The sequence below is a fragment of the Manis javanica genome, chromosome 4, assembly GCF_040802235.1.
Source record: "Manis javanica isolate MJ-LG chromosome 4, MJ_LKY, whole genome shotgun sequence".
Classification (NCBI taxonomy): domain Eukaryota; kingdom Metazoa; phylum Chordata; class Mammalia; order Pholidota; family Manidae; genus Manis; species Manis javanica.
Window position 1 is genome coordinate 89795900 of NC_133159.1, and position 72089 is coordinate 89867988.

General features: G+C 35.0%; 1 long non-coding RNA gene across 3 annotated transcripts; it reads right to left on the minus strand.

Moving 5' to 3' along the window:
• Positions 1–22354: 22354 nt before the first annotated feature.
• LOC140848716 (uncharacterized) lies at positions 22355–52604 on the minus strand. 3 transcript variants are annotated; one of them, XR_012129826.1, is made up of 7 exons: positions 52559–52604; positions 51749–51790; positions 40709–40879; positions 38799–38874; positions 30869–30944; positions 29610–29872; positions 22355–22709 (listed from the first exon to the last, which is right to left on the minus strand). It is a non-coding gene; the product is annotated as an uncharacterized lncRNA (long non-coding RNA). The 3 variants fall into 3 exon arrangements; XR_012129828.1 differs by having other exon boundaries at positions 30869–30947; XR_012129827.1 differs by lacking the exon at positions 52559–52604 and adding an exon at positions 51886–52550.
• Between the last annotated feature and the right edge of the window lie 19485 nt (positions 52605–72089).

Consider the following 72089-nt stretch of genomic DNA (forward strand, 5'->3'; position numbering starts at 1 on the left):
AGTTTTTATATTTTTAGAAACTTTATAGTTTATCCGAATTAAGGAATAATTATTTTTAACCATTATGGAATTTTAAAATATGCATACTTGTGTCATTTACATGTTTTTTGGATTTGTTCTCACATTTATAATCTTATTAACATTTCTTGCTTTCATGTTTTCTTTCTTTTTATTTTTGTTTCTGTCAGCTATAGAATTATTTCCCTCCATCATTTCAGTTGAAACAGAAATTATTTTCAAGCATTTCTACAACATACATGAATTTTAATTAAAAATCAATTCCTATGTGTTTTCATGTTTTTAACATGTACATGACTTTATAACCACAAATAAGTTTCTCAGATTTAATTTTTTATCAAAATTATCTTAATGCTATTGATACGACATATCTAGACATGTATGCTTTAATGACTACTTTTTTCCATAAGTAGATAGATCTGTACAGAGATTTTCTTTTATTTTTGTTATATAAATTAAGATTTTTCTGTCCTATTTGTTTTATTTTCCTGTTCAAATATATTAATTACCTATGTAATATCTCTGAGAACTATCAACTTTCTGTCTCTATTTCTATTTTTTCAGCACCCTATAAGATTTTCTTGAGATTACACCTTAAAACCTTGACCTTATGTTTGACAGAATTTATTCTGTCCTTTCTTGAATGTAATTTTACTTATATTATGATACATTTGTTTCCCAACATTCTTTGCTTTGACAACCTATTTCCATCTAATTTAGTAGTGTCTATTCAAGAAATGACTTGATATTTTCATTTCCCACACTCCTCCCTATACCCCAGGTAACTCTTCAAATATTTCCAGAAATAAACACATAATAGATTCTTTCACTCTTCTAAGAAATATTTTTGTACCAACTGCGTTAAAACTATTGCCTTCTCAGATTACCTTTTGCATTCTACTCTTACTAGAGACACAAGTGTCGTATCATCTCTAAGGCGTGTATCCATGAAAGAGTCAACATAAATAAACAAATGATAATCACTCAGCACCAGGAAACAATAAGTATGTAAACCAAGAATGAATACTCAATAAGAGTATTTTACTTATGATTTTACTTCTCAAGAGAAGAACAAAATTGACATGTTAATTTTATAATTCTTTAGCATTGGTTCAATTACTTTTAACAAAAATATCACAGCTTAACAAATGTCATTGTGCAATCAATTTGTGTGCTTTCCATTAAGACACAAATAAAGAATTTTTCCATATACTTAAGGTTTTGTGTAAGGAAAGATCAGGGATTGAGAAACTGTAACTTAAAATCTTTATTTTTCTTATGTATAAAAGAAATTATATGCACTGTAAAAATACATATAATTTTTTATTTTGGAATTGTTCCAGAGAACTTTGAACGTTCTTTATTGAGACTTACACGTTATCAACTATGTGCAAAATATTAGCATTTAAAATTCCATTAAAATATCTTACTTGGATTTAATTTAGTACCCATACTTGTTCTTTGAGAATTCCAGAATTTTGGAGCACTTAATCACATTAAAACACCTGATAAGAGGAGTTCTATCAAAACATTTATTATGCTTCTATTGCATGAAGTACAGTATATTTCATTTAAAAAATGTGACTGCAATTATTGAGTAAATCTGAAATACACAATTTATTCCCATAACATTTTACAAAATATAGGCAAAGCATTTCACTAATTTTCACATCAATAATTTTGTCAGTACAAATGTATGGATAGAACTGCTTACAGCTCAGATATCATGACGATTAATAGGATTATAATTTTTAAAAGTTAGGCACTCTTTAGAAAGCACATTCTATAAATATGCAAACATCACTTTAACTAATAGGAAATCAGTTGCCATGGTAGCTTTTTAGGAAATATAATCTTTGTCTTCAAAGCATTTTACTCACTGGGGTGCTTTTTAAAATATAGGTCATGTGAAATTGGTGATGTTAGACCTCATTATATTTACTTGCTTATATATAAAATTTATTTGAGGTATGGAATTCACTGAGGTATGGACTATTTCTGTGCAGTGAATCTCTTAAAGACTCCTTAAGTGCCTTTTATTGTTAAAATATAAACTATAAAATTCACACATTGAACTAAGAATTCTAGTAGGTGGATTTATAATAAAGATCATAAATGCCCATTCTAAATAGCTTGTGAAATAACATAGGTGAAAGGAAAGGAGCGACACACAACAGCAATTCACCGGAGAATTCCGCTTTATTAGGGAAAGGTGCTGGTTTATATAGGAAGGGGCATGAGCTGATTGAGGTGTCACTTCTACGGGTCTGGTGGCTATTGGCTAGGTGCTGGGATTGGGGGGGATGAGGGGTGAGTTCACCATCTTATGGGTGGGGGCCCTTCAATAGGAAATAAATTAACCTTTAGATCTGAGGTAGATAAGCTCTGCTTTTCTTAACCTTTGGATTCAAATTGAATGTGTATGTGAGTAACGTTTTTATTTCCATAGAACAGTCAGATATTCAACAGAGCAATAGCCAGGATTTTCCCTTATCAAAAACAAAATCACTTCTGTATTGAAAACACAGCTGGTAGAAACTACACATTAAAATATATATTAAAGACCTTGAGTTTTTTGAAGTGGCAGCTCTTTCACAACTAATAAAGTGTTCTTACTTTGTATCTCTATTCTATAGTTCAGGGCAGGAAGCAATTAATATATTCTTATTAAAAATTCTTCAAAGCCACAAAATTATTGCTATTTACAACAACATATTTACTCATTCAAATTAAAAAGTTATTCAGTACCAGCACCTTTGTGACAGGCACCATGCTGGGTACTAAGAATATGGTACCGAGAAATATGTTGAAGATATTGCATGATCAGCTCAGACCACCGCAATAAAGTGAAAATTGCAGTAAAGCAAGCCAAACAAATTTTTTTGTTTTCTAGTGCATATAACAGTTACGTTTACACTATACAACAATTATTAAGTGTGCAATAACATGTCTAAAACAATGTATATGCCTTAATTAAAAGACTTTATTTCTAAAAAATGTTAACCATCATTTGAACTTTCAGTGAGTCATAATCTTCCTGTTGGTAAAGGGTCTTGCCTCAGTGTTAATGGCTGCTGATGGATCAGGGTGGTGGGTGCTGAATGGTGAGGTGGTTGTGGCAATTTCCTAAAATAAGACAACAGTGAAGTTTATCATATAATTGACCTTTCCTTGCATCAACAATTTCATTGTGGTATGTGATGCTATTTAATAACATTTACAACTGATAGGACTTTCAAACTTAAGTCCATATTCTCAAACCCTGCCACTGCTTTATCAACTAGGTTTATGTCATATTCTAAATCCTTTGTTGTCATTTCAACATCTTTCCTGCCTCTTCATGAGGAACAAATTCCATCAAAGAAACCATTTTCTTTGCTCACCACAAAAAAGCAATTCCTCATGTGTTAAAATTTTGCCCTGGGGTTGCAGCAATTCGGGCACTTCTTCAGGCTCCATTTCTAATTATATACTTCTCTTGCTTTCTCTACTGAAGTGTTACTCCTCAAAGTCATTCGTAAGGGTTGGAATCAACTTCTAAACTCCTGTCAGTGTTGATTATTTTGATCTGTTCCCATGAATCACAAAATCACAAGTGTTCTTAACGACATCTAGAATGGTGAATCCTTTCCAAAATGTTTTCAACTTATTTTTTCCAGATCCATCAGAGAAATCTCTATCTATGGAAGCTATAAACTTTTGATATTTCTAATTGCAAATACGTGAAAACCAAAATTACTCTTTGATTCATAAGATCAAATGGATGCTGTGTTAACAGGCATGAAAACAATATTAACTTCATTGTAGTTCTCCATCAGAGCTCTTGGATGACCAGATGCATTGTCAACAAGAAGAAATTTTTTGAAAAGAAATCTTTTTTCTGAGCAGTCCATCTCAACAGTGAGATTAAAATATTCAGTAAACCATGTTGTAACAGAGGTGCTGTCATCCAAACTTTGTCTTTTCACATGTAGAGCATAGGTAAAATAGATTTAGCATAATTCTTCAGGGTGCTGTGATTTTCAGAATGATGAAAGAGCAGTGGCTTTTTATTAAAGTCACCAGCTGCAATAGCCTCTAACAAGACAGTTGTTCTGTCTTTGAAGCTTTGAAGATAAACATTGACTTCTCTCTAGATATGGAAGTCCTAGATGGCATCTTCTTCCAATAGAAGGCTGTTTTACCAACATTTAAAATCTATCCTAATTTAGTACAGCCACCTTCATTATATATCTTAATTAGACCTTCTGGATAACGTGCAATTTCCACATCAGTACTTGCTGCTTCACCTTGCACTTTTGAGTAATGGAAACAGATTCTTTCCTTAAACATAATGAACAAATCTCTGTTACCAACAAACTTTTCTTGTATAGCTTCCTCACCTCTCTCAATCTTTCTACAATTAGAGAAAATTAGGGCCTGACTGGATGAGGCTCAGGGGAATGTTGTGGCTGGTTTGATCTTCTATCCAGACCATTCACATTTTCTCCATATCAGCAATGAGGCTGTTTTGCTTTCTTATATTTGATGTGTTCACTTGAGTAGTATATTTTATGTCTTTCAAAAGCTTTCCCTTTACACTCACAGTCTGGCTATCTGTTTGGCACGAGAGGCCTGCCCTTAGCCTCAGCTTTCGGCAGGCCTTCCTCATGAAGCTTCATCATTTCTGACAATCAATTTAAGATAAGAGACATGCAGCTCTTCCTTTCACCTGAACACTTCCAGGCCACTGTAGGGGTGTTCATTGGCCTAATTTCAGCTTTTTTGTGTCTTGGAGAATAGGGAGGCTGGGAGAAAGAGAGAGAGAGATGGGAGAACAGCCAGTCAGTGGAGCAATCAGAATACACACATTTATCTGTTAAGTTCACTGTCTTACATGGTGTGGTTTATGATGCCCCAAAACAACCGTAATATTAACATAAAAGATTCTCGATCTCAGATCACTATAAAAAATATAATAATCATGAAAAAGTAGAAAACATTGCAAGAATTACCAAATGTTATAAAGAGAAACAAAGTGAGCAAATGCTGTTGGAAAAACAGTGATAATAGATTTGCTCAACCCAGGTTGCCACACGTCTGTAATTTGTGAATAAAATTCAGTAAAGCAAAGTGCAATGACATGAGGTATGTCTGTCATCAACCTATTGATCAGGAGCACACAGTTGAGTGGACAAAAAGAAAATTTCAAAAAAGAACAAAACTGAACTTTGGTAAAATATTGAGTGTTTTAAAAATAACATGGAAGGACTGTGTGGTTGAATCTCAGATATTATCTGGGAATACTTCCTTGATATAATTTATAACTGACATAATTTTGGAATTAAAGCTATTACATATCTGAACTGGAGGTAGAGGAAGCAGGGAAAGACATGCAGGTTGTAGGTAGGAGAAAGGAGAAGCCATTTCAGGAAGAAGGAATAAACACGTGCAAAGGCTACAGGGTAAGGGAAATGAGAAAAAATAGTGTATACAATGGAGTACTCATAATTCAGTTTAGCTAGTACAAGAATGTTCTCTTTGGGAAAGGAGATCAGAGGTCAAACCCTGACATAGATTGATAAATTGGAAGATTTATCCAAGAAGGACTAAAACTTTCTATATTCATGACACATGGAACTTTCTTTTTTCCCTGCCAGAGTATTGGTTCAGAATGTCTTTATTGGTTCTGTGAATCTTTTATTTTATCTCTGGATTTTCTGAGTTACATTTTGATCATAGACATAATTCCTTTGTTTCTGCTTATTTGACTCAAATCTGAGCAAAGTCCCGCAGGTGGTGGTGGCCTTTGATCTGATACTACAGATATGAGGCAACACTGAGTTCATCATTCCATATATTTTCTTGCTTAGAAAGAGGCATTCCAATTTTCTTCCCAAAATCTGAAGACAGTACTTTTCCTATAATTGGATGCTGTAGATGATGCTCTTCAGTGTGCATTTGTGTGTGACTGTGTGTGTGAGAGAGAAGTTCCTAGTTGGATCCTTGCAGAAAATAACAGATTGAAAGCAATATTGCCAGAAAGCAATGCCAAAGCAATTAGGAATAGGAGTGTTTGACTCTTTCCAAACTGAAGGTTAAGAGAGGCATATAAAGACAGATGAAAGAAATGGATAATTAGTGACTGCCTAGAATAATGTAGAATATTAATAGGAGCATAATTAAATCCAAAACTGATAATGCTACCATTTGAATTTAGCCAGGCATCCTGTCTTTAATAGATGTTTAATAATTAGACCCTGGAATACATCTATCCAAATCAGCTCTATATTTATGATATTTGGAAGAGGGAACTGCTTTGTCCAGCAAAGTTATTACTTATGGAATGTGTCTGTTAATTTTAAATATGTAAAAAAGTACCATTAATCCTATTCCTTTCCTTCATACATTGAAATGGTTACTGGCCCATAGCTCAATGTTATCTTTTGCTTATTTTATTAACTTGTTAGAAAGTGAAATGTAACAAGAATAAGCCTATATTTTTCACTGAAAGTGTTGTTGACTATATGAGTTATTAAATTTTTCTAAATTTGAGAAGTTTAGAATTCTTAAAATTTGGCTGCTCTTTCATATACTTTTGCTAATAACTTTGAATGATAATTGTTTCTTAATCAAGGGTATTTATGAATATTATAAGTAGTATTTAAACTATATTTTTCTGTGCCTTTTTAAATATTAAAATAACAAGTCTGTGCTCATAAAATTTATATGAAAGTTTATATGACATTAATGTATATATCTATGAAAGAGGTGAAATAAAATTTCAACCATAGAATAAACATTTTCTAACCATAAAATACTGCCAGATAACGAACAGGGCTGGAACATCATGTTGGAACAAAAATAATCTAGAGCTGCACTTTCCAAGTTGAGCACCTGCTGGAGAATAACCATCTGTGATTAACTGTAATTTAATTATGGATTCATTCCTTTTGTGTACACTGGAAGGATCCCTTAGGTCTTCCACAGTTGGGTGACAGTCAACTTCTGGCATTTTGTTGAGGAAACTTGTATATTCTCTTCATAGCACCTGCTGTCTCACTGCAAATTTTGTAAAGAGCCTCTAGGATTTTGTAATGGTATTGAAAGTCAAATAAATTATTAAACCTGGAATCAAAAGCTGCATTAACTAATCATCTGCCTTAGAGAGCTAATGCCCTGAAATTTAGGATAAGTTGGTGTTTACCTATAAAAAGTCATATGATAACATTAGATATTTAATGGAATCATTCAGGTAGCTAAACATTTGTGACCCATTAAAATGTTTTATAAAGAAGATATTCATAATTTTATCCACAACTATTTATCTAGCTGTTCTCCACCATTTCTAGGATTAGACTGTGATAAAAATTAAAGGCAATATATATTTTATTCTTTTCATTGATGGTTAAATGATTGCCTTTTCTATTAGATATGTTTAAAATATTATATTCTCATATCATAAAGATTCATCAGTAAACTATTACTGGCTCAAAGTTTTCCATTCTCACAATAGATGTGAGATAGAACCAATCCCTGACCTTGGTCACAGTCTGTAATGGCAGACTGAGGAACTGTGTGAATTTCCTCTAAAACAAAAAATATAGCAAAACAATGAAAACCACCATTTCAGGGATCTTGTATTTAGCTAAAACCACAGGACAAAATAAAAATAATCTATCCAACTAAATTTCATTAGCATAGCTGTCTATAATTCTTTAATTTGGGGTTATTGCAAACCCTCTCTATTCCTAGACAATCTGTATAGACCTACAGCAAGTAAGGAGATTCAATTAGTTAAAAAAAGAGAGGGAGAGAATTCCAGACCTAGATGACTTCACTAATAGAGTCTTCAAAACATTTTAAAAAGATTTAATACCAGTCCTTCACAAACTCGTGAAAAAAATAAATTATACTTCTCAACTCATTCTACAGGGTCACTATTTTTTTTAACATGATACCAAAACCAGACAAAGATATTACAAGGAAAGGAAATCACAGAGCAATATCCCTTATGAATATAAGTGCAAAATATCCTCAGTGAAATATTAACAAAACAAATCCAGCAACATGTAAAAAGGATTACACACCATGATCAAATGGAGTATAACCCAGACATGAAAGGTAGATTTAAGACTCTGTCAGTGTACTGTTATATATTAATGGAATACATTATAAAAGCTACATGATCATTTCAAGAGATGTAGGAAAAACATTTGAAAAATCTAACACTTTTTCATGACAAAACTATTTAACAAGTAGAAATAAAAGGGAACTCTCTGAGTCTTAGAAATTGTGCCTGTGAACAGTGTGTTTCCACAATGGAATATTATATGGCCATAAAAGAATGAAGTTCTGCTGCATGCCACAGAGGAACTTTGAAAATATGCTACACAAAAGAAGACAGTCACAAAAGGCCTCATATGGTTTAATTTCACATGTGAAATGTCTAAAATAGGCAGATAGATACAAAGTGGATTTGAATTAGTGGCTGCCTGCAGCTGGGTTAAGGGCAGGGAGTGGGAATCGGAAATTCCTGCTTATGTGTGTAGGATTTCTTTGGGGGAGGTCGAAAATGTTCTAAAATTGATCATGGTAATAGTTGCACAGTTCTGTAAATATCCTAAAACCACCAAACTATAAACATTGAATTGATGGGCTTTTTGGTATGTGAATTCTGACTCAATAAAACCATGAAAAAATAATATAACTTTCAAGGTTTTGAGGTAAATTTAATAATAATTAATTACAGAAAACACCAAACTTTTTTTTCAGGAAGTTTGAATAGCATTTTACATGCGTTATCACACTCAATCATGAAAATACTTCTGTAAGACAGATATAGTGAGAATTCCCATTGTACAGTTGAGGAAACTGGAAATCAACTTGCCCGATATCACATTAGTAAATGGGACTCAAGTCTAGGCAGCCTGGCTCTAGGACACATAATTGTAGCAATTACATTCTATTTCAGAGGTGTTTTTACACTAAACACTGGACACATTAGCATTTGCAGCTTTATTTCCCATATCCTGTTTATTTCTGTCATTATTCTTGTCATCAGTGAATATCAGCCAAGGTCTTACCATGTATCTATGCTTTGAACTCAATGAGTATTCTGTAAATGAAAGCAAGGAAAGTTGTGTTACTGAACCATATGCATTACTATCTTGTATATGCATTGTAATTGGAAAGAATTTGCATTTGTTCCCAAACACCAAGTTAGTGTTCAAACACTTACATCCTGTATTCTTATAAATCCAATGAAATCAAAAGTACATTTCTTTCCTCCCCCTCAGTTCTGCAGTTCTATTGTCTTCTTTAGAAGCAGCAAAATCTCAGTGATCTTCCATTCATAAGCAATATATACTTTCTTATGGCCTTGTTCATAATAATTCAAAACTATTTTTCATTTTTCCTTGAACTTTTATATACTGATTTATTGACTACCACATTTTTATGCTTTTATTATTTTTATTTGCTCAGTTTTAATTCTTGCCAATCACCTGGGCTTAATTTTGTTCATGTTTATTTTTTTAATCTCCTATTTCCCTCCCACCCCACTTCTTTTCTCACCTCTAGGCTTCAGGCCCCTTTCTTCTGAACTCTTCCCACTTTATATTGCTCTTCTCATCATGAATGACCCTTTTCCTGTTTCCTTGAAGCACCTGTGTGCCAATCATGGCCACATTATCTTGTTTAGTTTCACCTTAGATTTTTATTATGTAAAATATCTTAATATCCACACTTCCTTTTTACTTTCTTATTCTTGTCTTTCACCTTTCTTTTAATTATCTGACTAATTTTTTATTGTGATAAAATACACTAAACATAAAATTTAGCATTTAACCCTCTTTAAGAGTACAGGTCTGTGACATTAAGTACATTGACATCATTGTGCAACTATCACCACCATCCATGTCTGGAGTTTTTTCATTTTCCCAATCTGAAACTTTGAACCCATTAAACAAAATCACCATCTCCTCCTCCCCTCACCTCTGACAACCACCACCATTTCACTTTCTGTTCCTATGGATTTGAGTCCTTAAGGTACCTCACATAGGTGGAATCATACACTATTTTTCTTTTCATGACTGGTCTATTTCACTTAGCATAATATCTCAGGGTTATCCATGTAACACATATCAGAATGTCTCTTATTTTCAAGGCTGAATAATATTCCATTATGTGTATGTATCACATTTTGTATATCCATTCACCAGTTGAATGGACAAATCATTTGGGTTGTTATCTTTTGTCTATTGTGAATAATGCTACTCTAACCATGGGTTTACAAATATCTTTCCATTTTTTGTATATACTTTGAAGTGGAATTATTGTATCATATGATAATTCTATGTTTAACTTTTTGAGGAAATACCACACTGTTTTCCATAGAGGCTACATGTCTGAGTCTGTTAAAGAAACTATAGCAAAATATCTTAAACTGGGTGGCTTAAATAACAAGCATTTATTTCTCACAATTCTGGATGCTAAGTCCAGGATCAAGGTACCAGACAATTTGGTATCTGATTCATTGATGGCTGTCTTTTCACTGTGTGTTCACATGACTGTAGGACAAGAGAACATCTTGGGGTTTTTTTATAAGTGCACTTGTCACATTTATGAGTGCTCCACTAACACTGAATGACCAAATTTTGCTAAAATTGGTTTTACTGTACAATGGTAGTGGAAACTGTTTCTCAAAAATATGTATCACTAAAAGCATATGAGTTGAATTGTGTGGAAGTATAAAGCAGTGTTAACAGAAATACTAAATAATAATAATGATCATCCTAATAATAATAATAATTTAGCTTCTAGTGATTCAAAGCTTAGATATTGGATAAAATACACTGCATATTTACATGCAAAGTGAAGTGAATGTAGTCAGTATACAAACAACCAGTAGCAGCTTTGATATTTGCTATGGTACATGAAGTTAACCAAATCACATTAAATAGCACATTAATAAAGAAGAGACAAGAGTACATTTTGAAGATTTATTTTAAGATAGAAGTTGGTATTGGACCTTGCTAGAGATGAAATACCTGAGAAAGAACATTATATGTTTTTGTGCTCTGTACTTACTGTAATGAAATAGAAGTTCTATGGCCAACTAAAACATCATGGTATAAGTGTATGTGAGACATACAGCATCACATGGAAGTGGTAGATATTAGGTAGGACTCAGCTGGTACTGAATAGATTTCTTATATTGGGTGCTTGCTCCAGATGAAGTGCTAACTCTTTCTCACCCTATCAACAACAAAATATTTTAATCTACTACCATAAATTACAATAGCATCTACCAAGAATGGATTGTTGCATCATTACTTCTCAAGGCAAAGGAAATTTCCTACTGGAGAAAACTTCAAGGGTGTATCTGACACCCAGTTTGATGAGGAGAGATGATCTTAGGACACTCATTCTTGCACAGTTCATTGTGGCCAGATGTGCACGGACTTAGAAATAATCAAATTGGAGGAGTGGTGAAAAGTAGATCTATCAAACAGCTCATAGATGCCTTGGTTTTATAAAAACAAAACAACTAACTTGTCTTGGCATAGGATGTTCTTGTATTCAGGTAGACAAGATAATCATTGTGTGACTGTCAGTTAACTTTTTAGTGCAGCTGAAGTGTTAACTGAGGGCAAGGAGAATGTGATAATGGAAACATTGTAAATGTCAACAATGATTCTGTGATAACTCTCTGTACTTTTCAATATATATATTATTTTTGTCAAATTCACTTTTGCCACCTTTGTTTCTGCTATCAGTTTCTATAAGAGTTATGTTGGTGGTACCTTTTTAATTTAGGATTGAGTTTGCTGATTGACAAAGAGGAATTATAACCAAATGGAAGAAGAATGAACCTCACCAGTAATGAAATGATTAGTTGATATCTTTGAACATCTCTCCATTTTGTAAGAGGGTGATAATCTTTTCATTATTAAGAGATATATTTGCTCATGTTAATTAGAAGCATACTATCTTGAAATTTATGGGTAGATATAGAGCAGCTGAACAGATGGAATGTGTTGGGTATGATGAACTGGCCCTAAGCATCTTTCTTTTTTTTTTAATCTTTTTTTTTTTGTAGATAATTATTTTTTATTGAAGGGTAGTTGACACACAGTATTACATTAGTTTCAGGTGTACAACACAGTGATTCAACATTTATATACATGATAATTCTAGCTAACAGCTATCACCATACAAAGTTGTTACAATATTTTGACTATATTCCTTATGCTATACATTTACATCCCGGTTACATATTTATTTTACAATTGGAAGTGTGTACTTTTTTTTTTTTGAGAGGGCATCTCTCATATTTATTGATCAAATGGTTGTTAACAACAATAAAATTCTGTATGGGAGAGTCAATGCTCAAGGCACAATCATTAATCCACCCCAAGACTAATTTTCGTCAGTCTCCAATCTTCTGAAGCATAACAAACAAGTTCTTAGATGGAGAACAAGTTCTTACATGGGGAACAAATTCTTACATAGTGAATAAGTTACATGGTAAACAGTACAAGGGCAGTCATCACAGAAATTTTCGGTTTTGCTCATGCATTATGAACTATAAACAATCAGTTCAAATATGAATATTTGGTTTGATTTTTATACTTGATTTATATGTGGATACCACATTTCTCTCTTTATTATTATTATTTTTAATAAAATGCTGAAGTGGTAGGTAGATATAAGATAAAGGTAGAAAACATAGTTTAGTGTTGTAAGAGAGCAAATGTAGACGATCAGGTGTGTGCCTGTAGACTATGTGTTAATCCAAGCTAGACAAGGGCAATAAAACATCCACGGATGCAGAAGATTTCTCTCAGAACAGCGGGGGTGAGGTTCTAAGCCTCACCTCTGTTGATCCCCAATTTTTCACCTGATGGCCCCCTGCGACTGTGCCTGTCTTAGGTTGTTCCTACCTTGAGGAATCTTACCTGTCTCTGGCTAACCAGATATCTTCTGGGGCCATACAGGGAAATGTAAAGTTGGGAAGTGAGAAAGAAGCCTTATTGTTTGAAAAGGTTAGCTTTTTACTTCTTTGCGTATTTATGCCCTGTGGCTTCTATGCCCAGCATTTGTCTTGAGGTATCTTTACAACTTGGAAGAATTATGATACTCGGAAAATTCAATATGAGGCACGAATTCTATTTAAGGGTTGTAATTAGGAAGGAGGAAGAAAAGCTATAGAAGTAGCAGGCAGAAGAAAACATGGGAAAATTGATTATTTCTTTGACATATCTTCTTGTAGAGTATAGGTTTTAAACTACTAATTAAATTGCACACACATATTAACATAATAGGAGTACAGTTACATAAACAAAGCAGACCTATAATTACCAGCCATCTCCAGTGAAACCAAGAAAACCAGTTAGGCACCTTAAGCATTTGTGAAAACTTATCTATGATATGGTGGATATTGTCCAACTGAACTTGAACAGTCTGAGAGAAATCAGACAAATTAAAACAACCCATTCCTGGGGACTGTTCACATCCCATATGTTCTTTTAACAGTAGATAGTCTGTAGTTGTAAGATTTTGGAGCACTGCAATTTGCACTTCTCCTAATTGTTGGTTGAGTTCCAACAGTATAGATCCAGTCAAATTTGTTGTTTTACTGTATGCACAGGCCAGCTTAGATATCTCCTTCTTCATTCCCATGGCAAGTCCAGGAACCGGTGGGATGAGTGCATCTACAGCTGTAGCAGCACGTGGATCTTTGTTGGGGTATTTTGATGATCATCTTCTGGTATGAGTCTTCCAGAGAGTGCTGATGTTGGAAGTTCTTTTTCATATCATATCTTAGTTCATTTTCGGGGTAGCCAAATTAGGCTTTGATCCTCTGTATAAACACAAACAGACACTTTGCCCACACTTTTATATGCCCTTTTACTATTGTGTAGAACTCATTGGAGGTCACCATACAGGAACTGCTCTTTTTTTTTTGTTATCATTAATCTACACTTACATGATGAATATTATGTTTGCTAGGCTCTCCCCTATACCAGGTCCCCCCTATAAACCCCTTTACAGTCACTGTCCATCAGCATAGCAAAATGTTGTAGAATCACTACTTGTCTTCTCTATGTTGTACCACCCTCCCAATCCTCCCAGCCCCCCCATGCTTGCTAGTTTTAATACCCCCCTTCTTCTTCCCCCCCCTTATCCTTCCCTACCCACTCATTACCCCAGTCCCTTTCCCTTTGGTACCTGTTAGTCCATTCTTGAGTTCTGTGATTCTGCTGCTGTTTTGTTCCTTCAGTTTTTCCTTTGTTCTTATACTCCACAGATGAGTGAAATCATTTGGTATTTGTCTTTTTCTGCTTGGCTTATTTCGCTGAGCATAATACCCTCCAGCTCCATCCAGGTTGCTGCAAATGGTAGGATTTGCCCTCTTCTTACGGCTGAGTAGTATTACATTGTGTATATGTAATACATCTTCTTTATCCATTCATCTACCAATGGACATTTAGGTTGCTTCCAATTCTTGGCTATTGTAAATAGTGCTACGATAAACATAGGGGTGCATCTGTCTTTCTCAAACTTGATTGCTGCATTCTTAGGGTAAATTCCTAGGAGTGGAATTCCTGGGTCAAATGGTAAGTCTGTTTTGAGCATTTTGATGTACCTCCATACTGCTTTCCACAATGGTTGAACTAATTTACATTCCCACCAGCAGTGTAGGAGGATTCGCCTTTCTCCACAGCCTCGCCAACATTTGCTGTTGTTTGTCTTTTGGATGGCAACCATCCTTACTGGTGTGAGGTGATACCTCATTGTAGTTTTAATTTGCATTTCTCTGATAATTAGCAATGTGGAACATCTTTTCATGTGTCTGTTGGCCATCTGTATTTCTTTTTCAGAGAACTGTCTGTTCAGTTCCTCTGCCCATTTTTTAATTGGGTTATTTGTTTTTTGTTTGTTGAGGCGTGTGAGCTCTTTATATATTCTGGACATCAAGCCTTTATCGGATGTGTCATTTTCAAATATATTCTCTCATACTGTAGGGTTCCTTTTTGTTCTATTGATGGTGTCCTTTGCTGTACAGAAGCTTTTCAGCTTAATATAGTCATACTGGGTCATTTTTGCTGTTGTTTTCCTTGCCCAGGGAGATATGTTCAAGAAGAGGTCACTCATGTTTATGTCTAAGAGGGTTTTGCCTATGTTTTTTTCCAGGAGTTTAATGGTTTCATGACTTACATTCATATCTTTAATTCATTTTTTGAGTTTACTTTTGTATATGGGGTTAGACAATGGTCCAGTTTCATTCTCCTACATGTAGCTGTACAGTTTTGCCAGCACCATCTGTTAAAGAGACTGTCATGTTGCCATTGTATGTCCATGGTTCCTTAATCAAATATTAATTGACCATATATGTCTGGGTTAATGTCTGGATTCTCTAGTCTGTTCCATTGGTCTGTGGCTCTGTTCTTGTGCCAGTACCAAATTGTCTTGATTACTATGGCTTTATAGTACAGCTTGAAGCTGGGGAGTGAGATCCCCCCTACTTTATTCTTCTTTCTCAGGATTGCTTTGGATATTTGAGGTCTTTGGTGTTTCCATGTGAATTTTTGAATTATTTGTGCCAGTTCATTGAAGAATGTTGCTGGTAGTTTCATAGGAATTGCATCAAATCTGTATATTGCTTTGGGCACGATGGCCATTTTGACGATATTAATTCTTCCTAGCCACGAGCATGGAATGAGTTTCCATCTGATAATGTCCCCTTTAATTTCTCTTAAGAGTGACTTGTAGTTTTCAGAGTATGTCTTTCACTTCTTTGGTTAGGTTTATTCCTAGGTATTTTACTTTTTTTGATGCAATTGTGAATGGAGTTGTTTTCTTGATTTCTCTTTCTGTTGGTTCATTGTTAGTGTATAGGAAAGCCACAAATTTCTATGTGTTGATTTTGTATCCTGCAACTTTGCTGTATTCCAATATCAGTTCTAGGAGTTTTGGGGTGGATTCTTTAGGGTTTTTTATGTACAGTATCATGTCATATGCAAATAGTGATGGTTTAACTTCTTCTTTACCAGTTTGGATCCCTTGTATTTTTTGCTTTGTCTGATTGCTGTGGCTAGGACCTCCAATACTATGTTAAATAACAGTGGGGATAGTGGGCATCCCTGTCTAGTTCTCGATCTCAGAGGAAAAGCTTTCAGCTTCTCGCTGTTCAATATAATGCTGGCTGTGGGTTTATCATAAAAGGCCATTATTATGTTGAGGTACTTGCCCTCTATTCCCATTTTGCTGAGAGTTTTTATCATGAATGGATGTTGAACTTTGTCAAATGCTTTTTCAGCATCCCTGGAGATGATCATGTGGTTTTTGTCTTTCTTTTTGTTAATGTGGTTGATGTTGTTAATGGACTTTCGAATGTTGTACCATCCTTGCATCCCTGGAATGAATCCCAGTTGGTCATGGTGCACAATCCTTTTGATGTATTCTTGAATTTGGTTTGCTAATATTTTGTTGAGTTTTTTTGCATCTACGTTCATCAGGGATATTCATCTGTAGCTTTCTTTTTTGGTGGGGTCTTTGCCTGGTTTTGGTATTAGGGTGATGTTAGCTTCATAGAATGAGTTTGGGAGTATCTCCTCCTCTTCTATTTTTTGGAAAACTTTAAGGAGAATGGGTATTATGTCTTCCCTGTATGTCTGATAAAATTCCGAGGTGAATCCATCTAGCCTGGGGGTTTTGTTCTTTGGTAGTTTTTTGATTACCGCTTCAATTTTGTTGCTGGTAATTGGTCTGTTTAGATTTTCTGTTTCTTTCTGGGTCAGTCTTGGAAGGTTGTATTTTTCTAGGAAGTTGTCCATTTCTCCTCGGTTTCACAGCTTGTTAGCATATAGGTTTTCATAGCAGTCTCTAATAATTCTTTGTATTTCTGTGGGGACCACCATGATTTTTCCTTTCTCATTTCTGATACTGTTGATTTGTGTTGACTCTCTTTTCCTCTTAATAAGTCTGGCTAGAGGCTTATCTATTTTGTTTATTTTCTCGAAGAACCAGCTCTTGGTTTCATTGATTTTTGCTATTGTTTTATTCTTCTCAATTTTATTTATTTTTTCTCTGATCTTTATTATGTCCCTCCTTCTGCTGATCTTAGGCCTTATTTGTTCTTCTTTTTCCAATTTTGATAATTGTGACGTTAGACCATTCATTTTGGATTTTCTTCCTTTTTTAAATATGCCTCTATTACTATATACTTTCCTCTTAAGACTGCTTTTGCTGTGTCCCTCAGTAGTTGGGGCTTTGTGTTGTTGTTGTCATTTGTTTCCATATATTGCTGGATCTCCATTTTGATTTGGTCATTGATCCATTGGTTATTTAGGAGCATGTTGTTAAGCCTCCATGTGTTTGTGAGCCTTTTTGCTTTCTTTGTACAGTTTATTCCTAGTTTTATGCTTTTGTGGTCTGAAAAGTTGATTGGTAGGATTTCAATCTTTTGGAATTTCCTGAGGCTCTTTTTGTGGGCTAGTATGTGGTCTATTCTGGAAAATGTTCTATGTGCACTTGAGAAGAATGTGTATCCTGTTGCTTTTGGATGTAGAGTTCTGTAGATGTCTATTAGGTCCATCTGTTCTAGTGTGTTGTTCAGTGCATCTGTGTCTTTACTTATTTTCTGTCTGGTGGATCTGTCCTTTGGAGTGAGTCGTGTGTTTAAGTCTCCTAGAATGAACGCATTGCATTCTATTTCCTCCTTTAGTTCTGTTAGTATTTGTTTCAGGTATGTTGGTGCTCCTGTATTGGATGTATTTATATTTATAATGGTTATATCCTCTTGTTGGACTGAGCCCTTTATCATTATGTAATGTCCTTCTTTGTCTTTTGTTACTTTCTTTATTTTGAAGTCTGTTTTGTCTGATACCAGAATTGCAACAACTGCTTTCTTCTCTCTGTTGTTTGCATGAAATATCTTTTTCCATCCCTTGACTTTAAGTCTGTGCATGTCTTTGGGTTTGAGGTGAGTTTCTTGTAAGCAGCATATGGATGGATCTTGCTTTTTTATCCATTCTATTACTCTGTGTCTTTTGATTGGTGCATTCAGTCCATTTACATTTAGGGTGATTATTGAAAGGTATGTACTTGCTGCCATTGCAGACTTTAAGTTTGTGGTTACCAAAGGTTCAGGGTCACCTTCTTTACTATCTTACTGTCTAATTTAACTCGCTTGTTGAGCTATTATAAATGCAGTCTGATGATTCTTTATTTCTCTCCCTTCTTATTCCTCCTCCTCCCTTCTTCATATGTTGGGTGTTTTGTTCTGTTTTCTTTTTAAGAGTGCTCCCATCTAGAGCAGTCCCTGTAAGATGCCCTGTAGAGGTGGTTTGTGGAAGGCAAATTCCCTCAACTTTTGCTTGTCTGGGAATTGTTTAATCCTTCCTTCATATTTGAATGATATTCGTGCTGGATACAGTAGTCTTGGTTCGAGGCCCTTCTGTTTCATTGCATTAAGTATATCATGCCATTCTCTTCTGGCCTGTAGGGTTTCTGTTGAGAAGTCTGATGATAGCCTGATGGGTTTTCCTTTATAGGTAACCTTTTTGTTCTCTCTGGCTGCCTTTAATACTTTGTTCTTGTCTTTGATCTTTGCCATTTTAATTATTATGTGTCTTGGTGTTGCCCTCCTTGGATCCCTTGTCATGGGAGTTCTGTGTACCTCTGTGCTCTGAGAGGCCATTTCTTCCCCTAGTTTGGGGAAGTTTTCGGCAATTATTTCTTCAAAGACACTTTCTATCCCTTTTTCTCTCTCTTCTTCTTCTGGTACCCCTATAATATGGATATTGTTCCATTTCGATTGGTCACTCAGCTGTCTTAGAATTCTTTCATTCCTGGAGATCCTTTTATCTCTCTCTGCATCAGCTTCTCTGTATTCCTGTTCTCTGTTTTATAGTCCATTAATGGTCTCTTGCATCTCTTCCATTCTGTTTTGAAGTACTTCTAGAGCTTGGTTTATTTCTGTATTCTTCTTCCTTAGTTCTTGCATATTTCTCTGCAAGTCCATCAGCATGGTTATGACTTTTGTTTTGAATTCTTTTTCAGGAAGACTGGTTAAATCTATCTCCCCAAGTTCCTCCTCAGGGGAAGATGTGGCAGATGCTTTAGCTGTCTGGGTTAGTCTTGTCTGGATCATATTTTTTTGCCTTGTCATGTTGACAGGTGCTATTGACTGTCAGCTGGGAGGGCCAAACTTTTCACTTGCTAGTGGCCTTTCTTTCCTGGGACAACTGCGACCCCTAGTGTCTTGTGTTGGGTAATTGTGTGTAGACTGGGTCTTTGTGTCTTGCCCAGCCAGTATGGAGGAATTTCCCTTTCTGTGGGCGTGATCTGCCTTAGGCTGCTTCTCTGCTGTTTGGCTGTTTGGATGTTTACCTCTGTGAGGGGTCTCAGAGCTGTTGCCCAGGGGGTTAGTGTGCCCAGTTTTCCCTGTAATTTCCAGTCACTGGGCTGTGACCTGTGTTATATCCATCCAGCTGTTACGTCCCTGTCCCTTTAAGACTTTCAAAAAGTACTCACTTTTCTTTGTCACAGGGGCATCAGCTTCAGAACCCACTCAGAGTTCTTGCTGCCATGTTTCCCTAGTTTCCAGCCCTCCACGCATGCACTGTGTCTGCACTCTGGTGCCGGTGGCTGGGGCTGGGTGTTTGGCAGTCCTGGGCTCCCTCTCCCTCCTGCTGGGAGCTGGGGGGATGCATGCTTGGATCCCGCCAGGCGGTGGGTTGTATCTTACCCCTTTCACCAGGCACTGGGCTCTCGCATGTGTGGATGTAGTCTGGCTGTTGTCCTGTGTCTTCTGGTCTCTTAGGATTAGTTGTATTTGTTGTATTTTCAAAAATATATATGTTTTTGGGAGGAGATTCCCACTGTCCTACTCACACCGCCCTGTTGGCTCTGCCCTCCTAAGCATCTTTCTTATGCTAGTGAACCTTTCTATGAAGAACAGACTGGAAAGTTGGAAATTACTTCTCAACTACTTTTCATTTTGGTTCACAATAAGAATTATGTTCTGCCAATTCAGTTGGCAGGCATTTCCAAGCTAGATTTCAGTTGGTTTCCCATTTTTCTGGTCAATGGAAGCCAAAGTCAGAATGTTGGTAAGATGAGCCAGAGTATTTCTCCTTCTCCTGCCTCAGGTTTACCTCTGGCAGCTGATACAGCATCTCCAGGGCTCCCAATGGAATACCCACCATGCTTTTTTCCTTAGTGTCTCTGAACTCTGGTGATGTCTTCCTCTTTAGTTTGTCTTCATTAATAGGAAGAACTTTAATCTTGGGAGCTGGAGGTGGGGAATCACTGTTACCTTTGGCTTCCCAAAAAACAAATTGCTTCCTTTAAATGTTCTCTGTTTAATTCTTAGATTGGTTTTTGTGTTCCTGGTAACTCTGAGTGAAATATTTTGGACATTTCTGCTCTCAAACAAGTACTGGTTTGGATACAAGTAATGGAAAGGATAACAGAAAATGAAAGCACAGGTCAATTAATAAATTGCTTATATCATGTGCCTTCTCTAGGTGCAAAGAGAATATGGAAACAAGGTCTTTGAATTGTAGAGAGAAGTGCTACATCAGACTCGGTGTTTGGTGTCTAGTCAAAGCTTCATTTATATCAAGAATCTATTGAAATAGCTGAACTCAGCATTCCAGTGTCTAGTTACCATTTGTTGATATTGAACTACAGTTGTGACAGAGGCTTCTTGATTCCAATTTTCAGATGTAAATGTGGCAGTATGTTCTTAAACTCATTATTTCCACCCATGATCTCTGATTTTGTAAAGCACTTCCACTTGCTACTCAAAAACAAAAACAAAACACCTGCCTGAAGTGGACTATCTATCTGTATGCAGCACTAATTGATATAATCTGAATGTTTAAAAACACAAAAGTAAGCTTACATTAAGATATTACATTTTACATTTTGAGACATTTAATATTTTTATCTGATCCATTTTGAACTATAATTTATAAGAGAACTAATGTTCACATTTTACTAAATGTATGAAAAACATTTTTCGTACAATATTAAATATTCTTTTCTTTTCTTAAAAAACCTGACTTCTAGCTATTTATAGCCCTTCAAGAGTTTCATAAAGCTTGGATTGATTAAACAAATAAAAACTAAATCCTTACTTGAAAGGCAATTTCAAGTGGTTGTATTGTCATGAATTTAAAATTATATTGTTAAAACAACTTTTTCAAGGGCATCTAATAATCTGAAATATCTAACAACACAAAAGATTTAAAGTTAGGAAAATCCAATTTCTCTTAGAAAGTTTCTTTTTTTCCTTGTTGTGTGGGATCCCAGAATTAAAATGTTAATACATATTATTATATTTTAATTTACATTTTAATCCAGCAAATATTTCTTTTAATTACAGTGGTGTTACCAGTAGTACTATGTGATCTGGGAAGCTGAACTGTTATGTTGATATGAATTGGTAAATTTTCCTAATGCTAATTATTACCCTTTACCAGGAGATTGTGAATACCACACAGTATACATTACTAATCAGAAAATACCCAAGGATAAGGTTACAATGTGTAGAAAATTAAAATGAGACATGGCAATTTTGTAGGAGATGGATTTAAGTTCTGAAACAGACAGATAAAAGAATGAGACTGTGTGTGTCAGGCATTCTTGCGTGTGTGTGTGTGTATTTATATTTATATTTATATTTATGTTTATGTTTATGTTTATGTTTATATTCATATTTATATTCATATTTATATTTATATGGAGAGAGAGATCTATATGTAAGAGATATAGATACAGATATAGATATAAATGTAGATACATATATAGAGAGAAATCCTTTAGTATTCTTGGGGTGTGTATTTTTATATGTATTTAATAATAAAAAACATATTTACTCCATTGTAGTAAGTCAGTTGGCATTTTCACAAAAATTGGTAAATTTTAATTACTACAGCATTTAAGAGGATCTCAGAAAATACTTATAATGAGCTGAAGTCGTATGTTTTTGTTGTCACCCTGGAGCTTTAAGACAACTGCCATATGTTGTCTTTATAGTTGCTACAGTTGCCTCCACTCTGTGCAACAAAAGTACTTATTAAGTTATAGTGGTTTACATAATACATTCCACTGTAACTCATATAGGTTTGAACAATGACTGTTTTTCTTTTCTTTTTTCATTTAAAGATACACTCTTCCTCCCTCAAAAAAAAAATCAAAGTGATAGTCAAAGTGAATCACATGGGCAATAGTGTAAACAAACAAAAGCAACCATAATGAAGGAGGGATCAGAAAACGTGGACATGAAGAAGCCTTTATTTCCATGGTGTTTGACCTGGGAAGTAGCATTTAACCTGTGTTGTGCTGTTTCTTTCTTTAGTTCAAGTATGGTAGTGGAGATGAATTCTCCTTATGTACATTATAAGCATGAATTGTTGTGGAAACATGAAGATGAAAAAAAAGACTGCATATAAAAAACATAAAGTATACAATGAAATACAAGTTCAAAGCATTTTTATCAGTCTTCTTGCAAAATAGTTTTGAAAGCAAAGGGACGTTAACAAATCACATGATGCCTTTGATGGTCAAGCAAAATACCAAGATCTTCTCTTGTAACAGAGCTCTAGAAATGACACACCCTTTTTCTTTTCTTCTTGAATTCTTCTGCCTAGGACATACAGTGGGGGTGTCCATCCCCTCTCCTTGCTTCCACACTTACACCAGGCCATACATACAAAAAAAAGGGAAAGGGTAGGTGTTACATTCTTTTGGTACCACCCATGACAGAAATGAGCTCAGCAGTAACCTTTACTTTCTCTAGGTATTAGTGATACTTTTATTAGTGAACTGACTTGCCCAAAAGTCTATTTTCTAAGATTCTCTGAATTCTATAGGAATAGAAGATTTCTTCTAGTCTGGTTGGATACTACTAACATTTTAAGACATTAAATAAAATGGGAATACATTTAAAATAATTTGAGTCTTGTCTTTTATTTCACTCTCTCCCTAATGCTACCACCACAAAGCAGGGATAAACCAGAATTTCCTCCAGAATTTTTTGTAATTTTGTCATGTCTCTGATTTTAAAGCCTGTGAGGATGAAATATTGAAAAAGTATCACTAATACCTAGATGAAATATCATTCTTCTGACAGGTTTTTATTATTCTTTTTGAACATCATCATGGACTTAATAGGTTTTTTAAAAAACTGATTTTTAACAAAATAAATTAACTTTTTTCAGATAACATTATTTCCAGGTTACTACAGGTTGATTATTGTAACCCTGCTTAAATGAATCCATTTTGATATACATGTATTTGTTTTTATATAAAGATACACATAATCATGTGTGTGTATTTATTTGCCCATCTATCATGTATTTATCTTTCTAATCAATCTATCTAAACTTTTGTTGTACTTACGATGAAGTCTTTTAGGCCTATCAAGAACATGGAACTATTCTTGGTACCATTCACAGAAAATTAATTCTGTTAAGTGGAAAGACCAGTGTCTGGATAACAGAAGCACTCACAGTTTTTATAAGTACCAGTAGCAGAGCTGCATGAATACATGTCTACTAACCACTTGAATGAACCAGGAAGAATATTCTTTGTTCATTATTACATTAGTATAACTTTTTTTATTCATTTTGCTATCATTAATCTATAATTACATAAAGAACATTATGGTTACTAGACTCCCCCATCACAAAGTCCCCCCCACATACCCCATTACAGTCACTATCCATTAGTGTAGTAAGATGCTGTAGAATCACTACTTGTCCTCCCTGTGTTGCACAGCCCTCCCCATGCCCCCCACACTATACATGCTAATCCTAAGGCTCCCTTTCTTTTTCCCCACCCTTATCCCTCCCTTCCCACCCCTCCTCCCCAGTCCCTTTCCCTTTGGTAACTATTAGTCCATTCTTGGGTTCTGTGGTTCTGCTGCTGTTTTGTTCCTTCACTTTTTCTTTGTTCTTATACTCCACATATGAGTGAAATCATTGGGTAATTGTGTTTCTCTAACTGGCTTATTTCACTGAGCATAATACCCTCTAGCTCCATCCATGTTGCTGCAAATGGCAGGATTTGTTTTCTTCTTATGGCTGAATAATATTCCATTGTGTATATGTACAACATCTTCTTTATCCATTCATCTACTGATGGACACTTAGGTTGATTCCATTTCTTGGCTATTGTAAATAGTGCTGTGATAAACATAGGGGTGCATCTGTCTTTTTCAAACTGGGCTGCTGCATTCTTAGGGTAAATTCCTAGAAGTGGAATTCCTGGGTCAAATGGTATTTCTATTTTGAGCTTTTTGAGGAACCTCCGTACTGCTTTCCACAATGGTTGAAGTAATTTACATTCCCACCAGCAGTGTAGGAGGGTTCCCCTTTCTCCACAACCTTGCCAACATTTGTTGTTGTTTGTCTTTTGGATGGTAGCCATCCTTACTGGTGTCAGGTGATACCTCGTTGTGGTTTTAATTTGCATTTCTCTGATGACAAGCGATGTGGAGCATCTTTTCATGTGTCTGTTAGCTATCTGAATTTCTTCTTTGGAGAACTGTCTGTTCAGCTCCTCTGCCCATTTTTTAATTGGATGATTTGCTTTTTGATTGTAGAGGTGCATAAGCTCTTTATATATTTTGGATGTTCAACCCTATACTGGATCTCTCATTTAAGAAAATATTCTCCCATACTGTAGGGTATCTTTTTGTTCTATTGATGGTGTCCTTTGATGTACAGAAGCTTTTCAGCCTGATATAGTCCCACTTGTTCATTTTTGCTTTTGTTTCCCTTGCCTCGGGTGATATGTTCATGAAGACGTCACTCATGTTTATGTCCAAGAGATTTTTGCCTATGATTTTTACTAAGAGTTTTATGGTTTCATGACTTACATTCAGGTCTTTGATCCATTTCAAATTTACTTTTTTTGTATGGGGTTAGACAGTGATCAAGTTTCATTCTCTTACATGTAGCTGTCCAGTTTTGCCAGCACCATCTGATGAAGAGACTGTCATTTCCCCATTGTATGTCCATGGCTCCTTTTTCATGTATTAATTGACCATATATGTTTGGGTTGATGTCTGGAGTCACTATTCTGTTACACTGGTTTGTGGGTCTGTTCTTGTGGCAGTACCAAACTGTCTCGATTACTGTGGCTTTGTAGTAGAGTTTGAAGTTGGGGAGTGAGATCCCCACCACTTTATTCTTCTTTCTCAGGATTGCTTTGGCTATTCAGGGTCTTTGGTGTTTCCATATGAATTTTTGAACTATTTGTTCCAGTTCGTTGAGAAATGCTGTTGGTAATTTGATAAGGATTGCATCAAATCTGTATATTGCTTTGGGCAGGATGGCTATTTTGACAATACTAATTCTTCCTAGCCAAGAGCATGGGAGCATGGGATAAGATTCCATTTGTTAGTGTCTTCTTTAATTTCTGTTAAGAGTGTCATGTAGTTTTCAGGGTAAAGGTCTTTCAATTCCTTGGTTATGTTTATTCCTAGGTATTTTATTCTTTTTGATGCAATTGTGAATGGAATTGTTTTCCTGATTTCTCTTTCTACTAGTTCATTGTTAGTGTATAGGAAAGCCAGATTTCTGTTTCATTAATTTTGTATCCTGAAACTTTGATGAATTCTGATATTAGTTCTAGTAGTTTTGGAGTGGAGTCTTAGGGTTTTTATGTACAATATCATGTCATCTGCAAATAGTGAAAGTTTAACTTCTTCTTTACTAATCTGGATTCCTTGTATTTCTTTGTCTAATTGCCCTGGCTAGGACCTCCAGTATTATGGTGAATAACAGTGGGGAGAGTGGGCATCCCTGTCTGGTTCCCTATCTCAGCCTCTCGCTGTTCAGTATGATGTTAGCTGTGGGTTTATCATATATGCTCTTTATTATGTTGAGGTACTTGCCCCCTATGCGCATTTTGTTGAGAGTTTTTATCATGAATGGGTGTTGAATTTTGTTGAATGCTTTTTCGGCATCTATGGAGATGATCATGTGGTTTTTATCCTTCCTTTTGTTGATGTGGTGGATGATGTTGATGGATTTTCAGATGTTGTAACATCCTTGCAGTCCTGGGATGAACCCCACTTGGTCATGGTGCATGATCCTTTTGATGTGTTTTTGAATTCTGTTTGTAATATTTTGTTCAGTATTTTTGCATCTATGTTCATCAGGGATATTGGTCTGTAATTTTCTTTTTTGGTGAGGTCTTTGCCTGATCTTGGTTTTGGGGTGATGTTGGCTTCATAGAATGAGTTTGGGAGTATTCCCTCCTCTTCTATTTTTTTGAAAACTTTAAGGAGAATGGGTATTATATCTTCTCTGTATGTCTGATAAAATTCCAAGGTAAATCCATCTGGCCTGGGTTTTTTTTCTTGGGTAGTTTTTTGATTACTGCTTCAATTTCATTGCTGGTAATTGGTTTGTTTAGATTTTGGATTTCTTCTTTGGTCAGTCTTGGAAGGTTGTATTTTTCTAGGAAGTTGTCCATTTCTTCCAGGTTTTCTAGCTTCTTAGCATTTAGGTTTTCATTGTAGTCTCTAATAATTCTTTGTATTTCTGTTGAGTCCGTCGTGATGTTTCCTTTTTTGTTTCTGATTCTGTTGATGTGTGTTGATTCTCTTTTTCTCTTAATAATTCTGGCTAGAGGCTTATCTATTTTGTTTATTTTCTTAAAGAAACAGCTCTTGGTTTCATTGATTTTTTTCTATTGTTTTATTCTTCTCAATTTTGTTTATTTCTTCTTTGATCTTTATTATGTCCCTCCTTCTGCTGATTTAGGCCTCATTTGTTGTTCTTTTTCCAGTTTCAATAATTGTGATGTTAGACTATTAATTTGGGATTGTTCCTCCTTCTTTAAATATGCCTGGATTGCTATATACTTTCCTCTTAAGACTGCGTTCACTGAGTCCCACAAAAGTTGGGGCTCTGTGTTGTTGTTAACATTTGTTTCCATATATTGCTTGATCTCTATTTTAATTTGGTCATTGATCCATTGTTTATTTCGGAGCATGTTGTTAAGTCTCCATGTTTTGTGGGTCTTTTTGCTTTCTTTGTACGATTTAGTTCTACTTTTATACCTTTGTGTTCTGAAAAGTTGGTTGGTAGAATTTCAATCTTTTTGAATTTACTGAGGCTCTTTTTGTGGACTAGTAAGTGGTCTATTCTGGAGAATGTTCCATATGCACTTGAGAAGAATGTGTATCCTGTTGCTTTTGGATGTAGAGTTCTGTAGATGTCTATTAGGTCCATCTGTTCTAGTGTGTTGTTCAGTGCCTCTGTGTCCTTACTTATTTTCTGTCTCATTGATCTTTCCTTTGGAGTGAATGGTGTGTTGAATTCTTCTAAAATGAATGCATTGCATTCTATTTCCTCCTTTAGTTCTGTTGGTATTTGTTTCACATATGCTGGTGCTCCTGTGTTGGGTGCATATATATTTATAATGGTTATATCCTCTTGGTGGACTGAGCCCTTTATCATTATGTAATGTCCTTCTTTATTTCTTATTACGTTCTTTGTTTTGAAGTCTATTTTGTCTGATACTAGTGCTACATCACCTGCTTTTTTCTCCCTTTTCTTTGCATGGAATACCTTTTTCCATCCCTTGACTATTCGTCTGTGCATATCTTTGGGTTTGAGGTGAGTCTCTTGTAGGCAGCATATCAATAGGTCTTGTTTTTTATCCATTCAGTGACTCTATGTCTTTTGATTAGTGCATTCAGTCCATTTACATTTAGGGTGATTATTGATAGGCATGTACTTATTGCCATTGCAGGCTTTAGATTTGTGGTTACCAAAGGTTCAAGGTTTATTTCCTTACTATCTAAGAGTCTAACAACTCACTTAGTATGCTGTTACAAACACAATCTAAAGGTTCTTTTCTGTTTCTCATCCTTTTTCTTCCTCCTCCATTCTTTATATATTAGGTATCATATTCTGTGCTTTTTGTCTATCCCTTAGTTGACTTTGGTGATAGTTAATTTAATTTTGCATTTGCTTAGTATTTAGCTGTTCTACTTTCTTTACTGTGGTTTTACTGCCTCTAGTGACAGCTATTCAACCTTAGGAACACTTCCATCTATAGCAGTCTCTCCAAAATGGACTGTAAAGATGGTTTGTGGGACATAAATTCTCTCAGCTTTTGCTGATGTGGAAATTGTTCAATCCCTCCTTCAAATTTAAATGATAATCTTTCCTCATAAAGTAATCTTGGTTCCAAGCCCTCTGCTTCATGGCATTAAATATATCATGCTACTCCCTTCTGGCCTGTAAGGTTTCTGCTGAGGAGTCTGATGTTAGCTTGATGGGCTTTCCTTTGTCTGTGATCTTATTTCTGTCTCTGACTGCTTTTAACAGTCTGTCCTTCTGTCCTTATCCTTGATCTTTCCCATTTTAATTACTATGTATTTTGTTGTTGTCTTCCTTGGGTCCCTTGTGTTGGGAGATCTGTGGATCTTCACGGCCTGAGAGACTGTCTCTTTCCCCAGATTGGGGGAATTTTCAACAACTACCTCCTCAAAGACACTTTCTATCCCTTTCTCTCTCTTCTTCTTCTTCTGGTATCCCTATAATGTGAATATTGTTCCATTTGGATTGGTCACACTTTTCTCTCAATATTTTTCATTCTTAGAGATCCTTTTTTCTCTCTGTGCCTCAGCTTCTTTTTATTCCTCTTCTCTAGTTTCTATTTCATTTATCATCTCCTCCACTATATCCAACCTGCTTTTAATATCCTCCATCATGCTCTTCAATGATTGGATCTCCAACCTGAATTCATTCCTGAGTTCTTGGATGTCTTTTCATACCTCCATTAGCATGTTGATGATGTTTATTTTCCCTTTCAGGAATAGTCACGAGGTCCATATCATTTAAATCTTTCTCAAGAGTTTATTAATTTTACTCTGGACTGGGTTTCTTTGGTGTTTCATATTTGTATATGGCCTCCTCTAGTGTCCAGAAGCTCTGTTCTGGAACTGCTCAACATCTGAGGCAATGTTGGGGGTGACAGGGGAGTGAGTTGTATTGTTGCCTGAGGGAAGGACAGAGCTGTTCCCTGCTTCCCTGCTACTGTGCCTGTCTCCACTGCCTGAACCAGTGGGTCAAGCACACTGGTATAAGCTTTTGTCCCAGAGCAGACATATATGGATCCCTGCTTTCCACAAGCAGCCAGAATCCCAGTCTTCCCAGGAACTCTGCCCGTATTAACTTTCCAACCTGGTAGTCATGCAACTATCATGAAAGCACCATGAAATGTAGATTTGTGCTCCCAGAGCAGATCTCCAGAGCTAGGTATTCAGCAGTCCCAAGCCTTTGACTCCCTCCCTGCTCAGTTTTTCTTCCTCCTGCCAGTGAGCTGGTGTGTGGGAAGGGCTTGGGTTCCACCAGGCCACGGCTCTGGTACGTTACCCCGTTTGGTGATGTCTGCTATTTTCTCCAGGTGTATGCAGTCTGTGGCCATCCTCTTTCCTCTTTCTCTCTCAGGACTAGTTGAACCAACTAAATTTTCTAATTGTATCCAGTTTTAGGAGGAAACCTTTGTCTCTCCTTTCACACTGCCATTTTTAATCTACATTAGTTTAACTTTATAATTCAACTTACCTCCAGTAATTTAAGTTACTTCATGCCATTTTCAAATGAGAAGTCATTTAATTGTCCTTGTTTTTTGTTCTGTCCATTAACTTCCTTTATTATGCCTATGATCTCTCATTGCACATGTGATCAAATTGTTTTCATCCCCAAATATGGAAGTTTTCCTTTTCCTTCTTAACATGTTTCACAATTCTAGCTGTCTTCTAAAATTGGCTCTAGAGTGTTCAGGTTCTGATGATCATTTTGATCATCATGACCAGAGAGTCATTCATCTGAAATACAAAATAAATGGAACAGTTACCTACAACATCACTAGAGAAAAAATACGCACAAGCAATACAAAAGACACAGGGCAGACAACATTCCAGATTAGAATTACATGTTGTTAAGACATACAAAAATAGCAATCAAAGAAATACAGACTTTTTAGAGCCTAACATTTGTCGACATTAGATCTAAAATTTTCTCATATTACTAGTAATTTATATTTTATAATATGCAGTTTAAGAACTTGAATTTTAAAATGGACCATACCAATTTTCTAAAGCCAATTAAGAATGTCATAAAATGTGCAAAAATAATGTCAAGATTCTTAAATCTTTACAAAAAGTTTAAGGGAAAAGCATACATCATTTACATGGTTTTTGTCTGGAGCCTGCAAATTGAAACAAAAATATACACCAAAACATTTATATAACAATATATTTTACTTAAAATTGTAAGGTCATATTTTATGATACACATTCACCTCTTCCACACACACCCTCATGCCATTTATTCATTTATTTTAGAGCCCCCAGCTACCTTCATCTTTTCTTTACAGAGGCAGCAAAGACTGATAAATGACATTACAGCCATTTCAGATTTACTACAAAAACTCCAAAGCTTGACTCAATTACAAGCATCTTCTTTATCCTTACAATTTTGCTTTGTGTGTTAACTGTATCACTGAGAAGACTACAGATTCACCCTGTGTCTTGGTAGTTTAGTTCATACGATTTTTAAAGCACCCTCAAATCTAGTTATATTGTTTCAGGAAAATCTAAATAAGCCAAGTAGTTTTAGAGCTTCCTTCTTGTACTTGGTTAAGTCCATGGGTTAGTATTTATTTGTGCCAGGAGAAAAATCACATGTGACTCCTCAGCCACCTGTACCCTGTCCAGCAATTTAACAGCTTCATATTATCTGCTTTGGGCCTGATAAATCTAAAGTGTCTTTTTTTTAACTTCCAAATTATAATTCTATAAAATCAGAGAAACTGACCCTACCTGATCTTTGTGGAAGAATCACTGTTTTCTTAACCCAAAGTATCTCTGGATGTTAGTTTGAAATGTGCAAGATCTCCTACTGATTAAAAAGAGAGTATCAAGAATTTTCATTGATTCAAGACAATGTAGATAATACCTTGCGTCAAGACACCAGATACAGACACAATCTTGATTTCACTTTTTGGGGCATGATGTTCTTACCAGTCCTTACCTAAGCCTGGGTCTTTTCCCTCCCTATTCTATTATCTTCATTTGTTCAGGAGGTAGATGGAAAATTCTTCTTTATCTGAGTATTTTTTTTACTTTCTTCCCCTTCTCTCTAGTAGTCCCCTAAATTCTGCTGCATCTCATTTTCTTTGTAAACTAACAATGATACATTTTCTCCAACACTATGATATATTGCTTTTCTGCCCATTTCTGGATTTTCCCTGCCTTCATTATGGTTTGAATACTCTACACATTTTACCACCTTTTGATTGTATTAAAGAGAAAAAATGCAACAATTCTTTGATAATATAATGCATAACCTCACAATAAGATCCTATAACTAATCAAAGGTTGGTGGTGGAATGGGGTCAGTCCTTGTAAATTTTGAGTGGCATGGTAGCTTTTAATTCAAGTGCAAATTCATTATCTCCATCTAAATTATCATTTTTGAAACTCAGAAATTAATTTTTCATTTGAATAGCTACACACACACCACTTGAATATCAAATATCAAATTGAGGACCACAAATTATCCTGGAAATGATAAAATGTAATCCACTTTAATTTCTCATACCTTTGCCCCAATCATTTAGCTGTTCCAAGCAGAACTTTCATAAAGAGTTGCCTTAACTTCTAAACAGCATTACTATCATGTTCTCATTTAAGAAATTTTTGAAAGCACTGCCCACTTATTTTACTCATATTAGTGTTCAGTGTATTAGCCCTCATTGATGAAGCCTAAAACCAGTGTTTTTTACAAGGAAAAACTTGAGCACATACTTTCTTAAGAAGAGTCTGACACAGGTAAATGCTTTATACTGAAATTAATTGGTTTTACTTTCAGATGGGATGAAGTGTGAATGAAAAGATATTTCCTTATAGAAATACTATACCTTCCCAGACTTAAATTTAAAAACAAAAGAAAAATATGGAAATATGGGCCTCTCTTTATATCAGACTAATTTTTTATGTTTCCTACATGTTAAATCAGTTTCTGTTTCTCTCTTCCACATTTCAAGCCTTAGTTGCTACGCAATTTTCTGCCCAGAAAATTGCTTTTATCATGGAGTAGAGTCTTCTAGACCTCTGCAATCCAAACATCTATAACAGCATAGTAGGGGGAGGGGATTTCAATTTGCCAGTGACACTGTGCAAATGAAGGTGTGTCTTTCTGAATTTGTGAAGTTCCATTTGTATATGTCAGTGCTTTTATATATTTTAAACTTTCACCATCACCAAAAGTCTAAAATAAGTAACACCCAGATAGTATGTATTCATATCTATTATATGATTAAGACATTGTTTACAAATATGGCATTTTCCTGGATTTTGTACATAACCTTGAGTTAGCAAGGTCATAGCTTCATCTGGTAGGAGAAAAAAGAGTCAAGGACCAGGTGTGTCTCCCTATTTCTGAAATTCTGGAAAACCCATTTCCATTAAATTCTTATTTCTTTCATAATTTACTAGTGAATGAAAAAGAAAAGAAGTACAAATGTTTTGTGTATCTGAAAGTAGCAATGAATCCCCATATATTATAAATTTCCAAATAATAATTTCCTTGACAAATATGTTTCAATTTTGTTAGTATTTTTCCTTGTTTTTCATGAGACAATTAATCTATTTCTTCCTATGATTCTTTTCCAGAAGGAACATCTACATATGACTAGCTAAATATTCTCATTAAATACTATTGTTTTCTAAGAAACTATTTTATATATAGTACTTCTCTGGCCCACCCAAAAAAAATCCTTTAAAAATAATACTAACATTTATCAGAATGTATCTTTAGAAATATAATTTGGTAAAGCTTAATATATTTTTAAAACAAATGAATCTTCACAGCTTTTGTAAGTAACACAATTTCATTTTAATTTATCTTAAGGAGACATGAGCCTTTAAGAAAAAATTTAACAGTGACTGTTTCAGCATCAATGAGACATTTGAGAGGGAGAAGTATTGTTGATTTTCACTTTCAGCACTCCTCAGAATGTGGCAAAAGATCTGCTGTCAGTTATACCCACAAGGTATGCTAAACCTAAAACCAACTTAGAAAACCTTCAATCAAACAAACTACAGCTAACAATAATTATAAAAGTGTGACACTGAAATAGAACAGTTGAGGTAGAGATTTGTACCTCAACATAGGATGCTTATTTCTAAAGTATTAAAGATGGATTGTTTAATCTATGAGAAAGCTGGATAATATCTAGAAAAAATGTATAAATTTATATCCCACCTGAAAATAATGCACTGGTATACATTCTAGCTGTGTTAAAGCTTTTAATATAAAAAAATAAAACCATTAAAGAATTAGATGGAAAATTAATATATATTAATTGGATGAACTTTTGTAAGAGTGATATAAAAGGTAAAATTCTTGAAATGTTAATAAAAATTTTATTACAAAGAAATTAAAACAAATCCTGAAACCATCTTCTGTTAGATTAAAAGTATTTTAAATAAATTAAAGTCAAACTATAAAGCAAAACGTCTGTCAGGCACTAGAGACAAAGATTTTATATCTTTAATCTGTAATATTAACAGTAATATGAATTAGAATATAAAAACATTATTAACTCAATATAATATAATATTATTGTGTTAACCTTAAATTAAAAGTCAGTTACCGTACCAACAAGAGCATGTTTACTTGGGAATAGCAGAGAATTGTAATGCAAGTTACATCAGGACCACAGGCATGTCCTGAGAACAAAAGAGAGGAACCCTCTTTTATAGAGGAAGGGGCTGGGTTAAGAGGGCTGTTTCTAAACACCAAGACCATGGAGGTAGACCAGAAGTCCCACATACTATGGCTTCTCTTTGGCCAAGTTGTACTATTCTCCTGTTGGTTAGACTGTGGTAGGGAAGTGGATATCTTTTTATCTTCCTGCTGGGTGATAAAAATAGTATGACATCCATCTCTTCTGATAGGCTCTGGGATTTATGAGAAGTTATGGACATGGGAGCTTCTACAGGCCTCTCAATACTATGTCAATGAGATTTCCCGTAATTACTTACTAAATAGGCAAATAAGCAAACTGTAAAATAAGAAACACAAAAGGTGTTTGTTTATATAAGAAAAATACTTTGCCAATACAAAACAATTACAAATTGAAGAACAGGGGCAGTTTTTCACTTCTCAGTTTTTATAGTAAAAAGTAATGTTAATAACCAATGCTGGTGAATGTATGTAAAAGTAGACACTTTGTGCACTTCTGTAAAATAAAATCTTTATGAAGGATAAATATATTCATATCTTTAAATTTTTTCTTACTCTTATACCTAAAAATTTCCCTTGTAGGAAAACAGTAAGACACTATTAAACAAGTGAAGAGTATAAAATCACCAGCATTATCCTAACAACTGGAAGATCTTATAGAAGTTTTACTCCCCATTGCTGAACTCTTTGAAAAGCATCTATTGGGCATGTTTCATAAACTAGGCCCTATTTTACATTCTGCATATACAAAGATAAGTAAGACCTGGTGCACGCTTTTAGGAGCCTTAAAATTTGCTCTATGTATGGTGGGGGTATATAATGTTATAAACAATTAACTTTACTAAATGTCTGTAACAAAGATAGGTATCTGTCTCATATAAGTATGAGGTGAGTGGTAATATTTTAAAAAATAACCTCTAGTCCAGCGTATTTGAGTTTTAAGCAGGTATTTTGTTTGCTTGTTTATTTTTGTGTTGTTTTGTTTACTATATCCTAAGTTCTGCATTGCTATAATATATGGCATTTAGTCTCCAGGATAGTCACCATTGATTCTGGCCTTCCCTCACCCCCTTCATACTTTTCTCCTCTGCTGAATAGGGTTAATCTTTGCAATCACTAGGATATTGTGGAAATGACCATGTAGCTTCTCTTTGTGGGCCATGAAAGACATGATGGCTTCCATACTTCTCTCTGGCATCACTTGCTTTTGGGAGTAGCCCACTGCCATGTTAAGAGGAACATTCAAGCAGCCCTGCAGAGAGGTCCATTTGGGGAGGAACTGATCTTCCTGACAACAACCAGTTCCAACTTGCCAGGTGTGCTAGTGAGCCACCTTGCTAGTGAATCCTCTAATACTATTTGAGCCTTCACATAAGTGCAGCCCAAGCTGACATCTTGACTGCCACCCTTCGAGAAACCCTGAACCAGGACTGTAAGCTACCCTTAGATTCTTGACACTGTGAGATAATAAATTCTGACAAAATAAATATCTGTTGCATAGTTCCAATATTCACAAGTATCAGTTACTGTTTTTGTGAAATAACTCTAGTCCCCCCAAAACACTGTTCAAATGGGTTACCCTAGTTCATTAACTATGAGTAAATACAGAATATGCAAACTTTGCTGCAAGCTCTTCAGTCTGTAAATATTTATGTAAAAAAGAGATGCTATCATTTTCAGTCATTAGTTATGTCACTGTTGTTGAGTTTTGGCACTCATTAGTCACTGCACATCTGTTATTCTGTCAATTCACAGACAGTAAAGCATGTAATTGTGTTGTGTCTTTGTGCCTAGAAATAAATCCATGTGTCACTTGACAAAGATGCAATCAAAAGAGGGCATTGACCAATAAAGATGAAAGTATAGCAAAGAAAAAAAACTGAATGTTTTATTGCAATGTGCAAAAACTGCAGGATTCAAATCAAATGTAAATGGAGTTAGAGAAAACATTACAGAACTGCCCCATTTTTCACTGCTTTGAAATTATTAGTATTTTTTTCTGTGAACTTTTGTTAATGCCATGGGAAAGTTGAGCATTCATGTGAGCACAGGAGATATACACAATATATATATCTGCCATTTCTTGCTGTGCCATCTGCAAACGGCCTTCACAATGTCCCATATAACAGAATTATGGTGAATCCTCCTTATGTGGAAGTTCAACAAGACTCAAAGCAAGTACAGGTAAGTGTGTATCTCTGGGATTGAGCAGGTGGGATCGCTAATAGCTCAGAAAAGCCAAACTTTTTGTTTGTACCAGAATGCCCTTAGAATGCAGAAAGAAGGCAATCATGTTTTAAGAAATTGGAACAACAAAGGAACTCTGTCTAATCCTTCCTTACAAGTGGGAATTCCCCATATCCACTTGTACTGCAATGATGACAGGGAAGGAAAGATAGGGCAACTCTTGGATTATTTTTTCCTTTCAGTCCTTTATCAATAAACTCAGGGTAGAGAGTATTGGTAGAATGTGTACATATGAAGAAGTGAAATAAAAAAGAATAATTGAATTAGTTTTTTGAAATGTTTCTACTCTTTCAGTAAGAATGGAATACATATGCATGCACTAAGGATGAAATATGAATTGTATAATTTCTATTGTTCCTCATGTGAATTAAATGAACTTATGCTTGTTTTTAAAGCTAATACTGAGTACAATAAATGTGAATAATAAAATTCATGTTAGTAATTAAAATTTTTATTTTCTTTATTTAAAAAGACATTAATTAGCAAATATAAAAACACTTTAATAGTACATTTCTTCTGGTTTTCAAAGACATCCTTTTCCCCTGTTCCCCAAATATTTTCATTTTATACCAGGCCCTGCAAATGATGGAGCTAGTGCTGAATGAGGACAGAGTCATATGGCTAAAGAATGCAGTGAAATCTAGGAAATATAGACTATTTGCATATTCTAGTGTCTCAGAAAAACTGGAGGTGATATTTCAAGAAACAAACAGCATTCACTTCTTGATAATTTTTAAAAGTTTGGCAAATTCGGTCTAAAGAGTCATATGCTCTGCACAAGATTCTTCTTTTAGTTTTCTCTGAAAATACAGAATATTAAAATGTAATAGTTGACTGAATTGTGATCTACTCCGTTCCTAGAATGCTTATCACAATGCTACCATGTAATGCATCCTGCTTCCAGGTCAACAGGAAATGGAAGGGAAAGTGGACAATTGTAAACCCACAGGCAAGAGGGATGCATGCAGGAAAACTGGACTTCCATATAGTTATGCCATCAGGACAGTTTTGTGCATAGGCTGTAAATGAAGTATCTCAGTAGATGCATCATTCAAATTAGGTGCTAAAGACTTTTATTATAATCCACATCCACATGCTCTATCCAGGCAAATATCCACACCATCCTAAATCAACCACCACACTTTTGTTCTTTTATCTTTTTTGTCCTTAAAAAAATCATTTTTCATACATACAAATATTCCTAGAAATGCCCTGAGTTTTTACAATCAGGTGCTATTTTCTAGGTGTCTCAGTTTTTGAAAAAATTTGGTCTCAAATTTAAAAAAAGAACCAAATCAGTAAATAAGTAAACATCTGAAGAAATGAGTGTCTTATATAAGTACACATATAAACATGTGTACTAGGTATAAAAATTTCACATTTGTTGAAGAATGCAGGATTTTTATCTTCCTCATACAGTAGTGTGATTTAAATTATTCTTTTGGCCCGATATCATAAGAGACATTCCAATTCCCAATGCTGTGACATCTGTGCTCTTTGCAAACCTTTGCCCAATGTTTTTATTAACTCAATTTAATAGAACCTTTCTTATGGTGACCTTAAGAATTTAATAACTCCTCAATGCAAGGACAATACCACCTGCAGGCTCCACTGGGATTAAACTGTGGTAGTTCAATATGTCTGCTGGAACACATTAAAGAAAAAAGGCGGAGGGGGGAGCAAGAACACAAATCAGTCATTTCCCTCTAACCGACAAGTACCGCTACTGTTTATGATGGTCCCAGACACATGTAGAATATTTCTGTGGTTGCTAAGGCAATATGCAGCTCACTTGCAGCTCCTTAGTAATATTAATCTAACTTTGATCATGTCAAATTGGCTAGCAATCTTCAATTTTAAAGTGTCTGTCTTCCTGACAGACACTCTGCATATCTTACAGATACGATCAATATGTTATTAGTCAACAACCTCATGCTAGCCCATGAATTAATCCCTTTCTGTCAGCCTAGCAGTTTATGGTCTTTGTAACCTCATCCTCTCAGTATGGATGGGACCTAGCTTAATCCAATTAAGGCAAAATTAACTTTTTTTCCTTGTGGTACTCTCCATCTATGTTAATTCAAATCTCTGAGGACAGCTGCTCCAAGCAAATAATTTTATGCTTGACCTTTTATGTGCAAGATTAAAGTGGTATAGATATATGCATGGCAAGTCAATGAGCTGTCTCTATTTTCACCCTCCTTAACTTCCTAGTAGTACAAAAAAAAAAAAATCAGCTGAACACAGAAGATGGCTAAATGACAGTGATATATTTATTTGGGTTGCAAAAAGGCTCTGCCAGTTTAGCTTTGTGCTTAGTATATGCAATACCTTTGTCATTTTGAAAGGTAAATTAATAATAAGTGGTGACAGTACTATGGGCAGTATTGTAGATTTGACAAGCAAAGGATGCTAACATTCTATAATATACAAAACTAATCATTTATATTCCTGATACTTGCGTGATACAGTAACATTACCTACTAAGAAAACACTGATTGGAAAGATCAGTTCTTTCTGAATCAAAACATTAAAACTAGGCTTCCTCTATCATTTGATCAATACAAAGATTATATTAGGATAATACAGCAATCTTTATTCTAAAACCATGGCATACTCAGCTTTGAGACTCTGTGACTATCATGTTTTAAATATTATGGATGTAGTAATCCCCAGGCTAATATTTGAAAGGAGTTTGTCTCATGGGCAAAATTGTTTCCATTTTATATATCTTCCTTCCTCCTATAGCCTCACCTTAACTGACTTTGGTCTTTAACCTCCTTTAAGGCATCTCAGAAAATCTTGCTTTCCTCTCCAAACAAAACCTGTTCTGAGAAGATAAATGACACGTCATTTCCACGTCTGTGTGAATTTAAAGAAATATGTTGTCTCCTTGGAGCTCTGTGAGAATAAAAGCCTTTGACCCTGGTACAGAGAAGTGAAATACTGAGCAGAAAGCAATGGAAATATTTTTACTTCAGCAAACACCAAATATTGTTTTTTGCTTATAAGTGATTATTGCTAAGGACAACTGTAAGAGGCAAAGATTCTACAAATAGCAGAAAAATGGTCAGCCAAAATCAAAATATTAATTTATTTTATATTTCTTATCAGCTACAGAATTTAAATGTGTGTATAACTTATACATTTATTAAGATGTATTCTGAAAAAATAGCAAACATATATTTTGGCTATCCACATTTTCATAAGGTACATTTGTTTTTCTTTATTCTGTTTGCAGTGCATTGGGCTGTCCAAATATTAGTCATTTTATCATCAGTTCTATAATATTCTGTCCCTTTCCATGTAAGTAAAGACTCCCCAGTCTTCTCACTCTTTCCTTCTGAAATTCCATATAGATGTGTTGAGTATTTGCATTCTTCCAAGTGCTTTAAATTTTTTTACTTTTTTAATCTCAGTTTTGCCTCTAGATACTCTGAATCTTTTTAAACTCATTTTGGATGATTTTCATGGAATTTTGTTTCTTTTTCATCTTTCATTTTACTTTTAAGTGATCAGCTATATTTTATTTCTTTAAACAAAATAGCCATACTTATTTCAGATGGTGTATCTGACAAACAGAAATGTCTTCTAAGTATTTGGGTACTTGCTGCCTATTGTTTCTGCTGGATGACATTCACTGTTCTTTGTTCCCTTGTGTGCTTGGTGATTTTACAGATCATGGGACTATGGGAATAATATTTTGATTCTTATGTAAAGAGTTATTTCTGTTTCTCCAGAAATAAATTTTTGTTTCCCCCAGTATAGACCACAAACTCAGAGGAGGGTCATAATATTATGGGAGCTTCAGCAAAGACTTTCCCCCTTTTCCATGCACCCAAATTGAGACAGAGACATGATTTACTATTTCTTTCTGTATTTTAGATGAATTTCTATTTTATCTTTACAAAGAAAATGTAGCATTTGGGTTTCAGTTAAATACAAAATGTTTTTCATTAGATTCCCCACTAAGTTGCCTACCCCAAGATTTTACTTTCTATCTCTTGATTCTTACTGGGCCCTTAGAAAATTAAAATTTGTGTAAGTAATCTCAACGAATTAATCTCAACTAATCTGTTGCAAACCCATGCTTATTTCCAGGGGTGTCTGGCCCTTGGTGTGACCCCTGGACAAACCTTAAAAAATTGTTCTAAGTAATGATTAGTGTAGTCCTATTATGCTAGCATGTGAGACACCAGGAGGCAAGTTGTAGCAGTTTATCAGCCTTATTTACAGAAAATGAACAAATTGATGGTTTATATGTGGCTTCTGTTTTGTTCTCTTGGTTTCAGCCATTGTGCATAGCAATGCAGATTGGTTCTGGCTACATGAACAGGGATGTGTGAAAGTCTCTCCTCCTTCAATGACATAAAGGTGCTCCTGAGATCTAGTACAACTACCTCTCCACATGGTGATTAACAATCTGAAGACAAAGTATGAGTTGTGCAACTAAGAAAGGACTCTGGGGGTTATATATATATAAGTCTTGGGTCTGTCTGATGTTTGCCTGTGCTTTTCTTTCTCTGTCTGTAGGGTGTACTCTACCTTCTGTGAGTTCCCTGTGGAGGATTGTGTATTTTTTCAATAATCTGACCTCACGTAATTGCTGCTTAAGCATTTGGCAGATACCCTCAAGGTAAAGCCACCTTCAGAACTCTCCTTACCTCCTGCTCAAGTCCCAAGTTTCCTGCTCTCTTTGTTTTTAGCCTCTGGAATTTCTGATTCTCTTGCCCAATTAAGTTTCCATTTTAAAATATTTTTTAAGATGTTTTATTGAGCGGTTTTAGGTACTCTCAGTGGGAAGGTCATTATGTCACACTGCCTGGGATGAAAGTCTGTGAAAATTGATAGAGAAATTGGGAAAGAAACTGCAATTAAAGGAAACATCACCTATTATTTTCTCATCTGGGTCTTAAAATAGATTTTACTGAAATAAATTTCCAAATGTTTATATTGCATAACACTTCCATCATTACCATACACACACATGCATGCATGCACACACACACACACACACACACACACACACACACTCACACACAGAATTGCTTAGCATTATGTATGTATATGTGTATCACTTATGTATAGAATAAATTGAAAAATTCTTAAATGTTGGGGAATTAACAATATTTCTGAAATAGTCTTCCCAGCTTTGTTACTTTTATCAGATAGTTCACCATTAAAAGTTCTTTACATTGGCCTTAGGTATTATCTAATACAAAATGACAAATTATCATAAAGAGATTAAGCCTTAACATAATTTTCATCCTAAAGTGAATGAATATAAATGACTTTTTTATTGAAGCATAATTAATATATAATATTAGAAATCCTCACCCCAACTGGTATAGTTACTATCTGTCAGCACAGAAAGATGTTACAGAACCATTGGTCATATTCTCCATGCTGCACTTTCATCCATTTGGCCAACTTATAATTGAGATTTTTGTGCCCCTTCACCTCCTTTACCCTCTCCACCCACCCACTCACCTCAACCCCTCCCATGGTGGTAACCACTAGTCACTTCTCAGTGAATATATGATGTTTTATTATTGAAAACAGACTTATAATGAGAAAGGAAGGGGAAAATGAGTGCATTGGTAAGCTGGAAATCTTATGGGAAAAGAGTTATATGCTAGTTCAGAAAGGGGTTAAATAAGAACTCAGGGGACCGAAGGCAAAGTTGATCACATGTGTTTAGTTCTGGTCCAATATCCCCCGATAAACTCAGAAGAAGCATCATAGTTTGACCTAACATGCTTTTGTTGGCCAGACTATGTCTCTTTGGCAGAGACAGGGAGAAGTGCCTCTCTGCCTGTGTGGGTTCTACCTGCCTGGCCTCCTTTTCACTGGCACCTGTCCCTGCCTGAGTGGGGGCAGCAGAGCCCCCATGAGTGCTCCACGACTGAGCAGCTGTGATGAGAGAGCCTCCTTCATTTCTGAGCTAGAAGATTTTAGCTGGTTTAATTTTGAGAAAACCTCCAAGTAAACCCTTCACTTGAAAAAAGATGAAAGACATTTCACATAGAGAAATCATCCAGGGACCTGAACAAGGAGACAGCTGGATATAGACTATTTAAAAATCTGTTCTGCTGGCTCTGATAATGTAAAAGGAGGATACAAAGTTCTGTATTGAGCTCAGAGAGGGTGAAATAAGGCATTCAGTCTGGGGAATTTCTGCTGGTCTTATGAAATTCCAGTCTTCTGAAAATGCCAGTTTTTTCCTTAAGAAACACATTGCTGTGAACTAAAAATAAATAAATAATAATGTTTCAGTATTCAAAAACAACTATTCAGTATTAAAATAGGAAATTCTTTGAAAAGATGGTGGCATGAGAAATGAGACAGAGACCTCCTCCTAAATCCTCATATAATACGAAAACATAAATAATACAACTAAACCTGAAAAAGCAACAGGAAAGAAGGCTGCACCAGACTGCACACACCTGGAGGAAATAACAGACCTCACAGAACAAAGTAACGTACCAAAGCCGTGACTCGGCAGGACCCAAGCCCTTTCCCCACCCCAGCTCACTGCCTGGAGGAAGAGAAACAGAAAAGGGAGGGAGTGGAGGCCTTGGACTGCTGAATACCTAGCTCTGGAGATCTGCTCTGTGAGCACGAACGTACATTGCATGGTGCTCCAGTGATCAGTGGGGTTGGAAAGCTAAGACAGGTGGAATACCCGGAGAGACTGAGATTCTAGCTGCTTTTGGAAAACAGGGATACATATCTGGCTGATCTGGGTGGGCGGTCTGAGAAACCTCTAAAAGCAAGAGGGCTGTTAAAGGGACAAAGATTGTACAGAGCTTACTAATCAGGAGAAAGGACAGGTAAACAGAATTGTCTGGGTGCACTCTGCCCAGCAGGTTGGGAACTTTCACGATCTTCTGGTGCTCCAGCACCCTGGTTGGCTATGCAGCTCCAAGGCCCCCCACCGTGATACTCAGCCTGCTGTGCCTTTCTCCCAGCCACCCTGTACCTGGCACGCAAACTGGCAAACCCTGCCCTGGCATCAGGCCTGCCAGTGGGAAGCCCCACCTACAGCAAATACAAATGCAAAGCATAGAGGCTTACATCTGTATGTTCAGCCCACTGATTCTGGCAGTGGTGACAGGCATAGTAGCCAGGAAGCAGTAAACACCTCTTTCCTCCCCCCAAGTCACCAGCACTACTCCCATGAGACCCCTGACATCCAGGGGTTGTCACTCCAGGGGTTGAGCAGGTCCAGAGAATAGATTTCTGGGCACTAGAGGGCACCACATACAAATACGAAATGTCAAAGGAAACTGGGTGAGAGAAAAATCTCAATATTCCTAGAAAAAGTGTCTAGTGAGACTGAACTAATAAATATTCCTGAAAGAGATTTCAAAATAAACATCACAAATATGCTCATGGAGGTAAAGAAAAATATTCAAGAACTCAGGAACAAATTTAGGATGGAGATCCAATCATTGAGGAACACAATGGAGGGTAGTAAAAGCAGATTAGATTTGGTGGAGGAGATGATAAATGAAATAGAAATTAAAGAAGAAGAATACATAGAAGGTGAGGCACAGAGAAAGTAAAAGATCTCTAGGAATGAAAGAATACTGAGAGAACTGTGTAACCAATCCAAAAGAAACAATATTCATATTATAGGGGTACCAGAAGAAGAAGATAGAGAAAAAGGGATAGAAAGTGTCTTTGAGGAAGTAATTGCTGAAACTTTACCCAGTCTGGGGAAGAAGATAGTCTCTCAGGCCATGGAGGTGCACAGATCTCCCAACACAAGGGACCCAAGGAGGACAACACCAAGATATATAATAATTAAAATGGCAAAGATCAAGGATAAGGACAGACTATTAAAATTAGTCAGAGAGAGAAATAAGATCACATACAAAGGAAAAAACATCAGGCTATCATCAGACTTCTCAGCAGAAACCTTACAGACCAGAGGGAGTGGCATGATATATTTAATGCAATGAAGCAGAAGGGTCTCAAACTAAGAATACTCTGTCTGGGAAGATTATCATTTAAATTTGAAGGATGGATTAAACAATTTCCAGATAAGCAAAAGCTGAGAGAATTTACCTCCCACAAACCATCTCTATAGTCTAGTTTAGAGGGACTGGTATAGATGGAAGGGTACCTAAGGCTAAATAGCTGTCACCAGAGGTAATAAAAAGGGATAGTCAAAGAGTAAGCAATATGATACCTAATATATAAAGAATAGAGGAGGAAGAAAAAGAGGTGGAAAAAAAGAACCTTTAGATTGTATTTGTAATAGCATACTAACTGAGTTAAGTTAGACTCTTAGACAGTAAAAAAAGTTACCCTTGAACCTTTGGTAACCATGAATCTAAAGCCTGGAATGGCAGTAAATACATACCTATCAATAATCATCCTAAATGTAAATGGTCTGAGTGCAACAATCAAAAGACATAGATAAAAATACAATGGATAAAAATACAAGACCCATCTATATGCTGCCTACAAGAGACTCACTTCAAAGCCAAAGACACACACAGACTTAAAGTGAAGGGATGGAAAAAGATATTTAATGCAACTAATAGGGAGAAAAAGGCAGGTGTTGCAGTACTTGTATCAGACAAAATAGACTTCAAAACAAAGAAAGTCACAAGAGACAAAGAAGGACATTACATAATGATAAAGGGGTCAATCCAATAAGAGGATATAGCCATTATAAATACCTATGCAAACAACACAGGAGCACCTACAGAATTAAAAGGGGAAATGGAATGCAATGCACTCTTTCTAGAAGATAGCAAAACTCTACTCGCTCCAAAGGACAGATGAACAAGACAGAAAATAAGTAAGGAGAAAGAGGCATTGAACAACGCATTAGAACAGATGGACCTAACAGATATCTACAGAACTCTATACCCCAAAGCAGCAGGATACACATTCTTCTCAAGTGCATATTGAAAATTTTCAAGAATAGACCATATACTAGGCCACAAAAAGAGCCTCAGTAAATTCAAAAAGATTGAAATTGTACCAACCAGCCCCACAGACCACAAAGGTCTGAAACTAGAAATAAATTATGCAAAGAAACTGAAAAATCCCACAAATACATGGGGGCTTCACAACAAACTCCTAAATAACCAATGGATCAATGACCAAATAAAAACAGAGATCAAGCAATATATGGAGACAAAGGACAACAATAATTCAACACTGTAAAACCTGTGGGACGCAGCAAAGTCCATCCTAAGAGGGAAGTATCTTGCAATACAGGCCTACCTCAGGATAGAAGAACAATCCTACATGAAGAGTGTAAACTCACAAATAATGAAGCTAGAAAAAGAAGAACAAATGAGGCCCAAAGACAATAGAAGGAGGAACATAAAAATATTAGAGCAGGAATAAATAAAATTGAGAAGCATAATACAATATAAAGAATCAATGAAAGCAGAAGCTGGTTCTTTGAGAAAATAAACAAGATAGATAAACCCTAGCCAGACTTATCAAGAAGAAAAGAGAGTCTACACACAGAAACAGAATCAAAAATGAGAAAGGAAAAATCACTATGGACACCATGGTATGGACATCCAGTATGCTAACAAACTGGATGACCTAGAAGAAATGGACACCTTCTAGAAAAATACAACCTTCCAAGGCTGACCCAGGAAGAAACAGAAAATCTGAACAGACCAATTACTAGCAACAAAATTGAATTGGTAATCAAAAAACTACCTAAGAACTACCCTGTACCAGATGTCTTCATCGCTGAATTTTATCAAACATTTAGTGAAGACCTAATCCCCATTCTCCTTAAAGTTTTCCAAAACATAGAAGAGGAGGGGTTACTTCAGACTCATTCTACAAGGCCAGTATCACCCTACAATCAAAAACAGGCAAAGACACCACAAAAAAATAAAATTACATACCAATATCCCTGATGAACATAGATGTAAAAATACTCAACAAAATGTTAGCAACCAAATTCAAAAATACATTAAAAAGATCATTCATCATGATCAAGTAGGAATTACTCCAGGGATGCAAAGATGGTACAATCTTAGAAAATCCAACATCATCCTCCACATCAACAAAGGAAGGAAGGACAAAAACCACATGATCATCTCCATAGATGCTGAAAAAGCACTTGACAGAATTCAACTTCCATTCATGAAAAACTCTCAACAAAATGGGTATAGAGGGCAAGTACCTCAACATAATAAAGGCCATATATGATAAACCCACAGTCAACATCATACTTAACAGAGAGATGCTGAAAGCCTTTTCTTTTAGATTGGGAACAAGACAGGGATACCCTTTCCTTTCTCATTTTTGATTCTCTCCACTTTTATTCAACATAGATCTGGAGGTCCTAGCCACAGCAATCAGATAACACAAAGAAATAAAAGGCATTCAAGTTGATAGAGAAGAAGTTAAACTGTCTCTGTTTGCAGATGACATGATATTGCACATAAAAAACCCTAAAGACTCCACTCCAAAACTACTAGATCTTACATCTGCATTCAGCAAAGTTGCAGGTTAGAAAATTAATACACAGAAATCTGTTGCATTCCTACACACTAACGATGAATTAGCAGAAAAAGAAATCAGGAAAACAATTCCATCCACACCTGCATCAAGCCGGTTACATATTAAAACCCTTTGAAAAACTCATCATTGTTATAATTGCCATATTTATCATTGTTACTATTATTAATACAAGCAGTATTTGAGAACTCCATTCCTGTTTATTTTTTGAAATATTTAAATAAAGTATAAAATAATGGGAAATAAAGTACACAGAAATGGCCACTGATACAATTAAGTAAAAATTTTGCAGCGTTTTATTCCATAGATGTATACACGTAGATATAAAGCCCTTTTTCAGAAAATAAGGATCAGGTACTTCTCTTTTTTACTTTATTGTTAGTTTATTTTTTCTTAAACAAAACTTGTGAAATGTTCCCAGAAATATTGTTTGCAAATGTCATCTTCAATGGTAAGAATAAATCTGTAGGTAAAGATTGCTCCCTCTCCTCTATGTGTATGTCATATTACACTTACTGTGAAATTCCTGAGGCGGCCACAGGCATATTGCTAGAAAATATTACAGTGCACATGGTGCATTCTGTTGCACTAAATGCAAACCTGAAGATTCATATTTAAAGAGACAAGAAACTACAGCTGGTGGGCTAGATGTCTTAGCATTAATCCCTCTCTTTAGTTTATAACACTTATTCAGATGATTTTAAAATGCAAACTTCAAAACCAAAGACGTCTCCAACATATACCCAAATAGACTAAAATGTCATTTCTGACCTACTAATAATTAAATTATAACTTTCATTGTAGATACCTTTGTAAATCATTAAGTTATTCAACTTGAAGATCTGACTTAGTTTGGTCACATTTTCAATAATTCCATTCCTTTCAAAGTATATGCGCTTGTCTCTACCTCTCATACCAACATGATCATATAATCCAGCAATTACTTAGCCAAAGATGGCACAGGAGCCCCTTCCAAGTACGAATCCTCATTCCTCTTGTGTGCAGAGGCTACCACGTATGCCAAGAGGAACATTTGCACAGCCTACCAGGTCATAAAGTGATCTACTTCTTCATTGCATAGGCATTGGGTCAAATCTCCCACATGGCACTCTCAGATAGTATGATAAACTTAACAGGGAGATGAATGAAAGATTTATACACTAAAGACTGTAAGACATTGATGAAAAAATTAAAGATGGCACAAGTAAATGGAAAAAAAATCCATGTTCATGGATAAGAATTAATATTGTTAAAACGTTCATTTTATCCAAGACAATCTGTATATTCAATGCAATGACCATTGAATTCCAATGGCATTTTTCACAGAAATAGAAAAAAGTCCTAAAATTCATATGGAACCACAAAAGACTCTGAACACTGAAAGCAGTATTGAGAAAGAAGAACAAAGTGGGAGGCATCACAGTGTTTGAACTAAAATACTATTTCTGACCTACTAATCAGTAAATACACTATAGATTTTATTGTAGATACTCTTATAGATCATTAACCAATCCATACTATTTCAAACTATACTGAGCTATAGTAATCAAACAGTATGGTATTGGCACAAAAACAGACACAGAGACCAGTGGAATAGAATGGAGAGCCCAGAAATGAATAAATAGATAATAAATAAAAACAAGCATATACAGTGAATTGTATCTGACAAATGAGCCAAGATTAACCAATGGACAAAAGACAGCCTCTTTAATATATGATGCTGGAAAAATTGGATATTTACATATGAAAGAATTAAACTATACCCCTTTATCCAACTACTCACAAAAAGTTACTCAAAAAAGATTAAAGACTTAAATGTAAGATATAAAACTACAAAACTTCTAGAAGAAAAGATGGGAAAAGTTCCTTAGCATTGGCTTTGCAATTATTTTTGAATATGAAACCAAATACACAAGCAACAAAAGCAAAAATAAATAAATGGGAAAACATCAAACTAAAAAGCTTCTGCACAGCACAAGAAACACTGGACAAAATGAAAAAGCACCTTTTGGAATGCAAAATAAATTTGCAAATCATCTACCTGATAAGGGGTTAATACCCAAAATATTTAAGGAACTCATATAATTCAATAGGAAACAATTAAAAATGCAATTAAATAATGGGCAAAGGACCTAGCTAGACATTTCAAAGAAGACATACAAATGACCAACAGCATGAAAACAAATATGCTCAACATGAATAGTTATCAGGGAAATGCAAATAAAAACCACAAGAAGATACTATCTCATAACTGTTAGGATGGCTAATATCAAAATAACAGGGGATAATAATGTGGGTGAGGATGTGGAGAACAGAGAACCTATAGGCACCATTGGTGGAAGTGTAAATTGGTAAAGCCTTTGTGGAAAATAGTATGGATATGCTCCAAAAAATTAAAAATAGAACTACTGCATGACTCAGCAATCCCACTTCTGAGTATATAAATGAAAGAAATGAAATCATTATCTTTCAGAGATATCTGAATTCCCCGTGTTCACTAAAGCATTACTCACAAAAGACAAGACATGGTAACAACCTGAGTGCCTATCAAAGGCAAAATAGCTAAAAAAATATGTGAAATGTATATAATGAAACATATGTATATATAAAATAAAATACTGTCAGCCATAAAAAGGAAAATAAGAAAGTGAAAGGCAAATATTGTATGATCTCACTTATATGTGGAATCTAAAAAAGTTCAACTCATAGAAATATAATAGATCATTGGTTACCAGAGACTAAGGGAAGGTAGGTGAAGTGGGTAGTAGTTGGTTAAATGGTATATATAAGCTTCCAGTTATAAGACTAATAAGTTCTGGGGAGCTAATGTACAGCATGATGGCTATAGTTAACAATACTGTATTGTACACATCAAATTTGTTAAAAGAGTGGGTCTTAAAAGTTCTCAGAACATACACATGCGCACACACACACACAGGGAAATATGTGAGATTTCCTTGATGTTACAGATGTGTTAGTTAGCCTTATTGTGGTAATCATTTCAAAATATATACATCTATCAAATTATCAATAAGGATATTATTAAGTAACTATTGTGCTAATCATTTCACAATATGAATATACATAAAATCATCACATTGTACACCTTAAAGTTACACAATATTATTTTTTTTATATCTCAATAAAGCTATAAAAAAATTAAGTGATAATCTTCACAAAAAGAAGAAAGTTTGACAAGGACTGAGATCAAATAAAATAAAAAACATCAAAGTACAATGATTAAGAAGGAAATTACAATGCAGTCTTGATTTGGAAGTGCATGACAATGGACCTGATATTAGATCATTCGGGTTTTAAATTGTTTAACAAAATTTCAAAGTAGAATCTCATATCTGTGAATTAGACAAATGAGAAGTTAATTTTTGAGTAGGTGAACATTAGTGGACACTCAGATATTCAGAGGTCTCTCCAAGTGCACAGATACTAGCTGTATAGAATTAGACTAATTTCATTTTGTACTGGGAATCTAATTTCCCATTGCTTTGTTCATACCACTCAAGACTTCAGTCATGTTTCCCCTGTGCTAGAAAACTATTGGTAACTAAAATGGGCACAACTTGAAATAGAAAGGATTGGCATAACCACAGGTGACTAACATTCATGAACAGAATCCTATATCCTAAAGGACAGAGTGTAGAAAGCAGGCCCCTTATGGTAATAATTAGTATGAGTTGTCAGCCTCTGACTGAAAGATGACCTAAATTCACAATCACTTGTAATTGGCAGGAGTTGTAGCAGGAAAATATCAGAAGGGGGCAGCAAAGAGCTATCTGGGCTGGAGAAAGTCTTCAATATGAAAAATGGATAGAGGAGGAAGCTAATTCAATTTGGATTAAGTTACACGGGAAATGATATTCCAAATGGGTGTCAGGCAGCATCAAAGTTGTAGAACCAAGGTGCCCTCTGACCTTTGGGATGTTATATTGTCCTGGTTCTTTCTCTGTCTCTGAATATTTCTCCTCAATTTCCTTGCCTAGATCTTTTTTTCCCTCTGCATCCCTGAAATAATTGTTTGCCAGAGTTCTAGCACTGACCTGCTTTATTCTTACTTTCCATATTCTCCACCTCTGTATTTTCAGCCATATCTTTTCATTCACTCACACAGTTAATAATTACTATCAATTTGTCAACAGAACCTCTCTTAACATCTAAGATCGCCTTTGTGCCAATTAGAAGATTGTGCTCTTTCTTGGCAGATGGATTTCAAATAGCTACTCCTGTTTTCAAGTTAAAAAGGCTCCTTCCCCCAGGCTGATGCAATCCCTCCTAGAGTTAATAAATAATGTCTTAGACCAACTGCTGTTTTTATTTTTCTTTCTCATCACCTCAGCTGAGCCATACTTTGCAAACCATAAAAACAAATCATACATGCTAGGAAATCACATCTTTCTATCACTAACCACTCTTTCAATACCTAGACTCCACTGCGATCTTCCAAACAGACATTTCCAATGCCATGTGTCAGACACGACAAAAAACAAACTCTTCTTTCACCAAAAACATATGTTTTCTTCCATATTTGCCTTCTTGGTTAATCATGATTCTTTGTACCCTATCTATCAAAGTAGAATGTGCTTATTTACTATTTCTTATTAATTTTATCTCACAAATCTCACCTCAACTTGGAAATGTACTAGCCTCATTTTTCAAGACTTCAATGATATTAACCTTGAAGGATAACCAATAGTAATTAAAAATGGGTAGAACTAGAAAAAGAAGGACTTTTCTTTTTGCTAATTTTCATAGTTTATACACTTTTCCTTCATTTCTTAACACAACATATTTAAATTGCAAACCATTGTCGCCTGGACTTCAGCCCCACTCTTCCAAGGGAATTACACTTTCTTCTCTTTGCTGTATCCAGGGCACACTTCACAGCCTTTACTTTATCTTTTCAGTATTTTCAAATATTCAACCCTTCTGCTTCAAAATGTTCTGCATCAGCTTTGGGGAAGGGTTCTTTCCTCTTTGTTTATTATTTTTCAGCTATTTTTTATGTGTGTGTGGTTTCAATATTCTCTTGGTAGCAGTAAATATTGGCATTCAGGAGGGGTCAGCTCTCAGTCTGTCTTCTTCTCTCTCTACATCCTCCATATAACATAGACACTGTGGTCACATCTGTGGTTTCAATGACTATCTATGTGTTGAGGACTTTTCAAATTTATACTTACATCCACATATATGATACCTTCACTTAGAGGTCACTTGGGAACCTAAAAATAAACATGATCAAAACATAATGTAACTTCTTCCTTAACCTTGCTATTTCTTGGCTGTATACGTATCTGTTAGAAACAGAATCATTTACCTTCTTGCACAGCCCGAATATTGGAAGTCATGTTTGGGTCCTCTACCTTTCCTTCCCTCATCCCTCACAAAAAAATAGATTCCATTCTTTCATTTATCTTCCAAAATACTGATATTCTTCTCCTAATCTTCTCTATTGCTGTTAGTGATATTGTTTTGCACTTAGATTGCTACAATAAAAATCCTAAGAATCAGTTCTAATCTACTGTTATCTATTCTTTCACAGCCTTTTACAGTGTAAATCTGATTAACTCACAACTCCATATTTTCACTTTAATTTTTCCAAGATGTGCAAAATTCTTAAAGTCTATTATTTGCTCTTCAATTATAGTTCTAGCTGGAGCTTGTACCTCTGTCCACCATGTGCTTCTCTCCAGTTATAGTAATAAAGCAATTTCAATAAGAAAAATAATGGCAAATACTATGTGCCAAATCCTACAGTTTCCAAAACATATCAGTTTCTCTCTTGCCTCTTGTCTTTGTGCTTGCTATCCCTTCTCTCTAGGGCGCCTTTTCATAGTCTTCATGTATCAGTTCCTGCCCATCAAACTCTCCCTTGATTGGTGCCCTTGTTTATATGCCTCATGATGTGCTATGCGTATTTTGTCTTAAAGTACAAAGACATAGAGTACTTCCTGTTTATCCATAGTTTCACTCTCTGTGGTTTCCCCTACCTGAAATCAGCTTCAGTCTAGAAGCAGATGGTCCTTCCTCTGACATATCAGAAGGTCAGTAGCAGCCTAATGTTACATCACAATGCCTACGTCATTCACTACATCACAATGCTTATGTCATTCACTACATCATTCACCTCACTGTCATCTCATCAAGTAGTCATTTTGTCATTTCACATGATAAAATGGCAAACGACAGTACTATAAGATATTGAGAGAAAGAGATTTATTACCAGTAATTGTTATAATTGTTCTATTTCATTATTATTATTATTAATTTCTTATTGTGCCTAATTTATAATTTCAACTTTATCATAAGTAAGTATGTATAGGAAAAAACATGGTATATATAGGATCCTGTACAACTGGATAGTACTATCCAGTTTCAGGCATCCACTGGGGACCATGCAACATAGCCCCTGTGGGTAAAGGGGGCTGTTATACAAACAAAAGCATTATAATTTGAAATGGGAGCAAAACGCAAGGTTTAAGGTTGAATAGTCATCTACCAATATATTTAACCAAAGGATTGGATATACAGTATACACATATAGACAATTTAAGGGCTACCAAATATAATTGAGACTTAAATGTCCATATAATTAAGTAGAAATTGAGGTTTTGACCTTTAGAGACCTGTCCTTAATTATCTTTCTGATTCTTTCACCATTGTACTAATTAATCTACAATAAACATTATGATAAAAATATGATATGTATTCACTTTAGATATTATCTATGGGGAGATTATTTACATCTTGGGATCAAGCATAGTTTAAGTTATCAGCTTTGAGTCTACAGCTGTCCTGACCACATATTTTCACTAAAGATTTTAAAAATGAAATATAAATCCTAGACTTTTCTCTAGTCAGCTCCATTTTAAATGTCAAAATATATTTAGAGTAATAAGCTCAACTCTGAAACATGTGACTTAGATATCATCCCAGTATGAAATACCATAGATAGATTTTCTCAGCTGTATATGAAGTCCAGTGAGACTTCATTGTCTTGAATTTATAGAGCACCGCAGCATGCAGGAGCCAGAGCAAAGGACAGTGGTTATTAATTATATTCATTTTGAGATAAAATTTTGTATATGGAGATCTCCAACCTTTCTTTATATGGTTTAAATCTTTAATATTATTCGACCCATTTGTAAGCAGGTTCAATAAACTCTAGAATGTGGAATAAACAGGTTTTGTTTTCTCTTTTGTGCAAAGGATACCTAAATATCTGACTAAATGGGGCAAAGTCTATCAATAGTTGTCTGAAAGAACTAAATTGAAGCCCACCCTCTCTTCCATCAATGGATTTGAGCTCCTACTTCTTAGATCATGGGTTTATGTTTATTCTTTTTTTCTTACTGAATTCTGTCTGGATGTCTTTGCCTGAATATATTTCTGGCAAATAATTATTTTCAGGTTTTCATTTTGTGTTTTGGTTCAACTTCCTGGTATTATTCTTAACCTCCACTTTTATATCATCTTGTGTCAAATTTCTAAAAAACCTTGTACTTATAATTCCAAAATTAAAGGAATTTTCTCCTTCAGATTATATTTACCTGAATTAGGAGTATAGACATCAACTATTCAAACAAAATTTATTAGGAAAGTATATGCATTTATTTTGTGAGAGATAAATGGGATATTATAATTTCATAATTTTATTGTAAAAAATAGTATTAAAAGCACAATCAAATTAAATCCATTCATTTCTATAGCAAGAACTGAGTGACTTGAGAAGATAATTTAAATCACCTGTGCTTTGAAACAGAGATTTGAATCAAGAAGAAAAATACAACATGATCTGTGACAGTCTGAAAGCTTAGGGTACATGTGCAAAGAAGTCAAGCTGAGCAAAGCAGATGTGATGATGACTTAAGTTCAAGCCAAGAGATGTGCTTGATCCAAACTAGTGCAGATGTGATACAACCGTATTTCCCAAAACAAGGAAGGAAATGTTGAAGTAAGACTTACTTGGTTTATAAAATAATTCGTCCACCCCTTATTTTTACTTTCAAAACATATTGTACCTTTCATTTTCATTTACTTCAAATTTTATTTTGAAATTACCTGTTGAAATGACTGTATCCTCCACTAGTCTACTCTACAGGCATGGGAAATAATAGAGTTTGTTTGTTTGCTTTCAATCATTGTATAGTAAGCATCTAGCTCACAGTTCGACATGTAGGTTCTGAAGACCGGTTAAAGAATGAATGGTAGAAGGCATCAAAAATATTTAATGAGTCCAACTAGGGACTATCTGTATTAGAATATGTATCAGTGTGACAACAGATTCAGCAAAGATTTGGGGCATGAAATTATGGTCCAAGACATTTGATAATCAGAGTCCTGGTATTACCTGACATTAACCTACATAAACAGTAACAAAGACAGTTCATACCATTTTTATGTACCTTGAAATATTTTATTTAGTTTGGACCAAATTTAAAAAAACATTTACTGTACCATCCTGCTAAATGTATGAATAAAACTTTTTATGAAAATTGAGTATTCTGGTCCTTTATGTATACATATCCTAGATGTAAATATGAGATCATTAAAAGAAAGGAAAGAATGACAGGATTTTAATTCACCTAAATGCTAAAAATAATACATGTCCCCTAAATTCACTGAATCTACCTTTTTTGTGTAGTTAGTTTCTGTGTGAAATAGCTGATACTCCTTATTCATTTGTTCAGTCCTTAACTCACTGATTAAGGATTTTATTGATTTATTCAATAAAAACACATTTTAATGACTATTTTATTATATATATTCCAACAATTGCATTATGTCTATTTTGGGTTGGATTACTGAAAGGAGTCATGTGACTTCACAAAATATACTCCAGTAAGGCTTACATACAGGCGATGTGCAAGATAGAGTAGAAGTAAGAAAACATAGACAAACATCAAGGAGGACTCAGAGACCCAGGCAAAGATTTTCAGGGTCTCCCCACATACTTTCAGGGCATAGCTCATCTTAAAACCTCAAACCATGAAGATACATGTGATATATCTTAGCATCATGGAAGCTAAGGCTAAAGCTTACAGAGGATTTTTCATTTTTACATACTCCATTGGTCATAAGCAAAACTGGTGTACAACTAGTTCAACCAAGCATGCTATTGATCTATGCATTCCTATAAATAATGTTGTAATGCCTCTGAAGGGAGTTTGAGGATTTAAGGAGCAAAAATAAGTCAGTAGTATAACATTTCATCTTTATCTTGTCCAAGAGTTAGTAAAATGGAGCTGTGGTAGCAGAGACACTACAGATCAGCTGCAAGTTAACCCTGTCTTACACACTGTTCTTTCCCTGACAAATTGGTAGTTGAATTGTACTTTAATATCTTCTATGTGTGAGCAACAGAGTATTGATCCAGGTAAAACAACAGGCTCTTCTTTGATTCCTGAGGAAAAAGAGTTCCACAGTAGACTCAAGGTAAGCAGTTTGATACATGTTACTTTCATCTGGGTAATATAACTGTTACCTTCCAAAGCCACTTTTCATCGTTCTTCACCCTGTTCTCTCTGCTGATGCTGGTCTCTGTGGGCTGGAAAGATGCAGTCCCTAAACATCTGAATTGTAGAGGAGTTTGGCCAGAGAGCCACCAGAATAAAGTAGGAGAGTTAAAGAGTGTGAGACTGGTCATTTAGTGCCCAGTTTCACCCTAGGGGAGTGGAGCTGGACTGGCCATGTCCCCCATTTGTGTAATGACAGCTCCTGTGGCCAGCTTTCTTCATGCCATTCTGTCTCCAGGATGCAGTAACATTTCCTCTTTCACTCCATCTTTCCAGGGCAGGGGCTGCTGTCGGCCAGAGCAACTCTCCCTAGTTGCCTGCACTAGCCTTGCTGCCTGCCTTAAATACTGCTGTCATTTAATAACATTGGGAAAGACTCTTAAAGAAAATAATTTCTATTTTCTAAGCAAGCAATATTCCCAGATTTTTCATCCTTTGTTCCTCTTGTTGAGGACACTCTCTTCCACACTATACTGCCTTTCCCATAATTTCCCCCAACCAAATTAATTCATGGTTTCTCCTTACAAGTTACTTCCTCTAAGAAGCATATCGCAGCCACCCTAATTGGATGATCTTCACAATATTTAAAATACCATATATTTTTCAGTTTGGTGGTTTATCTGAATTCCCCATTAAACTGTGACTCAGTGAGAGAAAATGTTTTATGTATTTATTATTTTTTTCAATAACATATTTCTGTGCTTAAAGCATGGTGGACACTAAATAAATATTTATTGAATTGAATAGTTAACCAAAGATTAAGTAAATCTATATAAGGCATTCATTCGTGTTCCATGCCCACTGGTTTAAATATACTAGGAACCCACTTTAAGGAGCTGAAATATAATAATGTACTCCATTAGGCACTGGGGATATACAAATCTGAGACTATCACACTTTATGCCCCCCATTAGTCTTTTAGCATGAACTAATGTGTTTGTCACATTTCATTATAATATGTCTTAAGCTTAGGTTTTCTTCTGTTCTCACTTGATTTTCTCCCATAGCTGATCACCTCCACAATTTGAATTAGCACTTGTAAGCTCCTTTCTACTGCTATGAGTTTAATGCTTTAATACCTTGCACGCTTGATATCCCCTTCCATGTGAAGGAACTTTCAATTGAGCAATCTTTTTTCCCAAAATAGGAGACAGAGTAACCTACATTTGATGATTAGGATATATTTACTCAAAGAAGAAATATATCCTTACATCCTTTTAGCCATATGGTAAGCTAGCAGAGCAGGTGTTCATGGCAGAAGCCAATGGACTTCAAATACTGACAAAGAATGGAAGTTATGTAGGTCTGTTTTTTAAAATTAATTACTCACATGACCATTGGAGCTGCACAGTTAGGTTATATCCTCCAATTGTTTTTTACCAGCTATAAAAGGTGTTTTGTTTTGTTTTATAATCAGCATCCTACTCTTTTTTAATTGGTTCTGAATTTAGGCAGGAAATATAGGGTTTATTTATTCAGACTCTTAAAAGCTCTAAGAATTTCCATAATTATATCTGTAGCCCAGACCTCTACTCTGAGGCTCATACCCATATATACAACTGAGAAATCAGTAACTCCAGATATTTCAAAGTCTTGTCAAATTCAACACTTTAAAATGTTTGCACCTCTGTGCTTCATTGTGCATAGAGAACCCAATAAAAAGAGGTTGCCTAACTGAATGTTTGGTATTGAAGAAAAGAACCCAACAATTATGTCAAACTCACTTGGACTCTTTCTGCCTTCTGATCCTTTTTCCCCTACACTGACATACTGAACTGTGGGTGGCAGAGTTAAACAATTAGTCTATTGAGCCTTCAATTTTTTCTGATCTTAAGAGATAAAGACAGACTTAGAATCATTTAAAATAACCTTTATAATCTGACTCTTCCTTCTCTCTCCTAGTTCATCATTTAGCCCTCCCACCTTACTGTCCACATTCCGACCATATAGATCTTTCTGATCCTGGAAAAGCCATGAACTGGGCCCTCTACAGGACTTTGCATCTATATTCCATGCCCCTGGGATTCTTCTCCCCCTTCTCTGCCTCACTGAGTCCTATCACCCTTAGGATCAGCATGTTTGCTGCGTTCCTCATGGAACATTTCCTTAATCGCTGCTTTGGATAGGAACTGTGCCAGTCCCAAATTTTGAATAGACTCTGTTTTAAATGTCTTGATGCACTCATTTTACTCTGTTATTTCCTTATTTTAAATCTGTGTCCCTCTTCAGGATTAATGACAGGGATCTGTGTCTTCTTTAATATTGTATTCCTAGGTCTTAACATTACTTCTACCATATATGAAAGTCAGTAGTAAGTAAGGAGTGACCAAATAATAAAAATGTCTCTCTTAATTTCCCAATGTAAAGCTAACTAATAATTATTACCCCTAAGAAGTTGGAATAAAGATGCATGAATTTTATTGTACCTTTAAGTAGCTCTTATTGTTATTTTGGGAATTTTTTTGCTTATCTTAAAACAGAAGATTACTTCTATGGTCTTAGGGAAAGAACTACTGGGAAAATAAAATAAGCATCCACATATTTTACAATGATAACATAGTTGTAAATCAGAAGTGGCAAAATTCTCCCACCTATCAGTATATTTTAAAGGGCATCTTGACATTAAGATTAATACAGAGAGGATCCTAGATCCTTGCAAAGTGTAGAAAACACTATTTAAACTTAGTAACGGGTCTATGATGCCTTCCTAGAAAGGGAGCTATCAAGTTAAAATAAAAATGGAAAAAAAAGATGCAGTTAATTGTGAATGGTTGTCCAGCAGAAGTGTCAAATTATAGGAAATTGGTCTTATTGACTGATAAAGGGCATTGTAAAAGGTTAGTAATTAATCAGCAGTTATCCAGAACAGCTCAAGGAAAATAAATGTTCCTTACCAGTGATGTGAATGTCCCTCTCACTTATTTTCTCTTATCATAGTGATAATATAATAGAACCTATAATAGCAAAGATAGAAAATTTTGGCCAGTTCCTGTTTCTTCAACCTCATGCTCAATGAATCCAGTGAATTACAAATTGGGTTCTTCAGCTACTAAATAATGGAGCAGGTGTCCTCCAAGTGGAATCTGTGGAAATAAATATATCTAACAAATTAATCTTAATACCCAAATACCCTTCTGGATTACAGATCAACCTAATTATTCCTAGGTGAACTATTAAACTTGAGTGCATGACCTTCTCCTGCTGTCTCCCAGAGAATTTACCTGAACAGCTCAAAGCCTGCTTTTACAAGTCAACATTTTAACAACACTGCATATGAAAAATAATATTATCTTAACTTGTAATGTGTTTCCACTGGTAAGTTGATAGTCTAGCCCATACTTTAATTCTTCATTATGAAAAGTAAAAATAAGAAGTTCAATTGAAAGAATATGTATTTTCAAATTTCAAAAAAAATATAAAAAAGCACAGGGAACAAATTTAGAAGACCTAATGCATAAGTTCCACAAAGTAAAATAAATAGGATATTGCACTGTGGATTCATTAGGGAACTTATGTATTTCAGTTATATCCACAGAAAGCACTTATTTTTTCTAGAATTCTTTAGTGCAAAGTATGTTATGACACTTGATAGTTTTATAACTGGGATGATTTCTCTATGAAATATATATATTCTTGCAGTTGAATTCAAATAAAGTATTTTAAGATAGCTACAAGCTGAAATAACAAAATCAAAATTAATCATAGTAATGTTAGAAAGTAAATATATTGGTGGCAGATGTTCATATGAAATAATTTTGGGTGCTGATATCTTGTGTGCCGGAGTCCAGCTCCAGCGGGGGTGTGTGAAGCCCAAAAGGATGAGACGGAGTCGGTGTATGGAGAGACAGGACACGGAGTCAGATGGAGGTGGTCTCTCTACAAAGTGCCAATGACAACTTTATTTATACCATTTTGCACAAGGATATGATTATTTTTTGTTATTCTGATGATTAATTAGTATAAGCAGTAGATTAATAAGTATAGGCAAGCTTTTTTTTTTCTTTTCCTTTCTAATCTATTCACGGTTGGTCAAGCATTAGACAGGTGATTGTTTTTCTGTTCCTTGACCGAAACTTTTCCTATCAACATGTACTCTATTGTGTTTTACGTTTCTATGCAACGCAGTTTCTAAGTAGTGCATGTGACCGCAGGAGCGTGCAGTATGTAGCAGCGACTATGGAGTCTATCAGCTCAGGGTGAAATACAGGTCACCTAGTGCCACAGTTAGCTAGGATTCTTTCCCACAAAAATATTCTTAGAGGCTTTAATAAATTTTTAATCAATCTAAAATCATAAACTCATATCTTCACTTTATACCCCTTTATAGGGCACAGTAGGCAACAAACTAAATTTCCCCTTCTTATCTACATTCCTCTTTCTTCTGTGTGGATACCAAAATCTCCCTGACATATGCTACACATCTCCATGACTCCACTACTGCAGGGACTAAACAAGTTCTTACATGGTGAAAAATGCAAGGGCATTCATAACATAGAAACTGTTTCTGTTTTAACCACAAACCTTAAACTATAAACAATCACGTCAAATATAATGTATGATTTATTCATTTGATTTTTATACTTTATATATGAATCTAATAAAATGTTAATCTAGTAGGTAAATGCAAGGTATAGATAGAAAGCATGATTTAGAACTGTAAGAAGGCAGGTGTAGATGATCAGGTTTGTGCCTATAGACCAGGTCTTAATTCAAGCTGAAAAAGGGCAACAAAACATCCACAGGTGCAGAAGATTTCTCTCAAAACAGGGGGGGTGAGGTTCTAAGCCTCACCTCTGTTGGCCCCCTTTTTCTCACCTGATGGCCCCCCTGCGACTGTGCCTGTCTTAGGTTGTTCCTCCCTTGAGGAATCTTACCCGTCTCTGGCTAACCAGTCATCTTCCGGGGCTATACAGGGAGATGTAAAGCTGGTAAGTGAGAGAGAAGTAATATTCTTTGAAAAGGTTAGTTTTTTACTTCTTTGCAGATTTATGCTCCATGGCTTCTATGCCCAGCACTTGTTTTTGAGGTATCTTTACTTCCTGGAAAATCATGGTACTAGGTAATTTCACGTATGAGGCACAAATTCTAGTAAAGGGCTGTGATTAGGAAAGAAGAAAAACAAACTATGGAAGTAGTAGAGGGAAGAAAACATGAGATGATTAATTAAGTGTCAACAGGGTTATTCTATTTAATATTCTCTAATAACTCGGTTTCTAGAAAACTTTCCATCACTAGTTTCGCTAGCATTGTAAACAAGGGGGGTATTCTCAGTGGAAATGGGGTGGTCAGTGTTTCACTAACTAACAGCAGGTTTTGGTACTTTATGCCAAGATCGCCATTTGGCCCCTGCGTGTTCCATTCTTCAGGAGCACTGTCCTGAAAAGCTTCTGGGAAACTTATGTTCTCATCTTTTTCACACTGCTCAGCAAAGGTTAGCTTAGCCCTTGGAAACAATGTAAGCAAAGACAAAACCAGTAGTATAATGGAGAAAAACAAAATCTAGGTGGGTAATAGAGGGAGCCAGCTGCGAAGGCCCCTGCTTTGCGAGGGGTCTTCCTCCACCCTGAGCTTTGCTACACAGCTTGAGTAGCATGGCTCCCAGCACTTGTGGACTATTAAGAAAAATGCAACATTATGACAGGAAAAAAAGCTTTCTGGTATGTACTGAATTTCACAAGATAAAACATTTGCTTCTTTTCTGTATTTTTGTATATTTTTAGTTTGAAACTTAACCAAGTAAAACATTTTGCCACATCCCCTTTATTTTATGCATAGCTCTCCTCACTAGATTTTGTCTGTCCACCGTGTCTCTCCATGAGCCACTAAAAATAGGACCCTTATTAGCAGGTTACAATTGCTCCATAAATTAATCACTTTATGAGGTAAAAAGCATGTAAAATTCTGTTAGTATTTCAGTGTGGAGACTAAATACATAATGTAGTCAGTAAAGGAAGGAAGCTTTCATGCAGTGCCAAAGGACCCACTTTGCCTTTTCTTCTACATGTCAAATTACTGAGATATGTGGATAAAATATTGCCTATTTTAAGAAAATTATAAACTTTCCTACCCTTTCAAAATTGTACTTATTTTAGTTATATAATTTATCCTTATGATACAATTATGAACTATGAGTTCATAAAAATACAATAATATCCTCTTTGTATAGATTTTGTTGAAAATCATATGATCTTGACTGATATTTGTGTTTTAATTTTTTTCAGGACAATTTGTCCCCTAAATTCTTCCACCTTTCTAATATCTGCTATCATTCTCTTTTTCATAGAGTTTTAATAATGACAATGAGAGATTTCTTTTTTAAGCCCTTTTGACATATGAGGATGCAAAGGGCAAGAGGAAGGATGCTGCTGTGTTTCCCACGGGACACAAAACCGAAAGGTTCAAATTATACCGATATGTGTGAAGCAAAACAACCAACTCTTGTTTTTGGAATATTGGATATAAAAACATGCCATTTCACATTTCAAAGAGATTATTATTAGCTAAGTGCTTAATTCACTGAGAATGTTCTCATTCTCACAGATTACAGAGATTATACAGAGATTACACAGACACACAGATTATACAAGACAATGCCCAGGATAAAGTTGTTACTTGAATTAAGAAAATCCTTTTGGCATTTTAATATAGACCAGTGTTACCGAAAAAAGGTTCAACTCCTTCAAATGGATATGACTTTCAGATGTTTTCTCTTGAAGAGAGTTGCAAAGCTAGAGGGCTGCAAACCAGGTTGTCCTTCCTCTTTGGGAATTAATTTGGTATACACTTTAAAAATGGTAGATGCATGTAGTATAATGCTGAGATATTTTGTCAAGTTTTTGTCCCCTGGTCCAACTTTTTAGCCCCCTGGTCCCATTTCCCAGTCGCACTCCAATGACTACATACTCTCTTCCTCCATATTTTAGATTATGCACAAATTGTTTCTATATCTATCAAACCAAAATCTTTGTGAAACACATCTCTTGACTTGATTCTGGTCATTTTGGACACCTCTGTTTCATTTGTTCATCACATGTTCATTTTCTCTACCTAGTGCAACCCCAATCCATCCCTCTTGACTTTTTACACCAGAATTGTGATGTACCTTATCTGTGCTCCTGTAACACCTGAATATACTCTGTACATTTTAATCCTGGACTTGCTTATCTTTTTTATTCCAATTATAAAATCCTTGACAACAAAATAATCATGTATGATTGTACTTTGATTTCTCAGAAATTAGCATAAAGGCTGGAATGCGGTATGTGCTCACAAAATGATTAACTGTTAATAAAATGTATGTACTGTCTTTCTGCTTTCCCAACTCTTATCTGTCCTACAAAAACCACACACCCATCTATATGAACCTATTGCCAAGAAAAACCTTTATACATAATTGTCTCTTTTAATCCAACTCCTGAATAGATTAACATACCAAACCATAAAAGAATACTAATATCAATACTTATACTAAAAAAAATTCCTAAAAGAGACAACAGTATTAGCACAAATATAATTTGGCATGTTCTAAGTGCTTAATATTTATTATTTAATTTGCATGGTTACCTAAATATAGGTTTGTAGTTATCACTGGGGAAGTAATGAGGAAAACATCACTATGTATACATGTTGTGATGGTTCTCCTGGGAAGACTCCATACCAGATTTGATTTCCTCAGGCCTCTCCTAATTTAGGTCAGGTTTCCTAGGAAACTAATTTTGAGAACAAATTTGAATCAAGGACACAACTGGAATATCTTTAGCATCAAGGATTATTGGATATAGTCTGTAGAGAAAGAAGATGCGCTATTATTCATTGCTGCCGTAACAACATGCACAACTTGCTAGGCTTACGACAACGTAAGCTTATTCTCTTAGGGTTGTCTCAGTCCTACAGAAATACTACATTGCTTCTGGAAGTTCTAGGGGAGAAAAGGTTTTCTTGCCTTTTCTAGCTCTTAACTTTAAGCTCTAATTTAATCACTTCAAAAAAAAAGAAAAATATCACCATCCTGGCAGATGGGCTATTATTACACAGTAGGGACAGGGGAATGTTTAGCACCCTGATGATGGATCTATTTACCTCTTGGAATTTCTTTGACTTATTTTCAAGGTAAATAGGCAAGTGCCTCCGCTATGGACTGAGAAGAGCCTAATGGCCAGATGTTCAGACCACTCAGGGGTCATGCTGTAGGCGATGTCACCTAATCCAGGAGAAATGTTATCTGAGGGTGAAGAAATTTTAGGATGGAGAATTCAAGAGGCAGGCAATGAACAGCAGGTGTGGCCTTGAGAACAGGTTTAGAGGCACTGGTTATAGCTGGTCTCACAACCTTCCCCTTGTAAGTTTATTCAGCAAAGGGACTGACCAGAATACTAGAGGAGATATTTCCAGAACTTTTTGTATAAAACAAATGAATCCATGAGTAAAGAAGGAGGACTAAAGTCAGTGCATTGGTTCACCACCCAGAACCTCCTTTGGGACTGAAATACTCATTTCCCCAGCTGTTGTGAGTGAGTGCTGCTAAATACCTTTTAGCTAAGTCTCCATCCAGATGTTCACTGTCTTCAGCAGAAGAGAGCTGCTTTACCCAGAGTCACACTCCCATCTCAGGAGCCACCCACCTACAAAGACTGGTCCATGTAACATGGAAAGCCTAGAATGATTCCATCAGGGATGAGTACCTATGAAAGGTCATCCCCGCTCTAGAACCCCCATGCTACTAGTGAGGTCTTTGTGGCAATGCATAACAGCTCCTCTCTTTAGTGCCTCCCTCTTTGGTGCCTCCGCATATGTTAATACCAAGGCTACTTCCAGTAAAATTTCTACATAGAAATCTCCATCTCTGGACTTCTCTAAGGAATCTGACCCAAGGCAAGTATAAGAAGCATGTGAGTGCCTAAGATATTTTACCAGAATATCAAATACTATTTATAAACTCTAGTGTATGTTCTCTATTTCACTCCTAATGATAAATATATAGAGAGATATTAAATATAGATATTATATAAATTATATAAAAATATATATTAGATCAGTTTTCTGGATTAGTGATTAGTATGGCAACTATTGTCACAGATACCACTGTTCTAGCAAACTGCCTGTCTTTTTATAGCAGCAGCCCACAGAATTGAAGTGTAAAACTGACAAACCAATTTCTAAAGTGAATTTGCAGAAACATCAGCCAAAAGTAAAACAGAAGTAGAAGGAACATGGTCCACACAAGTGGGAAATAGATTTCCTGTTTTGACTGCTTACAAGAATTTGAGATGATAAATGGACTTACAGCAACAATATTTCTTATTTTCAGGGAAATTGTCTTTATGTATCATTTATCTGGTTATCAAAATACACAGAATATTTTAATAATATTTAAGAATCCACTTGTAAAATTCTTGGTAATGTTTCCTCCATCTGACCCATATGTCCCACAAATAATATATGATGTAATACAGCCACATACATGCATTTTTAGGGCTTGATTACAGACATTATTTTATTCTTCATTCTTGACATATTTATACCCATTTTCCTTACAGGAAATTTTTATTTTGCTGATTTTCATTTTTCTTCATGTTGTTTTGTATATGCATTTGCTTGTTTGTGATTATAAGGTTCATAATATTTTTTCATGATCTAGTCTATAGAATAAATCTAAACCTCTTAACAAAGAAGACAAGAATTTTTAAATTAGGCCCTGGCATTTCATTTAACATTAATGACTAGGTGGTCTGGACTATTCCCTAATTATTTCACTCATCTCACACTTTTGAAGTTCTCTGCTTTTGTTCAATTACATCTTCCTCTTCCTTTTGAACTTTTCTTCACTGGTTTAATTCAAACTTGCTTTTCAGGTATAGCTTCTCTCCAAGAACTTAGTGGCACATCTAAATGATACATTTAATAATTTATAGATATAATAAATCCTCTTTTCAGCAACTTTGCACTGATGTGATTATACACTTTTACTCTTTAGTACTTCTTTTACAGAAAAAAAACAAAATAGAACAGATATCAAAGGATATATGTACAAATTACTTATATTTTCCTTTATAATTTCTATCACTTCTAGTTTTCAATACCTCCTCATCCAAACATCTGCAAATACCACCTCATCCATGTTGTCATATATGACATTATTTCTTTTTCAAAGCTGAATCATATTCCATTGTATATATACACCACATCTGCCTTATCCATTCATCCATCAACAGACAAATAATTTGTGTCCATACTTTATTGTGAATAATACTACAATGAACATGAAGTGCAAATATCTCTTCAAGATCCTGATTTCAATTTTTTGGATATATATTCAAAAAAAGGATTGCTAGATAATCTGGTAGTTCTATTTCTAATTCTGTGGGAACCACTGCACTGTTTTCCATAGCAGCCACACATTTTACATTCCTGCCACAGTGTGGTGTTCCAATTGCTCCACACCTTTGACAACATTTTCTATCTTCTGTTCTTTGATAATAGCTATCCTAAAAGGTTAGAGATGATATTTTGTCATGGCTTTGATTTGCATTTCCTTGATGATTAGTGATGTTGAGCATCCTTTCATGTACCTATTGGCCTTTTGATGTCTTCTTTATAGAAGTGTCTCCACAAGTTCATTTTTTAATCAAGTTGTTTTTTTGCTACTGAGTTGTAGGGGCTCCTTATATATTTTGCATATTAACCCCTTATCAGACATATGACTTGCAAATACTTTCTCCCATTCTATAAATTGCCTTTTCACTTTGTTGATTGTTTCTTTTGCTGTGCAGAGCTTTTGTTCGATGTAATATGCTTTTGGTGTTATCTCCAAGAAATAATTGCCTAGGTCAAAACTTTGGCATTTTTCTCTTATATTTTCCTCCAGTTTTACAATTTAATTCAAGGTCTTGCATTTAAATATTCAATCTGAGGGTGTTTTTTGTATAAAATGAAGGTCCAATTTTTTGCATATGGCTATTAAATTTTCCTAGCACCATTTATTGAAGAGACTGTCCTTTCCTGATTATGTATTCTTGTCGCCCCTGTGGAAGGTCAGTTGATGGTATAGGCATAAGTTTATTTTGAGATCTCAATTTTGTTCCATTGGTCTGTGTGCCTGTTTTTATGCCAATACCATATTGTTTTAATTACTGTAACTTTGTAATATATTTTGAAACCAGGATAGGTAATGACTCCAACTTTGTTATCCTTTTTCAAGATTGCTGTAGCTACTTCATGGTTCCAGATGAATTTTAGGATTGTCTTTTAGTAGATAAATAAAATGTAATATTCAATGAAATTTTAGTCAGTAATTAGAAAAATAAGCTAAACTGTTGTCATATGCTACAGCATAGATGAAACTCAAAAATAATACGTTCTGTGAAACAAACCAGTTTCAGATGACCACGTATGGTATGATTCTGTGTGTATAAGTGCCCAGAAAAAAGAAAATCTCTAGAGACAGAAAACAGTTTATTGGTTACCTGGGGTTGGGATGGGGATGGAGATTGACTATAAGGTGTATAAAAGTAATGGAAGTGTTTTTTTGGGAGGATTGTCTAAAATATTCTAAATGGTGATGGTTGTACAGCTGTATAAATTTACTACAAATAATCGAATTTTATACATTAGATAGGTGAATTTCATGGTATGTAAACTATATTTCAATATAGCTGATACTATGTATCCCAGACATTCTTATAGTACTTTATTATCTATTACAGTGATTCTTAATCAAGAAATAACATAAGCATCCCTACAGGCTACTTCTGCAAAAGAAATCAGATTCCCCATCCTATAACTAACTCTAGAACATGGCATTTACATTTTTAAGGTAGGTATAGATTCTAGGTTTGTTTCTTATGAACAATCCTAGACAAATAAGGTAAATTTTTAAAAATAATCCATAGCTAACAATGCCTCTGCTAGCAAATAAGTGTGTTTGCCAGGATATCTATGTTTAATATATATATGAAAGAGTTTGGATAAGTCACCTTTCTTTGTTTCCCCAGGTGGATGCCAGCAAAGAGAGAGAATATATTGTGAGTCAGCTACCAAATCTTTCTTGCACATTATATATTCATAAAAAAACTTACTTTGTTTTCATTATAACCTAATCAAGAGCTAATCCCATTTGGAAAACCATGTCACCTGACAATATCACTCCAGGTACTTGAATGATGAATACAACTCATCTGTATCCATCATCACTCTGTATTTGCAGCTGTCAAAACCGTGATGGCTTTACTATTGGCACATCATGTCACTATTTTAATATTTTTTACATAGTCAAGCCTTGAATATTTGCCTATTGAAATATACACTGTTTTAGTACAAACTATCTTTCTTTAATTTCTCAATTATTTAACTCTTAGAGCATTATATCTTAATTATTTTAAACTTTATGTGTGGGTAGTTCATATTACCTTATATTAATTTAATTACAGGAATATAAAAGACACGTTACATGTGATTTGTTGTAAAAAGGAGATGCATTGTATCTGATATGGGAGGGAACTGCTTTCACTCTTTGGAAATGCTCAGTTTTCTGTGTACCGTGCCATTCCCATATCTCACCCCAACCTCCATCCAGCTTTCTTGTCCGTTTTCATATATTTATGTAACTTTCCAATAAAAGGTGTCAGGTGTATCCTCTATGAAATCTTTAACAATGTCATCCCTCAGACATAGTGTTTGTTTTCTTATGTTCTGAATTTCGTAAATGCTTATACTGCGGAACTGTTATACATTGCTTGGCTACTCATCTCCCATCAGAAACCCAAGATCCCAGAAAACAACAACCAGGCATTTTAATTTTATTCTTTCTTGAGTATTTAATATGCACTGAAGGAGTGTCACACAGAGCACTTAAAGATAAGTACATATTTGTTAAATAAATAATATTTGATAAATAAGATTTTGTTAAATAAATGTGAAAATAATCTCTTTGGAGAATTTATTCCACACTATGAAATATAAACACCTTTTTGGCATATCCAAAAACTCCAAAATATATTGAAAACACATTTTGTTAACTTTAGATAAAAATGATTAATGACATGTAGGAAATTAGGATAAGACAGCTTTATACATAAAGTCTAACCTTAATCATATAATCTTGCTCTGAAATATCTTAGTTCTTAGGTACTATATTAAAACCCTGGGCACATAATTACATTCTTTGTAAAACATTATCAAAATAAATAATGACAGGAAAGGTTTGTCTTTCCCATATTCATGCACTTTTACAAAATACCTGTGCTATGCATTCAAATTAAAGTATACACATCATCTTTTACACATACCCAACATTTTCTTACCTGACTTTTTCATATTCATAATTTTGCATTCCGTAGTTTTATAAGCTTTTAGAATGAGGTGCTTATCTCTTTACCGTCATAGTATTCTATACTAAAATACTCTTTACCCCTAAAACTTTTTATTTTAAAATAAAAAGCCCTTAGTCTTTATAGATCAACAATGATAATGTACACTGATAAAAATCTCACCTTTCAGAACCTATATTTCTACTTAGAAAACTAGGAAATTGTTACAGGAATCATGATTTCATCACTCTTTCTGCCTTTTAATGTCAGCAACTTAACTTACTTCAGCCCAAGTGCATCTTAATCTTTATATTCAAAGACAATTGCTTGATTCTCCCACCCCCAAAAGCATTCTTGGCTTCCTTTATTTTTTTTTTTAATAGTGTTAGATTTATTCTATATCCTCTTGGGTAAGAACATGTAGTTAATATGCAGAGCATCTCACTCTGTAATCAGTACTTCTGAAAGGTTGTTACCAATATTCTCTAAGGATCCTATAAATCCTGAGTCAGGAGGAAACACCATGCCAATCTTATTATTTGTTGCCCTCAGCTTCATGCTAATGACAAAATGATATATCTACAATCAGAGCAATCAGTGATAGTTTACTAAAAAATGTATTATTTTATTTAAGCTATTACAATAGTATACACACATATTTACATCTATACGCATATACTTTGCATACACACATATTAATATATTGATATTAACTTGTTTTGCTATACATGTTCCTGGAGGACGTGCGGTATTTCATTATGCAGCCCTTCTGGGGCAGTCTATCGTTATATTTTTCCTCTAAAATTTGCAAGCCTGATAGCTCTGTAATAAGTTTAAGATGCTTCACATTATTTAAAATACTGTCACAGGGAAGTACAAGCTGTTCAAAATCCTTTGTGTCCTATTTCAGTCATTAATTAGCTTCTTTTTAAAGGAACATTAAAACCAAAGGAGAAGGGTAAAAATGCATTGACAAGGGAAATTTCTAAAATCTTAGGAACTTAAGAGTTCCTACTGTTTATACTGAAAGTCCGTAAGTATTTTAATAGCGTAGCTATCTAACAAAAAGTGTTTCATAATAGACTCTTTGTGGTTTAAAGACTATAAAATAATTAAAAATGTAGAAATTTTAAGTGACTTATAAATTTGAGCTTAACACATAGTGTTATGTAGGTTAAACATGAAAGGAGAAAAATAAGAAAAAAAGTGTTTCTATGTTTGAATAAATTTGTAACATTCTCTGTCTCAAAAAAAATCTAGATTTTATATTGTGGGTTATTTAACATTCTATTTGTGTTATGCTGCTTCATAATGTCATGTGCTAGTATTTAGTAGGTATAGGTAAAAGGCATTCTATAAATTTTGTATAAGCTGATGGCATTCTTTTGCTACATTTCTTATTTTGCAAAATATAAGTACATAAATAAATCAGCACCATAATAAATCCTAAGTACCATATACAGAGAAAAACACACTTGAGAGGCAAAAAGACAGATTATTAGTTAGGAAAGGCCAAGAGGCTAACTCAGTTCATAACAGAAATTGTGCAAGTAACCAGTCATCCTACCATAATTAAAGAAAACAAAGTACATCATCAAGCTAGAAGGGAAAAAGGGATTGAAAACCAATCATGCCTGACGTTAATGGTTTCCATGCTTTCAAAGAGTATAAATCTTGCAAACTGAAAAAAAAAAACACGCAATTTTAAGCAAATAAATATTTAGGTGTGAACTTGGGGTTCTCTTCTTTTTTCTTTTATGTTAAGCATTTACCTTTTCATCATTCAGCAAATAAGACATGCATTTTAAAATCATCACATGGAATTTTTTTATCATTGAAATTACCTTGCAATAAACTAATGACATTTCAAATAATGAAGCAGAAATTTTCTTTGGATATAAAATCTTCAAATATGTTAGATTTTATGAATTAGTTTTTGAAGAATTGAAGTCTACTAGAAAACGAATTAAGATTCTGCAGTTGCTTATTTCAACATAGGCTTCAGAAATATGTAGACTGTGCATCTGTTAGCTTGGACTTTCTGTGTTTTCATGCTATCCACCATAGGCAAAACAATTTTAATGGGTGCCATTTTGAATTGATAAGACAAATAGTAGAATGACTTTGAAGAAATGGATTTAGCCAAATTTTACTATTTATTTTCTATTCAAAATATAGAAAAGTTCCAAACCCTTATTTGAGTGGGCTATTTTTATTTTAAGTACATGATCATTATGCAATGCAATACAGACTCGATGTTCATATATCAATTCCTATATATTCATGTATACTGCGATCTCAATCCATCAGCAGGTCTTTCAGGAAAGTCCTTGTGGGAAAGGTACTATCAGTGGCCTCTGGATTACAGATGAAGGAAAAAGGAGGCCCCAAGTCTCACAGACCAAAAGAAACTCATTGCTGCCAACACCTTTGGAGTGTAGAAACAGATTCTTCTTCACAAATAGAGCCTCAGAAGAGATTGCATTCTTTGCTGACACCTGGACTTCAGCCTAGCAGAGGCCCAAGCAAACTGCCTGGTCCCCCTGATCCACAGAAACTGGTAACAAGTATGTGTTGTAAGACGCAGTATTATTGTTATACAGCAACATGCCATCCTTCATATCCTTAACAGTGAGAGCAAATGGGATAATGAAATTCAGAAGTGAATGGAGACTCCTGAAGAAAGAAACAAGGGAGCAGTC